Raw genomic sequence first — 71434 nt, forward strand, 5'->3', positions numbered from 1 at the left:
GCTCCCAGTCCAGGGGCGAGACAGACACATAGAGCAAGGAACCTCACAGGGAAGTCGGAGCAGAGCTGATGGGAGAGGCACCTGGCCTGCCTGGGGGGCTCTCAGGAAGGCTTCCAGGAGGAGGCAGAGTCAGAGCTGAAACCTCTAGGATGATGGCTTTAGCTAGGTGAAGAGGGCTGCAGGCAGAGGGCACAGCTGTGTGAAGAAGGTGAGGGGTAAGATCGGGGTGGGGCCTTTCAGGGCCTGGTTCGAAAGTTCTGCAGCCACCGGCTGCTTGCTCTCCCTTGCGGTCAGGTTCCTCATTTGGAGAATGGGGTCGTTACCCAGCCTCCGAAAGTGGGCAAGATGATTCAAGAGGATATGTGTAAAGTGACTGATGTACAGTTAGGTCTGCAACAGTGATGGGGGGAAGAGGAGGAAGAGGGGCATTTGGGGGCCTGGAGGAGGGGGAGAAGGGGGAAGCCCTGGTGGCAGCCTTTTGAAACTGGGTCAGAATCCAGGTGAGGGGGGAAGATGTAAAGAGGTCAAGAATTAGATAAACAAGATCCTTTAAATCACGATAAAGGCCATGAAGAAAAATGTCAAAGGTACTAAGTAGAGAATGACTTGTGGGGAGGGGCATGGTATTTAGATCAGATTATCAGGGAAGGCCTCTTTGAAGAGGTGCCATTTGAACTGAGAGACTTAGAGGAAGAGAAGGAGCCAGCCATGTGGAGATCTAGAGGGAGAGCATTCCAGGCAGAGAGGTTAGCAAGTGCAAAGTCCCTGAGGCCAGAATGAGATTGTTGTGTTTAAGGAACAAAGGAAGCCAGTGTGGTTTAAGTGGGCAAGGACAAGAGGGCAGGAGACAAGGTCAGAGGGGGCATGGGGGCCGATTAGGTTGGAACTTGGGGCCACCGTGAGCTTGTTTGTAGCAGCCCTGACATAGTGCAAAGGGCCCTCCGGATCCTTATTCCTGGTTGGCTCTTGGTCTCTTGCTTCCTCCTCTGTTCTTGTCAACGTCAATGGACACGTTGGCCATCCCCAGATCCCTCTGGTGCCCCTCCACCTGCCCCGGTCATCCAGCAGTGAGGCCCACCCTCCCCGAGCCCCCTTTTCATAGGCTCCTCGATCCTCTTGCCTGTTGTTGAGTTAACACAGCCATCGCCCCTGACCACAGTCCCCCAAGATCATCAAGGAACCAGCAAACATTCATTGACTGAGTGGGCGATGAATGCATTGTTGCCATTGTTAGAGAGGTGGCCCAAGGGAGGGCTCCACCTTCTACTTCCTGGGCGCCTGAGCCTCAATTGTATGACCTGTAAAATGGGGGAGAATGTAGCAAGCAAGTGTGTGAATAAATGCTCATAAACCTCAGTAGTAATCACAGAAATGCAGGTTAAATGGTAAGAGGCACATCCCCTCTGCCTATACCTACCCGACTGGCAAAAATTAGGAAGTCAGGAACTCCCAAGTTATTGAGGGTGTGGGAGATGGGAGTTTCATGTTCTGTTGGCATTTGGACTGGCACAGTACCTAGGGACAGTAAGCAGGAGAGACCCAGCCACCCGTCTCCTGCGTATAAAGCCCAGAGAGATTCTCCCGCAGGCCTAGGAGGGGACACTAAGAGGCGATGGGTCTCTCTCCTGTGCTGAGACGTGAGGAAGGGGGCAGTCAACGATAACCTATGTCTAATGCCAGGGTAAGTGAGGTGTAGGGGTGCAGCTAAGAAACACCAGGTGGATGAGGAGGAAAAAAGAAGATAGAAGTCTGTAGCACGAGGCCATTTCTGTAAACGAAAAACCACACAAACCACAAAACATCCCATGTGGTTCACAAGGATTCATGAGTATTCAAGGACACAGACAGGACTCATGAGAGTGGGTGCCAGTGTGGGAGGGGAAGAGGAAGTGCAGGAGCATCAAGAGGGAAATTAAAAAGAAAGAGAGGGGTTTGCAGGAATGGAGAACGATTAATGCAACTTCCTTGGCACCCACACTGTAAAAAAAAATGAAAAAGAAGATAAAGTGGGCATGATGGAAGGATGGCCATAGCAATGAGATAAAGCGGGCAGGGTACTCACGCGCAGTGCTGGCACATAGTCAAGCTCCATAGGTGTGAGCTTTCCAGCCACTGGCCCTAGAAGTCGGGGCCTTGCTCCTCTGTCTTCCTGGGCAGTGCTGCCCTCTCGTGGCCAAAGCAGTTATAGGACTCAGGCCACTCCCAGGGTATCAGACAGACAAAGGGTGTGGAAAGAGCGAAGGAGGGCGTCACAAGAGGCAGGGGACTTCCAGTTGGGGAAGGATGGATCAAGTGAGGCTTCCTGGAGGAGGAGCATGTATGCTGAAGGAGAGATACTATTTGGAGTCTGGGATATTCATGAGCAAATGAAAGATTGTATGGAGTTATATTATCAAAAGCTACCATCACTAAGCACTTCTGTGGGTCAGGACTTTACATACCTGATATCATTTTATCCCCTACCACCCTGGCAGTGGGTGTTACTGCTTTTGGCTTCATTTGCAGCTGTGGAAAGGGAGACTCAGGGGGCAAGGTGACACACCCAGAGTCCTGCAGCCTGCTGGGCACAGAGCTGGGATCCGCACCCAGGTCTGTGTAACTTGCTGGTATGTTCAGTCATCCCCACTTCGGGGTGAATCAGAGAACTCAGTGAGCCCAGGCATAATTCACTCCTGAATCTTGGTATCTGAAAAACTCCTTAGCAGAATTTCACACCAGGTTTGCACAAGTAATGGAAATGGGACCCTCAGAGACAGGGGGAAGCTCGTTGTGGGCTTGTGTGCAGGGGTTCGCCATGGAAGCAGGCTCTTGCTCTTTGGCAGGCAGCTGGGGCACCCACACTTGTGGGTGAAAGGTGGGGCCTCACTATCTGAACTCAAGGATGTGTCTCCAAGACACTGTCTAAAAAATGCTTCATTTCAGAATTTATGTCAAAGCCATTTGAATTTTTATTAGGAGTACTTAATGACCAGTTTGCAAAATGTCTCCAGAGTATTTCATTTTTATTTTTTGGACTTGGTAATATATTCCCATATCTTAAAAGTCAAAAGGAACAAAAGAGAAAAGCAAGTCTCCTTTCCATGCCCTTCAACCCCAGCCCTGGTGCACACTGCACACTGTTGTGCAACTGGCCTTTCCTGGGGAACAATGTATCTTGGGATTGCTCCAGGCCAGCACACCACCCGCTTCCTCAGGCTTCTGGGCTGCATGGCATTCCATCACAAACTCTGCGATTATATGGTAAACAGATCTCCTAGAGATGTTCAGGATGTTTTCAGATTTTTGTGATCACACACAGGCTGCAGGGAACAGCCATGTACCATGTACACTTGTCACTTTGCATGTGAACGAGGCTAATTAGAGGATAAATCACTAGAAGCGGCTTGCTGGGTCAGGGACACGTGCATTGTAATTTTGATAGAGGTCGTCAAGTCAACTCTCTTCTGTAGAGGCTGGGCCATGTCCTCCCCTGAGGAAGGTAGGAGAGATCTCCAGAGGCTTGCCCACAGCCTGGCTGAGGCCCTGTGGTTTGAAATTCTGGCTCTTGACCAATGAGATAGGTGAAAAATAGTAGCTCTGTGTAATTTTATTGTCATTTAATTTGAGTGAGGTGGACCATCTTTTCCAGTGTGTAGGTAAAAGCGATTTGGAATTCCTATTCTGGATGAATGTTTTTGCCGTAAGGGAGAAATGATGAGTGGGACATGCCTCCATGGGTATCCGTGCAGGAATAAAGTGGCTGCCTGGTGGAGGGCAAAAGTTTGAGTTCCCATTCCACTACTTGCTTTCTGAGCCTCAGATTCCTTGTCTGTAAAAAATAGGAATAATAATAAAATCTACTTCAGAGGGCTCTAGGAACCTAGGATGAATTTAAGTTTTTAATGTCAAGTGCCTGGCACAGTTCCTGGCTCAGACTTAGTGCATAAGAAATGTTAGTTGAGTGAATAAACAAAAAATTTATTGAGTACTTACTGTGTATATAAACCCTTGCTCATATATTAACTTATTTAAACCTCACAGTGACAATAGGAGGGATACTCTTATTTTCCCCTTTTACAGATGAGGAAACCGAGGCACAGAGAGTACCAGGTCTTGCCTGAAGGCTCATAACTTGCCTGAAGGTCAGAGATGGAGATGGGATTTGTGGCCTTGCCATCTGCCCCTCCACCCTAGGAGAAAGGTCCCACTGTCAACCCCTGCTCTTGTTGTCTATTGCTACAAAACCTTCCAACTTTAGAGGCGGAAAGCAACAACCATTTTATTGTGCTCATGAGTTCTGAGGATCAGAGTCCAGACAGGGCAGAGCGGGCCCGGCTTATCTCTGCTGGGGCCTTGGCTAGGAGGATTCTGCAGCTGGGGCTGGAAAGGCCAGGGCTGGCAGACCCGCTCCAGAGATGGCTTCTTTACCGGCAGGTCTGGCTGGATGATCTATTCTGCCTTGTGGGTGGGTGGCAGGTTGAATGGAAAAGCACTTCTACAGGTGAGGCTGGGAGTCATGGACGGCAGGGTAGGGAGCCAGCAGACCCCAAGGCTGTGTCCCCGTGTTCCAGGGTCTGACAGCCTAAAAGGCTTAGAAAGTCTAGGCCCCTCTGCACCTGCTGTTTCCTCAAGCTGGGACCCTCCTCACTCATCTCATTCACACTCTCTCATTCTTCAGTTCCCAGCTTGGCTCTCTGGTGATGGGGGTGGAGCTCCCTGATCCCCATAGGCTGTAGGCAGATTTGCTGTCCCTCCTCCTAGATCCCGTCCCCTGTTCGGGGGCCTTATCACACCATTGTATGGACTTGTCCACAGGGTGACAGCTCCAGGGACAAGGTCTGAGTCCTTATCACCAGCACCCACCACAGGCACTTTATACATATTTATTGAGTGGATGAAGAGATGAGATCAATGACTTTTGAATGACTTTAACTTGAGCCTCAATTTCCTCTTCTATAAGTTGGCTTTCAGGGATGCTGTGAAGGTGGCAGGAAATAAAGGATGTGAAAATGTATGTGCATAGGAAGCAGTCAGAAAAATGGGAGTTAAGTATACTGCGGAGAGAAAAGCAAGGAAAATGAGATACTGCCCCTAAAGCACTTAGCAGTGTCTGGCATTGTTAGTCATCATTATCATTATTACTATTATTTTTGTTATTATAAGAATGCACATTTCCTGAGCCAGAAGGACCACATAGGATGGTTTTCATATACGTGGAAAGGGAGATACATGAAGCTCCACGAGTGGGGGGCGGGGGCGCCGTGGGTCTTGGCAGGAGGACCATAATTGCCGCCATCATGGAGACTGGCTATGGGATGCTGGGCGGGGCTTCTCCGCTGAGTCGGTTACCCCTCTGTGCAAGAAATGGCCTCGGCCCTGGACCTCTGAGGTCTGACTCTTTCCGCGCTGCTGCGAACGCCTGTCATCCGAAGCCACCATCGCAAGCGGTGTTGCTCGGTTATGAGCCTGTTCCTGGTTGGGTGACGCCCTCTAGTGACAGAACGTGGGTAGGACGGGCACCGTGGTGCCCCGTCAGGCAGGTGCGGAGTGAGCCCAGGCGGATGCAGAGCCGGGACGAGAGGGCTTTAGCGGGCCTAGCTGGAGTGGGCCGCTGGAGTGGTCAGGCGGGAGCTCCTAAACCTGGGCTAAGCTGTTGATTCTCTGCCACTGGGGTAGCATCCAGAGCGGCCAGAAGCCGGAACCTCCCCCGTACTCTGCCTGACAGTCCTCTCTTGCTGGGTGGCCCCATCAGTTTCTTTTTTTTTTTTTTTTTAACATCTTTATTGCAGTATAACTGCTTTACAATGGTGTGTTAGTTTCTGCTTTATAACAAAGTGAATCAGATATACATATACATATGTCCCCATATCTCTTGCCTCTTGTGTCTCCCTCCCACCCTCCCTATCCCCTCTAGGTGGTTACAAACCACTTAGCTGATCTGCCTGTGCGATGCGGCTGCTTCCCACTAGCTATCTATTTTATGTTTGGTAGTGTATATATGTCCATGCCGCTCTCTCACTTTGTCACAGCTTACCCTTCCCCCTCTCCACATGCTCAAGTCTATGCTCTAGTAGGTCTGTGTCTTTATTCCCGTCTTACCCCTAGGTCCTTCATGACCTTTTTTTTTTTTTCTTAGATTCCATATATATGTGTTAGCATATGGTATTTGTTTTTCTCTTTCTGACTTACCTCACTCTGTATGACAGACTCTTGGTCCATCCACCTCACTACAAATAACTCAGTTTTGTTTCTTTTTATGGCTGAGTAATATTCCATTGTATATATGTGCCACATCTTCTTTATCCATTCATCTGTTGATGGACACTTAGGTTGCTTCCATGTCCTGGCTATTGTAAATAGAGCTGCAATGAACATTTTGGTATATGACTCTTTCTGAATTATGGGTTTCTCAGGGTAGTGGGATTGCTGGGTTGTATGGTCGTTCTATTTGTAGTTTTTTAAGGAACCTCCATACTGTTCTCCATAGTGACTGTATCAATTTACATTCCCACCAACAGTGCAAGAGTGTTCCCTTTTCTCCACACCCTCTCCAGCATTTATTGTTTGTAGATTTTTTTTTTTTTTTTCGGTACGCGGGCCTCTCACTGTTGTGGCCTCTCCCGTTGCGGAGCACAGGCTCCGGACGCACAGGCCAAGCGGCCATGGCTCACAGGCCTAGCCACTCCGCGGCATGTGGGATCCTCCCGGACCGGGGCACGAACCCGCGCCCCCTGCACCGGCAGGCGGACTCCCAACCACTGTGCCACCAGGGAAGCCCTAGATATTTTTATGATGGCCATTCTGACCGGTGTGAGATGATATCTCATTGTTGTTTTGATTTGCATTTCGCTAATGATTAATGATGTTGAGCATTCTTTCATGTGTTTGTTGGCAGTCTGTATATCTTCTTTGGAGAAATGTCTATTTAGGTCTTCTGCCCATTTTTGGATTGGGTTTTTTTTTTGTTATTGAGCTGCATGAGCTGCTTGTACCCATCAGTTTCTGGCTTTTCTCTGAGTTTGGCCTCTAAGAGGTGGTTACCTGGGAGGGTCTCCTTCCCAGTAAGGGGCCTAAATCCCCGGGAGAATGTGGGAGAGGCTGGGATTGGTGAGGATTAGGAGCTGGGGGTCAGGGAAACATCTGAGATCCAAAGGTTAGAGGAGGGGCTTAGGCCCTGAAGAAACTTTATCTCCTGATTTGAAAACGTTTAGGAAAAATCTTGTCCACAGCCCCCAGTTGGGGCAGAAGACCAGGCCCCCTGAGGGAAAGAACATGGCCAGGGGATTGCAGGACTGGAACTTTCTATTCCTATCTTTGTGTCTTAGAATTGTGGAATGTAGAACATTCAGCATCCTAGCATTTGAATCTTATCAGAAAACTCCATGTAGAATATAAACTTTGTAGAATCAGATTATTGAGCCTCGAGGTCAGAATCAAAAGTGCAGCCCCCTCAAATTTAGACCCAGTGATCTGGGACTGGAAGTCATCTGAGAGCTGCCCTCTCCCCCGATCTTGTCTTGGAATGAACGTTTGCTCTGTCTGTTCCGAAATTTGTTCACAATTAGTAAGTCTGGGTGGGGCCCCGAAATCTGAATTTTTAGGAAGCACCCAGAGGATGTTGTTGGGCCACCCAGGCTGGGCAATGGATTTAATCCAGTTATGCCTCATCTTCATCCATCAAACGGGGGAACCGAGGCCCAGAAAGAGGAAATGATTTGGCCTTGGCCCCGCAGATTGCCGATGACAGGCTGGGACTTGGACCTGTGCCTCCCAGTGCTGAGGCCCCTCTCACCAGCAGCCCAGGAAGTTTAGACAGCTCCATGCAATTGTCACACCTCCTAAGTGTCCCTGACCCCTCAGATATGTCATATAGCACACAGATAGGTTCCTGGGGTCTCTCCTGTAATCTTGGGACTGAAAGGCACAGGGTTGCTCTCTTCTGCCTCTGGCCGAGCCCCCTTCTTACAGGAGGCCTGGAAGGGTTGAGGGCCCAATTCTCCTCTCCCCCCACGGCCCCCACCCAGTCCCCGGCACAGCACACCCTGGCCCTCTTGGCCCCGGGCATTCCAGAGAAAACCACCCCACATCATTTAGATTCGGCTACTCCAAACTCATCAGCATCATGATTTCGTAACACCTGCTTGATGTCCAAGAAGCATTTGCGAGCTTCTTTCTTTTCCCTTTATTAAAAAAAAAAATAGTGGGGTATTGAAACAACAACAACAGAGCATTTCAGAGGCTCAAACTTTTGCAGAAGAGAAGCTGGTGGCCTGGCCAGGAAAGGGGCTCTTGCTGACCTCAGGGAGGTGAGAGGGGGATTGAGGCCTGGGAAGGGGCAGGTTCCTCAGAATCTGTTGGAGGCAGTGCTAGGGGATCCCCATGCACCAGGCGGAGGGAGGCCTGGGGGTGGGCGCTGTCTCGGGTGGGGATGTGCTACTTCATCACCTTTAGCCTCTCCTCCAGCCAGCTGACAGCCCCAATTCCCAGGCCACCCTGGGCTCCTGGGGTCTCACGCTCTCCCTGCCCTCGGCTGCTGGAAATGCCAATGTGAATTGGGAGCACCGCTTCCTGGGGAGTCAGGGGAGCAAAGGAAGAACGAGGCACTTGGCAGGACGACAGGCAGTGAAGAGATGCCTCCTGCTCTTCCGGCTGGCGTGCGGGGGTTGCAGGCTGGGGTGTCCGGGTGCTGTGGGTGAGTGGGGGAATCTTCCCCTGCTCCTGATCCGACAACTTCCTTCCTCACCTCCCCAAGGGCTCCCGAAGTTCCCTCTCAGCCGTGGGTGTGCTGAGCAGGGCGACCAACAGGTGGAAGGCACAGCCCCTGGGTTCCCTTTGTGACCTTGGGCAAGTCCCTTCTCAGGCCTCAGTTTCCCCAGCGGTACAACAGGCAGGAGGACCCGGGGGGACAGAGTGGCCTGGATGATCTCAACGTTCCTTTCAGCCTCCAGGGTCTCTTCTAGGATGGGCTGGTGGTTCCTCCAGGGGTGACAGCCCCACCTGATGCAGGACATGGGTGTACCGTGGGCTCAGGACGCAGGGGCCAGGGAACCGCGAGAGGGAGGGTGCTGAGGGAGCACTGGTGAGTGCAGCAGGCAGCTCCCAGGAGGGTGACTCTGCGCCACAGGAGGGCAGGGGGCTGGTTGACCAGCCAGAGGCCCCGTCGTGGCTCCTCCGTGGCCAGCTGCAGCAGCAGGAAGCCCTGAGACTCTTCCGGGGGCTTCCCAGGGGAGCTGGTGGCTGAGGGCTGTGGAAATGCCTCCAGGGATTGGCCAGAGCTGGAGGCACCTACAGCTCTGGGTTCTGGGGTCTCCTCTGGAGCAGAAGCGGGTTTCTCAGGACTCAGTAAACCTGCCTAGGCTGTGGCCTGGGCCCTGCTCTTAGAAACACCTTCTCTGCAAAGGGGTCTGGGAGGGTCCGGGAAAGGCCTAGAAAAAGATGTTTGTTTTCTTTAAGGAGAAGACAGAGAGCGAGGGGGTGAGGGGTGGAGAGCACAGGAGCTGGTCTCTGTCTTAGTGTGTGTGTGTCGGGGGGCGGGGGGTGGAGGACGCAGTGAAGAACAGAAGAAAAACAGGAGGAAAGAAAAAGATAAAAGGAAAGAGAGAAAGAAGAGAAAGGAGGGGAGGGAGAAGGGGAAAACAGAAGTGGAAGGAATGCAGGAAATAAAAGAGAAAAAAGAGAGGAGAGGTGGGTGAGAAAGAGAAGAGAGAAGGAAGAGAAAGAGCTGCAGCAAGAAAGCGAGGAGCGCGCGAGAGAAAGCTTGGAGCTGCCGGCGGTCTGGCTGCGAGGGGCGTGCCTAGGCGGGCGCTGGGCGGGGCCTCCCTTTCCCCCTGCCGTCCAGCTTCCGGTCCTTGCGCGGGCGCCGATCTTTCCCGATCTTCTTCTGGTTGGGGTTACTCTCTGCAAAGAGAGCGCGGGGCGTTGTTGCTGAGGCCATCCTGACAGACGAGGGTGCCCCCCACTCCCCGCAGCAGGCTCGCAATGACATGGGGGTGCTGACCTGACAATCACTCCTTTTTGGAGTTGGGACGGCGGCATCACTTACCCCAAACCGGACACTCCTCTCAGTTCCTCGGCGGGGGGCGGGGAGGGCGCTGACCTGCTTGAGCGCCACCCATGCTGGGCATCTGCCCCACCAGGCCTGGAGGTCCACTTTTGGGACCCCAGTTGGGACTTAGGGTGGCCTCGAGGGGGGCCCATGACACTCCCACGTGCACTCACTGCGAGGTTTACAGGGCTCTTCGCGGGAGACTCAACACCTTTCACCTGGGTCCCGGCACCAACCTTCCCACTCAGCTTGGGCCCAGCTCTGCCCTCAAAACGACAACAGTGACGTCAGTACTCAGCTGATGTTCCCGCTGAGTATGTCACCCTCACAACAGCTGGGAAGCAGGCGCAGGCCCACTGCCCCATCTGACGCCGTCACCGGGGTCTGTGCCTCACCCAGTTCCCACCATGGGGAGTGGATGCAAACCCCAGACCTGCCTCGGGATCCTGACCCCACTGCGCCCCACTCCCCATCCCCCGTGGAGCTGGGGTGAGTTTCTAACACAAACATCTTATCAACTCCCACTTCTCAGGTGAGGTGACTGAGGCCCAGGTGGGGCCTCGCTTAACTCAGTGGCACAGCCTGGCCTGGAGTTCTGGGCATCACTTTCAAGTGACTCCTCACTCACTTGGAGGAAAAGACCATGTTGTCTCTGTGGCCTCCCCCCACCAGCCCCAGCCCCCTTGCTCACACCGTACTGGCCACTGGTAGGTTCATGCCACCTCCACACCTTTGCACTGGCTTTGCCCTCCGCCTGGAATGCTCTTCCCATTGTTTTTTGTCATTATTATTATCAACAGGTGAGAAGACTGAGGCATGGTTGGGAGCAGGGCCAGCCCCAAATTTCTGTTTTAAAAGTGTCTCCACATCCAGGCCATTTTCACCCATCGTTGGCCCCATATTCTTCTCCCACAGGAGCTGTGTGCCCCCTTGAACATGAAGGAACCGAGGCTCAGGGAACCACTTCCCAAGGTCACAGGGTGAGGCAGTTAGAGAGCTGGGAGTGGCAAGGGGAGGGCAATTTATTACCTGAGTATCAGCTGTGTGCCCGCCTCCTCTGGAGTCAGGGCTCCTCCCTTCTCAGGGTCATCCCCTGAGACCTGGCTGCCCGCTTCTGGGGCCCCCTACACCCACTCCTGGGCCCTTCGGGGGCGCTGAAGCCAGGCACCCCTCTAAGCTCCTGCTGACTGTGTCAGCCCTCAGGGGAGGACAGCATCTTGGGGATGGGGTGGGGGGCTGCCTGAGGGGCCCTTGCCAGCTGTAAAGGTGGGAAATGGGGTGAGAGGCTTTGGGTCCCCACCCCTTCCCTAGGCCTGCCTACCCACCCACACCTGCCATCCACAAGTGTTGACTGAGCACCTACTATGTGCCAGGCCCTGTTCTAGGTGCTAGAGAGGGAGCTGGAAATAAAGCAAAGAGCTTGCTTTCACTGGAGGTCCCACTCCATCGAGGAAGACAGACATTCAACAAGCAAAGAATGTGCATGATCATTTCAGGAAGATTTAAGAGCTGTGACGTGATATGATAGGAAGTGACTCTTGGTTGGGGGAAGCTCACGGAAGGCTCTTTGAGGAGGGACATCTGAACAGATGCCGCAGGGAGCCCACAGGAGGGCTGCTGTGAGGATCAAAGGCATCATATTTACAAAGCACTTAGCACAGTGCCCAGCATGTGGTCAGCGCTTTATGGATGTTTGCTGCTGTTGCTATTATTATTATTCTTATCGTTATTATCTGGGGGAAAAGCTTTCCTCTCTCAATGCCTCCACAGCCAATCAGCCACTAGCTCTCAGATGCCATGAGAGATGTGGCCATAGTGCTACGGAGACCTGTCCGTCAGTGTGGGTGCTCCCTCAGGTCTGGGGTCTCTTAGTTTCTCTGGTCCCATCTCAAACTCATCCTCTGTCCCCAACTGCCCACTGTGGCCCTGAGGTGCCTCCATCTCTGTTACCTGCACTCCCAACCCAGACACCACAAGCCCTTCTGAAACCAGGGGTGCCCCTGGGTTTAAGTCCTGACTCCACCCCGACCCAGTGAGCCCCATGTGACCTGGCTCCAGGGCCCTCACCCTTACCGTGACTGTAGATTCTTCTTTGCACACAGACCTATGTTTGAATTCCAGGTCCACCCTTCCCTAGCTGTGTGACCCTTGAGCAAGCGGCTCAACCTCTCTGGGCCTTAATCTCCTCATTGGTAAAACTAGAATAATAACAATACCCACCTCATAGTGTCATTGTGCAGATTAAATGACTTAATGAATGTAGAGAATTATCACAGTGCCCTGTGCATAGTAGGTGCACAGTTAACATTAGCTAATGCCACATTATTATTACTCACTGTTTACATCTTACTCACACACTCTGCGGCCTCTCTTCTATTTAAATCAGTGGTTCTTCATAGCCCCTGGGGTATTCTGGAACTCTGCGGTGATCTCGGTTGTTACAACGAAGGGGTTCCCTGGGGCATTCAGTGGAAGGGGATGGGGGTGCTCCGTGGGACAGTCCCCCAGGAAGAAGGCCCCATCCCAGCCAGTTCTCTAACGGCTGCTCCAGCCTCACGTAGGGAGCTCAGAGTTGAACTCTGTCTTGTGTGTGAATGCCAAGTGTTTGCAAACACTTGTCCCATTACTGAATATTCTAGGGCTGCCAGCGTGGTGTCAATCGAGAAGTCAGACAGTTTTGTCGGACTTTACTAAGAGCTGGTCGCCATCTGGGAATCTGCGTCTCTGATGGCAACACAGCCGTGCGTGAGGCCCTGACTGCGGATGGCTACCACTTTCACTGTGATTTGACTTCGGTCAGTACTCTCTGGTGTGTTGGGCCCAAGCGCTGCCATGATGAAATTTCTTTTATTTCTCTTTTATAGTTCAGCACTATTACTGAATTTAAAAAAAAAGACCAGTGCAAGTGGGTAACATTATCCATGACTTTGTCTCAGAGTGTAAAGAGGGCGTCCCAAGTCCTTTGACAGGAGGTGTCGGTCTGAAAGGGTCGCAAACTCCCGCTGGAAAGGGCAAACTTGATCTTCCCCAGGGGTCTGGGACTGACCCCAGTAGGAGGACACCAGAGGGGGCAATGCTCAAGGCACAGAAAGGTGTGGCTCGTGGGGGGCTTTCAGGCAGCCTTACAGGGACTCTTTGTGGGGGCTGTGTCCCAAGGCCACCCTCAGAGCCACCCTGGGCCCTGCCTGCTGCTGCCCCCCGTGCCCGGCCTGGTGCTCACCTCCTGGGCAGGGCCTCCGAATGGGACATTGCCTTGACTCAGACAGCACCTGGCAGGTGGCTGCCTCCTCCCGCACGGCCCGGCTGGCCTCCCGCACGCGGGTCTCCAGGCCCCAGGCTGAGCCGCAGGTCTTCCCGTTGTGTGTGCAGGGGCTCCAGCTGCCCCAGGGGCCCAGCTCACACTCCTCTGTGAGGTGGAGAGACAGACAGACAGATGGGGTCAGCCGGCAGTGAGGGTTCCTCAGCTCAAGGGCAGGGTCTGAGCAGTTCAGTTCCCTGAAGACACCACCTCCTCATGCAAAGGAGTCACAGGCTATTACAAGCAGCAGAGGGGGACGTTTAAACAGCTATTTGTAAGAGCCTGGGATGAGAGCTGTACTAGAGCAAGCACAGGCTGCTGCGGGCCAGAAGCCTGAGGGACCGGTTGTGTGGCTTTAAAGGGGAAGGCTTCCCTGAGGAGGTGACAAAGGAGCTAAAGGGAGAGAGGACTTCTTCATCAGGTTGTGATGGAAGGAAGTGCAAGCGGGGCAGCTGTGCACAGCCCGGGGGCCTGGCCGCCCTGTGTCAGGGATGAGGAAGCTACAGTGGGGGTGGAGTGAAGGTTCAAGGTCAGCTGGGAGGCCCTCGGGGCCAGGACCTGGATTTTGAACTTGATCGTGTGCCTTTGATCAGCTGTACGAGGTGGGACCTACACTGGGCTGTTGTGAGGAAAAATGAAGTCATGGACATAAAAGGTCTTAGTAGGGAGAAATTTTCAAAATATATGAACATATATAGTATTCTTTCACATTTGATTCTTTTAAGAGTCCCTGAAAGGTAAGCAGAGAATAGGGCAGCTATTAATACCCCATTTTGCAGATTAGGACACTGAGGTCTAGAGCAGGTGAGGGGCTTGCTAAGGGAACAGAGAAGGAGCTCACAAGACAGAACTGCAAGTGTTTAAGATCCAGTTGGGCCCAGAAACCAGCTCTCCAGACCTTAGAATGATGGTCCTTCACAGATGCATTCATTTGGGAAGCAAAGACTGAGCACCTACTGTGTGTCACATGCCGTGCTGGGTGCCGAGGTGCATCAGGGACAAGACAGACCCTGCCGGTCTGTCTGCTGGTCTTGGGTCTGCCTCCCAGAGTTCACTGTCTAGAGCGGTCAGGCTGGAAGGCAGGGTGCTCTGACAGTGATGGGGAAAAACAGGCAGCTGTGGGAGACCAGAGGGTCCCAGCCTGGGTGACCTGGAAGGCTTCCTGGAGGAGGAGACTCCTGATCTGAGTCTTGAAGTAGGGGTGGGGAGGTCAGCCAGGCTCAGGGAGGGGCAGAAAGGAGAAGTGCTCCAGGTGAAAGGAATAACCCTAGCAAAATCCTCAGGATGACTCTGCCCTCCATGGGGAAGTTGGAGCACGGACTCAAATGGGGAAGGAAAAAAATGATAGGGGTGGAGAGGTGGCAGATGGGGTCCAGACTGCCCATAGCCTGGGGGGTCTACCTGAGGACTCTACCTGAGGACAATGGGAGCCACTGAAGGGCCTTGAGCAGAAGAGAAGCCTGATCAGATTGTCATTTTGAAATAATCACTCTTGCTTCTGAAATGAGCCAGCTGGGCTAGACGCAGTGAGACCAGAGAAAGGCAGGTAGGCAAGAGGCTGTGGCCAAGATCCCACCAATGGGCAGAGGGTGGGGAGAAAGGGATGTGTGGGGATGGGGTGGGGAAAAGGGGGAAGGAGGGGTGGGGCAGGTTTGGGAGCTTTATTCTGCTTCATTTTCCCCAGAGTTCTTTTTACCACCTCACATCTGTATTTATTTTTGTGTGTCTTCCGTCTCCCCACTAAAATGTCACGTCTATAAGGGCAGAAGCTTTGTCTGTTTTGTTCACTGATATGTCCCCAGCAACTTTGAAAGTGCCTGGAGCGTAGAAGATGCTCTAGTAAATATTTCCTGAGTGAAAGAACGAGATTGGATTGGATGTAGGATGAGAGAGAAGAGCCCACAGTGATGCCCGGAGCTGGTTATTGATGGAGGAAACCCAAAGGAAGCACCAGGCTGGGGATGGGGAGGGAGGGAAGGAGGCATCCATAGAGCAGGTGAGGATGTGAGTCTGCTGCCCATGGAGAAATGCAGCTGGGGACAGTGAGTTAGGAGCCATCAGCTTTTGGAATGACTGTGAACATGTGCCCAGAGAGAATGTATAGGCAGAGTTATGTCATTTAGGTGAGAACACTGGAGAATAGCCTTGTGTAAGGACAGATCACAGAGGAGGGGCTCACACAGGAGTCTGAAAAGGAGTGGTGGGAAAACAGAACAGTAATGACAGCTAATATGATGTGTAATAATAATGACATGTATTGAGCATTTGCTGTGTTAGTTACTGTATTAAGTACCTTAAATTGTATTAATTTACCCCTTACAACAACCCTCCCCCATGAAGTAGGTTCTATGTTCTATTGTAATTTTTTTAACATTTGGAGAAACTGAGGGACAGAGAGCTTAACTGACTTGCTCAAGGTCACTAATGGTGAATTTTAGAGCTGGCATTTGAACCCAGGCCTTATTCCAAAATCCACGCTCTTCTTCTGTGCTCTGTGGCCTCTCTTGGCAATAATATTGATGTAGATGTTGGTAGTAATAGTAATCATAATAGTGGTGCTTATGATGGGTCTAGTGTATTGAAGGGTTCGTATGTGTACCTGACATGGTGTTGGGCTTCCCATCACCACGTGACATTCTCCTATGATTTCTTCCAGGTCTCCTGACACCCCTCACCAGCCCCTGCTCCAGGGAGGGAGGGGACAGGGCAGGGTGGGGATGCCCCCACTCACCCTGGCACTCCTGTGTGCTCTGCTGGGCTGTGGTGCCCGGTGGGCAGGTGGGCAGACACTTTCCCTTGTACAGGTAAAACGGCCTCTTGCACTGGATGCAGAAGTCCTGGCTGAAGCAGCTCTCACATGTGGCCCCACATTCTGTAATACAGCCAGGGCCACCCTTGGTGAGGGTGGCTGCCCAGGGAGGGGATCCTCTGGGACTGCCTGGGACTGGGGAGGGCCTCTGGGTAGCCCAAGCTCTGTAGCACAGGGATCTGGATTCAGTGTGTCCTTTGAAGCCCACACTTGTCCAGGGTCAAACTGGGCTGCATTCAAGAACTCTTGTTCTCAATTGAACTGAGGCTCAGTGGGGGCAGGTGACATGTCCAAGGTAACATGGTTATTTTGATTTCCTTTCTCATTTTAGCTGAGGCTCAGAGAGGGCAAGTAACTTGCCTAAAGTCACACAGTAAATCTGGACTGGGAGTGAGGACTCCCTACTCCATTTCCATCAAAGCTCAGAGATGGTCATGATTTGTCCAGGTCACAGTGAAAATTAGAGTTAAGAGTTAGGGCTCCTTTTCCCATTGAGCTAGGCCCAGAGAGAGTGAGTAGCATGCCAAAGGCCACAAAGCCAAACTGGGGTAGAAGTGAAGGTCCCCTGTCCCATTAGTGTTGAGCCCAGAGAGGGCATTGACTTGCTTAGGGCTTCACAGCCAGCCTGAAAGCAAGCAAGTATCTCAGAGTCTGGGCTCAGGCATATACTACTTCCCCTGGGGCTGCGTTGGGCTAGAGGTAGGATGTGGGCCAGAGATGCTCAGGAGCACAGTGCTAGCACAGGACAAGGGAGGGGCCACATACTTTTGCACCTGTTGACCTCCTGGCCGCGGACGCCGAAGTAGCCGGGGGGACAGTCATGCACACACTTGCCGTACTGGCGGATACCTTCCCGGCGGATGAACAGGAAGAGCCTCTGCTGACAGGTGGAGCAGCCATTCTCCTCTGAGCAGATGACACAGCCTGTGCAGTTGCCCCCCAGACCAGTGCCCACTGCCAGCCAGACCAGGGTGGAGGGTGGAGAAAGGAAGAGAGAGATAGTCAAACCATATGCGTGAGCAGCTCAGACTGTCTCATTGGTATAGCAATTGAGCACATGGCCACCCAGATGACTACATTTCCCATGCAACTAGATGTGGTCATGTGACCAAAATCTAGTGTGTTTTAAGGTAAAGCAGCGTGTGCAACTTCTAGAGAGCTTAAAGGGCAGGGGCATACCCTTTGTCATCCCCTCATCCTTCCTGTTGGGTGGAATGTGAACATGATGGCTGGAGCACGAGCATCTATTTTGGATCATGAGATAGAGACCACGTGTTAAGGATACTGGAGAAATAAGATAAAAAGATCCTGGGTCCTCGAGGAAGGTAGAAGTGCTGCATCAGCCCTCTTCTGCCTGTGCAGACTGTTACGTGAGAGAAAAATCAGTATCTATTTTGTTCATACCACCGTTATTTGGAGTCCTCTGTCACTCACAGACAATCTTGATCTTCACTAACATAGTGTGTATGTTTGACTGTGTGTGGGGTGCACATGCCTGTGGAGGAGCCCCTCACCCTCCCGCTGCCTTTCTGAACAATACCCCATTCCTCACTGCCACCATTATCAAAGGCTCCCCAAGTCATCAAGTATAGCAAGTGGAGGAAAGGAACTTTTTGTTGTTCCAGAATTGGCAACCAGGGCCCAAAACTGGGAAGAAAGAGGTGGAAAATACCCTGGAAAGAGAGCTCCTCCAAGGCTTATAGGGCGTCTCTGCTGTCTGACCACCACCTGATTAAGCTGACCACCTAGAGAGGGGGACTCAGAGGACTTAGGAGCTGTCAGCCTGGGGAAGGGGGAGCGCTGTGGCTTCCCCTCTGTTCCCAACCCCCAAACCAAGAGGGAGGAGATGCAAGGGTACCCCTCACAGAGACGGATGCCTGCAAAAAGGGGTGACCAGCACCTCATGCCTTGGTTGGACATGAACCTGTGTGGCAGCCCTGCAGGTCTGCCCTGTCCAACGCCTCTTTGAGCAGAGAAAAGAGACCAGGAGAGAGAAGGGCCAAGCTGGGAGGGGGAGGCAGCAGAAGAACCTGCACATCCTTCATGGCAAGCAAGGGGGTTCTCCGCAGCGAGGGCCCCTGGGGGTAGCCAGGCTCCAGTGCTGCCGCTGCTGCTTCCCCAGGAAGGCTGGTGGCTGGCAGGTGCCCCAGCAAGACGCAGCAGGGCAGACCACCGGGGGCAGATGGTAGTTGGGGAGAGTCAGAAAGTGACCAGGTGTCGTTAAGGGACAGAAGAGGACCAGGCAGCTTCTTAGACACAGCGATTTGGGAAACATGAAGCTGTTTCACGTACGTTATCACTCCATCAAGGTCCGCCTGTTTAACAAACTACTTATACACTTTGGCTCACCCGAGCCCATGGCCACCTAGCAGGGGACGTTCTTGACTCTCCAGCCTCACCCCCACCCCCTTCCTATTGGTGCCCCATCTTCCTTTCAGAGGAATTCCCTGTTGTGGGAGGCCCTGGAGAAGGGCAAATCCTGGGGCCTGTCCCCAGGGACAGGATCCATGGAGGCCTGGCCCTTCTTCAAGTCGACAGTGAGTGGGCAGTGACCAAAACCTGGCCAATCAGATACGCCTGGTAGTAGGGCTGAAGCCCACGGAAGCGACTGTAATAGCAACGCAGATGGTGACAAAGCAAAACTCTTACTAACCACTGTCTCTTGGAAGAGCTTAGGGGTCACTCAGCCCAACCCCTGCCACTTCACTGGGGACGCTGAAGCCAGAGGAGGTGCAGCCTTCCCCAAGGTCAGGTAGCCAAACAGCAAAGAAATTCCGATTAGAGCTACAGCACTATTTGTAGGGTGATATTTCAACATGCTGCGGAAAAAAATAATCCAACAAGGACTCCCCTGACCTCGGAGGGTGCGGTGTGTGTGTGTGTGTGTGTGTGTGTGTGTGCGCACGTGCACGGGTGATGTGTCTCAACTAGCATCATTCATCACCGGGTTTTTGTAGAGTTGTCTCTGCCTCCTGCTGCATCCTTGGTCCCGGCAGTTGGTAGGGTGCCCTCTAGTGCCTCTATGTTGTAATGGCACCTCTGACTTTTTGATTCTGATGGCCTCACTCAGGCTTGTCATCATATCTCTAACTCACTAGAAAGAGCAGTACTGTTCCTCCCACTTCCCCAAGGTCACGGGTATAGAGACCTGAATGCTAATTTTATAAATAATAAGTGACGACAACTAGAGTTTGTACAATGCTGCTTTAGAAGGATCCAAACTTGATGGTTCTTAAACTTGACTGTGCATAAGAATCCCCAGGGAGGCTTGTAAAGTATATAGGCCCAGGGATGTGCATTTAAACAAGACCAAAATAGATGTAATTGGCATTGTGGAAGTGTCTTCCCTGCTCACAATCTCCTTTCCCTGAGAACAATCTCTTTTCCCTGAGAACCAGACGTGGCAAATATTCTTTTTTTTTTTTTTTTTTTTCTGTACGCGGGCCTCTCACTGTTGTGGCCTCTCCCGTTGCGGAGCACAGGCTCCGGATGCGCAGGCTCAGTGGCCATGGCTCACAGGCCCAGCTGCTCCACGGCATGTGGGATCCTCCCGGGCCGGGGCACGAACCAGTGTTCTCCGCATCGGCAGGCGGACTCTCAACCACTGTGCCACCGGGGAGGCCCGAAATGTGTGTTTTTGACAAGTCCCCTAGAGGCTCTTATGTGTATTGTGAAGCACACAGAAGGCCGCCACCCTTGTGCGTGGCAAATATTCTTGTACTGCATGACCCTGTCCCCTGGCCAGTGGTGGACAGGCTGTACCAGGGCCTGACAGTTCATCCAGGCTGGGACAATTAGACCATCTCTCTAGAGAATTTTGACTGTGGGCCAACAGACAATGGTCTAGGATGGCCTCTTGACCTAAGGACATTTGTAGGAGGGCAGGGTGGCCTGTGCGAGAAGCTTTGGTGAGCACTAGCATCTGTGGCACATTTCTTTGCTAACAGAGGCCCCATCTTTGACTTTGAGGTTCATGTGGAACCACCTCTGTCCAGAGGCATTTAACCTGGGATTCGGCAACCAGAGAACCAGGTCCCCTTGACTGCAGTGATTGGTTCAGACACAGGCACATGTTTCAACTAGAGCTAGTCTTAGGATTGTGTGTGTGTGTGTGTGTGTGTGTGTTTACACTGTTTGGATTTGAGAAGGTGTAGACCAGAGCTGGTGGGCAACGCATGAGGGGTGAGTGTCCCGAGAATGGAGGCCACACAAGAGATTGTCTGTGCACCTGGATCCACCCCTAGGAGGGTCCATAAAGTCTCTTCTTTTCTAAAGCCATTTTGAGTAGGGTTTTCTGTCACGTGCAGCGAAAGACTCCTGACTACACAGAAGCAGAGAGAGAGAGAAAAAAAAAAAAATCAGATGCAGGGAGAGAAGAAAAAGCAACCAGAAACTTCATGGGCCCTAGATGGTCAGACAGAGTTCCTGACCATCTTCCAAGCCCAGGTTCCAGTCCCCCAAGGCTTGGCTCACCCCATAGCTCCAAAGAAAGTCACTAGTTCACTTGAGCTAGCTCTCCTCCTGTCAAATTGCAATCAAAATGATGTATCTCAGGCTTCCCTGGTGGCACAGTGGTTGAGAGTCTGCCTGCTGATGCAGGGGACACGGGTTCGTGCCCCAGTCCAGGAAGATCCCACGTGCCGCGGAGCAGCTGGACCCATGAGCCATGGCCGCTGAGCCTGCGCGTCCGGAGCCTGTGCTCCGCAACGGGAGGGGCCACAGCAGTGAGAGGCCTGCGTACTGCAAAAAAAAAAAAAAAAGATGTATCTCACCAGATAGGTGGAGCCCAACAGATCATGGTGGAGCAGCTCTGCTTCAGCAAGGCCAAGGGACCTGAAGCACTGCCCACCCAGCCTGACCATGGCACGCCAAGGGACCCTGGGATTGTAGGGAGCACAGTTTGAAAACCCCTGGCTCCTTCTACACCTCAACTGCATGCTGGCCTTCTTTGCTGCCCTCGAGCCGCTCTGATGCACATTTCTAAATGGAGTATTTGAGCTCTGATTGCAAGTTCCCTGAGCTTTCTTGGGGCATCAGAGGGGATGGCACCCCCTGTGATTTCCCTTAAGTATCTCCCATAATCAAGACCATCCTCCCCTGGTCAAAGTGCCAGTTGTACCAAAAAGGATGGCCCTGTGTTGCTCCAGCAGCTGGAGGGGCTTGGAATGACATCTGAGTCACATTGTCCTTCCCCAAGCACCCAGGGGATAAGCTGAGACTTGGATGTCCATGTTATGGAGAATGACAATGGGGTTGTCAGTTTACAAAGGGATGCAGGCTTACAACAACTCTGAGTGTGTGCGTTAGCCCAAGGTTGAGTGATCCATCCATCCATTCATTCAACAGTTACTGAGCCCCTACTTTCTGTGAGGTCCAGTGCTGGGGGCTCGATGGTTATGAAATGTGGCAGCAGCTGTGTGATCACGAGCAAAGTCCTTTAACTCTCTGGGCCTCAGTTATTCTAGCTGTAAAAGGGGGGATAATGCTTAACTTGCAGTGTCGTTGTGATGACAGGAGATGGTACATGGAAAACTCTTAGCTTAAAGCCTGGCAGCAGACTTCTGATAAACTGGATATCTTGTTATTATATTGTTTTCTGCCCTCAAATACCTGAGGACATGTATTATGGTCCAGGTGCCCAGGTTCAAATCCTGGCTCCACCACCCACTGACTGACCTTGGATAAGTACCTTCATCAATGTGGGCCTCAGTTTCTCCATCTGAAAAACTGTGGCAACAACCCCTACTCCCACATATTTTGTTATGAGGTGTGTGCAAGCAGCAAGTGCCTGGCATGTAGTAGGTCCTTCTCCATAAATATAAGTTCCTTTCCTGTTCCCTCACTGTCACGATACACGGTGGGATTGTCAGCCCACATTTGGACCCTCCTCCCCTTTTTTTTTTTTTTTTTTTGCGGTATGCGGGCCTCTCACTGTTGTGGCCTCTCCCGTGGCAGAGCACAGGCTCCGGATGCGCAGGCCCAGCGGCCATGGCTCACGGGCCCAGCCGCTCCGCGGCATATGGGATCCTCCCAGACCGGGGCACGAACCCGTATCCCCTGCATCGGCAGGCGGACTCTCAACCACTGCGCCACCAGGGAGGCCCCCTCCTCCCCTTTGACTGGTGAGAAAACGGAGGCCAGAGGCATTGGTGGAGGACAACCACCAACCACCATCGCCAGGGAGATGGTCTTTCATCCTCAGGATGGTGAAGGCTCAGGGAAGAGACAGAGGAGGCAGATTTGGTCTTGGGTGAAGGGCAGGTTTTTCTTTCCATTGGGATCAGGGAATGACCTGTGCTCTTTGAAACGAGGGTTCCCAACCTCAGAGTCATCCACATCCTGAGAAAGACCCCAAGCCCCTTGTTTATTTTTTGTTTTTGCGGTACGCGGGCCTCTCACTGTTGTGGCCCCTCCCGTTGCGGAGCACAGGCTCCGGACGCGCAGGCTCAGCGGCCATGGCTCACGGGCCCAGCCACTCCGCGGCATGTGGGATCTTCCCGGACCGGGGCACAAACCCGTGTCCCCTGCATCGGCAGGCGGACTCTCAACCACTGCACCACCAGGGAAGCCCTCCAAGTCCCTTGTTTTGATAGGAGTCAATGGTTCAGTGTTTGCAAGTGATCTCTATATTTTTTCATTTAGGGATTTGAGTGGATTCAGGGTCATCTCTGCATTATCATGCCTCCCACCCACCTTCACTCTGCAGAGCTTTCCTTGAGGGGGTCAAAAGGCACAGGGAGACATCTTGGACCCTGAAAATTACCTGTTTTCCCCAGACAGGCTCATCTCCTCAGCAGCCCACAGTGAGTCTGTCAATGAAAAATCCTCAATACCCAAGCCAAGAACTCCAGCTACACAGTTAAAAAAAACCAAAAAAAAAAAAAGATTTGCCAACATTTAAAAAAATCAGATTTCACATAAGAAGCTGGAATTTGGACTTCTCTGGAAAAGGTATGAACACCTGCTAACACGGGGCCTGCATTCCTGCAGGGCAACATTTGGTTGGAGTTCCATAGATGGGGCATGTGCTCTCCAGTTTGCCAGTCACCCCCGCCACTCCCTATTGCTACCCCTGACACTGAGGGCAAAGGTCAGCTGCCATGTATTATCCCCCTCGAGCTGCTCTTTATCTTTTCTTTTTGTTTTGTTTTTTGTTTGTTTGTTTGTTTGTTTGTTTGTTTTCAGTACGCGGGCCTCCCACCGCCGCGGCCTCTCCCGTTGCGGAGCACAGGCTGCGGAGCACAGGCTCCGGACGCGCAGGCTCAGCGGCCATGGCTCATGGGCCCAGCTGCTCCGCGGCATGCGGGATCCTCCCGGACCGGGGCACGAACCCGTGTCCCCTGCATTGGCAGGCGGACTCTCAACCACTGTGCCACCAGGCAAGCCCTGCTGTTTATCTTGTACCTGCTTCATTCATTCACATTAGAAGGAAATGTAGAGCAGGGGTTCCCAAACTTGGGCATGCATCAAATTCACCTAGAGGGCTTGTTAAAAACACAGATTGCTGGGCCTTCCCCCAGAGTTGCTGATCCAGTAAGTCTGGGGTTGGTGGAGGGGGTGGCGCTGAGAATTTGCACTGCTAACAGGTTTCCACTATAAAGTGGAGTAGGGTTAAGAGCCAGACTGCTTGTGTTCAAATCCCAGCTCTACCCTTTATCCTTGCCCATGTGACCTTGAACTAGTGCCTTAATCTCTCTGTGCTTCCGTTTTCCCATCTGTAAAATAGAAATCATACTGGCCAACCTTACAGAACCTTGAGGACCTGAGCAGGCTTGACACTTAACGAGGGTCTCGGTAATGTTACTATAGCCAACTGCCACACCTCCATTGGTGTTTGTGATCTTGGACTTGCTTTGGCAATCAGTGCAGAACTTTTAATTTGATGTCAACATTTTTGGGGTAGAGTTTCTTCATAACTGGGATGTGCCCAGGGAAGTGTGTTTTGCATGAGAACATTGTGTGTCATGGTGGACTAAAGGATTTAACACAGCTGTCCCAAAGGACTCCCTGTGGGTGAGGAGGATGGGGAAGAAGAAAAAGAGACTGCTGCCCCCTGCCCTGGGCCCTGCTATGTCCTTGAGAAGGATCCAGAACCATCTAGGGGGGCCCCATGCAGAGAGTAATGGGCAGTGCCTTCTCTGATCCCTGCCTGGCAGTGTGGAATGCATGTCACCGATAACCAGAGGAAATAAACAACATCTGGGCTCCCGTCTGCCTGCTCAGACCGCCACATATGGGAGGCAGTCACTGCCACTGGAGGCTGGCTCAGAGGACCCCAGGCACATTCCTGCCTCGGGGGCAGATTGCACCATCCTCAGCAAGGCACGGGCCCTAGAGATGACTCCAGGTTTGGAGACTCCTGCAGGTGTGGGGACACTGAGATGATCTCAGCTTTGCAGCATGATAAAACACCATTTTCTGGCTGCGTGATCTTAGGGAAGTGGCTTCACTATTCTAAACCTCAGTCTCCTCTTCTGCAAAATGGGGACAATGGTAGTAGCAATCACCTCCCAGGCACTTGTGAGCTCATCCATGCAAAGTACTTAGCACAGCTCATGGCTGATGAATGAGTATTATTTTATTACTTGATTCATGGGAGATACATGAGAGGCACCCCGAGGTGCTCACTTGAGGGCTGGGGCCCAGCTTGGCTCATTCTCCTTCAAATTTCCACAGTCTTGCACATTGTAGGTGCCCACTATTTCTTAAAAGAAAGAATAATGCGTGAATGAATGAATGAATGAATGGTGGCTTAATAAAAGTTCTCAAATACTGTTCTCAGGGAGGCTGCAGTCTAGTTGGGAGAACTAGGCTCATACATTGCAAAGAAAGCTGATGATGTCTGCCCAGCAGAGCTCAGAGCCAGGGGCTGGGCACAGACTGCAGTCATCAGGGATGGTTTTCTGGAGAGGCAGATGTGGGGACGAGAGCAGGACTAGTCTGTGTGGGAGAGGTGAGTACATGACAGTATATAAGTTGGTGGCAGGGAGGGAGCTTGGGCAAGGAGCAGACAGTGAATCCCTGCTAAGGTGTCTGTACGTGACACCAAGGGGTTAATGGGTAGGACCCTCAGAATATAGTAACAATAGGCACACATCCGAAATGGAAACTTGTAATCCTTTCCCCTCCGTCCCCGCAAACCTGCCTCTCCTGTCCATCTGGGTGAATGGCTACTCCACTCATGGTCAGAAATCTTGGAGTCACCCTGCCTCTTCTCTTTCCTTCCTGTCCCACATGGAATCTATCAGAAACTGGTCTGCACCAACACGTTTTCCCCCCTCCCTCCCAATCATCGCTTGCCCTGCTCCAGTCATGCTGGCCTCATCCTTGCTGTTCCTCAAACACGCCAAGACCACTCCCTCCTCAGGGCCTTTGCACTTGCCCCTCCCTCTGCCTGGAATGCCCTCCCCACATTCATCCTCAGGGCTTGCTCCACTTCAGGTCTCTGCTGGAACGTCCCCTTCTCTGTGAGACCTCCCTGACCACCTCGCCTGAAGTAGCACCCATCCCTGCATCCTTGTCTCACTCTGCTTTGTTTTTCTTTGGCATTTATCCCCACCTGATATGTGATGTGTTTGTTTGAATTTTTGGTGTCTCTTTCCCACCACTGAAAGGTGAGCTCCAGGAGGGCAGGGGTAAACCACAGCACACTCCACAGACTCTTCAGCGCCATGCTTTGTTCACTTAAATGATCCTGGCGAATGTTGCACATCACTGCCTCATCCTTTTTTTTTTTTTTTTTTTTTTTTTTTTTGCGGTACGCAGGCCTCTCACTGTTGTGGCCTCTCCCGTTGCGGAGCACAGGCTCCGGATGCGCAGGCTCAGCGGCCATGGCTCACGGGCCCAGCTGCTCCGCGGCATGTGGGATCCTCCCGGACCGGGGCACGAACCCGTGTCCCCTGCATCAGTAGGCAGACTCTCAACCACTGCGCCACCAGGGAAGCCCCCTCATCCATTTTTATAGCTGCTTACCATTCCATATAGAGATTCTGCAAAATTAATTTATTATATCTATTTCAGAGAGGAGGAAACTGAGGTCCAGGGCGGTGCTGCTCCTTGCCTGAGGTCACTTAGTAAGAGGACCCAGGCAGTGTGACTGCAAAACCTGAAGGCTTCATCTCGAGGCCACACGGCCTCCCAGCTGCCAGTGTATCCCAGCACCTCCTTTAATCCTCCACACAGAATAACGGGTCCCCTTGCTAAGGCCTTGTTAGGTTCCCAGTGCTGTGCTAAGGCTACTGCCTCCTTCAGTGTCCATTTGACCTTGACTGAGACAGGAAATTACCCAAACAGTGGCAGTACATGTGTTCCCAGGACAGACCCCGCCTCTTCTGCATCTCTCATTCATTTTCCCCTCATCCCGTGCTCATCTCCCCTCATTTCCATGATGTGGGGCAGATCAGTACCTGCGTGTTCAATCAGGGGTGACATGACTATTTCCCCGTCCTTCAGGTCCCCTCTAAGCTCTCTACAAGTGATTCTCTTGCCACCCACCTGGGCCTGGGGAGGTGGGGAAGTGCCCTGCCCCAGCCCCTGCTTGAAATCCACACAGAATCCTTTTCAGACATCGGCTTCCATGGGCTGGGGAGGTGGGGAGATGGAGGCTGGTAGTGGAGCCAGGGTTCATACCCACATCTGCTGTTTCCCAGCCAGTGGTGATCCTGAGATTTAAATGCACATCAGAATCACTTGGGGCTGCTTATTAAAAGCAGAGGCACCTCCATCCCTCGACATGTGCTGTTGGCTTAACGTGTACAGTGGTGTGCCTGGTGTCATATGTGTACGAACTTGCGTGATTTTCAGAAACCACTCTGTGAGGTCAGCCAGGGCTTCCCAAACTCTAAGGAGCACACAAAGTGCCCAGGGACCTCGGGTTCAAGTGTAGATTTTGAGGCTAAAGGTCTGGGCTGGGGCCTGAGATTCTGCTTTTGTACAACGCTTCTGGGGGATGCTGATGGTGCAGGTCCCCAGACCTCATTTTAAGAAGCAAGACGGCAGGTGCTGTTATAACTTCTTACTTTACTGAGGAGCAAACTAAGGCTCAAAGGGCAACAACTAGAAGTCACAGAGTTAGACAGAGCCCCCAAACTCTACTGTGTCACAGTGCCTGGCCCTGCTGCCCTGACGATGGATGAGAGGTTGCGCTGATATTTGGAAGGGGCACCTTGGCCCCTCTTACCGCTCATAGGAGGGGTATTTTCCCAAAAGGCCCAAGTTGAGGACAGTTCCTGCCAAGCCCAGCATGGCAAGAAGAAGAGGGGCTGGGTTCGCGTGTCCTGAGCATGTGCGTGCCTCTGAGACAGTGGCAGGTGTGTGCAGACAGATGAGACCCATACCAAAAGGATTCTAGTGCCTGGAGGTTGAAGCATGGAGAAGGCCTTGGCTGTGCTGCCCCTGCCCAGCCCTCCTGCTAGGCGGGGGAGGGTGGACAGTCCAGAGCGGGCTGCTTGTGCCTGGAATACCTCCCTGCATCAACCCAAACCTCTGCTTCCTTATCCCTTAACGACCCACCCTGGATCCACAAGATATGGTCTGCCTTCATTAGCTATTCATTAAGGGAGGTCAACTTTGTGTTCCTGATGGGAGCACTGGGAGCCCTGAGCAGCCCAGAGCAGCTGCCAGAGACCTTCAGAAAATCATCACTGCTTTAAAAAAAGAATTGTTGGCAGACAGCAGAAGCAAGAAGAACTACAATCCTGCAGCCTGTGGAACAAAAACCACATTCACAGAAAGATAGACAAGATGAAAAGGCAGAGGGAGGAACAGATGAAGGAACAAGATGCCAGATGAAGGAACAAGATAAACCCCCAGAAAAACAACTAAATGAAGTGGAGCTAGGCAACCTTCCAGAAAAAGATTTCAGAATAATGATAGTGAAGATGATCCAGGACCTCGGAAAAAGAATGGAGGCAAAGATCGAGAAGATGCAAGAAATGTTTAACAAAGACCTAGAAGAATTAAAGAACAAACAAACAGAGATGAACAATACAATAACTGAAATGAAAACTACACTGGAAGGAATCAATAGCAGAATAACTGAGGTGGAAGAACGGATAAGTGACCTGGAAGACAGAATGGTGGAATTCACTGCTACAGAAAGGAATAAAGAAAAAAGAATGAAAAGAAATGAAGACAGCCTAAGAGACCTCTGAGACAACATTAAACGCAACAACATTCACATTATAGGGGTCCCAGAAGGAAAAGAGAGAGAGAAAGGACGAGAGAAAATATTTGAAGAGATTATAGGTGAAAACTTCCCTAACATGGGAAAGGAAATAGCCACCCAAATCCAGGAAGTGCAGCGAGTCCCATACAGGATAAACCCAAGGAGAAACACACTGAGACACATAGTAATCAAATTGGCAAAAATTAAAGAAAAAGAAAAATTATTGGAAGCAGCAAGGGAAAAACGACAAATAACATACAAGGGAACTCCCATAAGGTTAACAGCTGATTTCTCATCAGAAACTCTACAAGCCAGAAGGGGGTGGCATGATATACTTAAAGTGATGAAAGGGAAGAACCTACAACCAAGATTACTCTACCCAGGAAGTATCTCATTCAGATTTGATGGAGAAATCAAAAGCTTTACAGACAAGCAAAAGCTAAGAGAATTCAGCACCACCAAAGCAGCTCTACAACAAATGCCAAAGGAACTTCTCTAAGTGGGAAACACAAGAGAAGAAAAGGACCTACAAAAACAAACCCCAAACAATTAAGAAAACGGTCATAGGAACATACATATCGATAATTACCTTAAACGTGAATGGACTAAATGCTCCAAGCAAAAGACACAGGCTTGCTGAATGGATACAAAAACAAGACCCATATATATGCTGTCTACAAGAGACCCACTTCAGACCTAGGGACACATACAGACTGAAAGTGAGGGGATGGAAAAAGATATTCCATGTAAATGGAAATCAAAAGAAAGCTAGAGCGCCTCCCTGGTGGCGCAGTGGTTGAGAGTCCGCCTGCCGATGCAGGGGATACGGGTTCGTGCCCCGGTCTGGGAGGATCCCATATGCCGCGGAGCGGCTGGGCCCGTGAGCCATGGCCGCTGAGCCTGTGCGTCCGGAGCCTGTGCTCCGCAACAGGAGAGGCCACAACAGTGAGAGGCCCGCGTACAGCAAAAAAAAAAAAAAAAAAAAAAAAAAAGAAAGCTAGAGTAGCAATACTCATATCAGATAAAATAGACTTTAAATTAAAGAATGTTACAAGAAACAAGGAAAGACATTATATAATGATCAAGGGATCAATCCAAGAAGAAGATATAACAATTATAAATATATACGCACCCAACATAGGAGCACCTCAATACATAAGGCAACTGCTAACAGCTGTAAAAGAGGAAATCAACAGTAACACAATGATAGTGGGAGACTTTAACACCTCACTTACACCAATGGACATATCATCCAAAATGAAAATAAATAAGGAAACAGAAGCTTTAAATGACACAATAGGCCAGATAGATTTAATTGATAGTTATAGGACATTCCATCCAAAAACAGCAGATTACACTTTCTTCTCAAGTGTGCAGGGAACATTCTCCAGGATAGATCACATCTTGGGTCACAAATCAAGCCTCAGTAAATTTAAGAAAATTGAAATCATATCAAGAATCTTTTCTGACCACAACACTATGAGATTAGAAATGAATTACAGGGGAAAAAACTTAAAAAACAGAAACACATGGAAGCTAAACATTACGTTACTAAATAACCAAGAGATCACTGAAGAAATCAAAGAGGAAATCAAAAAAACACCTAGAGACAAAAGACAATGAAAACATGACAATCCAAAACCTATGGGATGCTGCAAAACCAGTTCTAAGAGGGAACTTTATAGCTATACAAGCCTACCTCAAGAAACAAGAAAAGTCTCAAATAAACAATCTCACCTTACACCTAAAGGAACTAGAGAAAGAAGAACAAACAAAACCCAAAGTGAGCAGAAGGAAAGAAACCATAAAGATCAGAGCAGAAATAAATGAAATAGAAACAAAGAAAAAACAGCAAAGATCAATAAAACTAAAAGCTGGTTCTACGAGAAGATAAACAAAATTGATAAACCATTAGCAAGACTCATCAAGAAAAAGAGGGAGAGGACTCAAATCAATAAAATTAGAAATGAAAAAGGAGAAGGTACAACAGACACCGCAGAAACACAAAGCATCCTAAGAGACTACTACAAGCAACTCTATGCCAATAAAATGGACAACCTGGAAGAAATGGACAAATTCTTAGAAAGGTATAACCTTCCAAGACTGAACCAGGAAGAAATAGAAAATATGAACATACCAATCACAAGTAATGAAATTGAAACTGTGAATAAAAATCTTCCAACAAACAAAAGGTGAATTCTATCAAACATTTAGAGAAAAGCTAACACCCATCCTTCTCAAACTCTTCCAAAAAATTGTGAAGGAACACTCCCAAACTCATTCTATGATACCAAAACCAGACAAAGATACTACAAAAAAAGAAAATTACAGACCAATATCACTGATGAATATAGATGCAAAAATCCTCAACAAAATCCTAGCACACAGAATCCAACAACACATTAAAAGGATCACACACCATGATCAAGTGGGATTTATTCCAGGGATGCAGGATTCTTCAGTATATGCAAATCAATCAATGTGATGCACCATATTAACAAATTGAAGAATAAAAACCATATGATCATCTCAATAGATGCAGAAAAAGCTTTTGACAAAATTCAACACGCATTTATGATAAAAACTCTCCAGAGAGTGGGCACAGAGGGAACCTACCTCAACATAATAAAGGCCATATATGACAAACCCACAGCAAACATCATTCTCAATTGTGAAAAAATGAAAGCATTTCCTCTAAGATCAGGAATAAGACAAGGATGTCCGCTCTCACTGCTATTATTCAACATAGTCTTGGAAGTCCTAGCCGTGGCAATCAGAGAAGAAAAAGAAATAAAAGGAATACAAATTGGAAAAGAACAAGTAAAACTGTCACTGTTTGCAGATGACATGATACTATACATAGAGAATCCTAAAGATGCCACCAGAAAACTACTAGAGCTAATCAGTGAATTTGGTAAAGTTGCAGGATACAAAATTAATGCACGGGAGGAGGCTGCGTCTGGCTCCCGCTCTCACAGCCATTGCAGTACATTGAGCTCCATAGAGACAGCGCCGGGGCAAGTGAGAGCCGGACGGGCACTGGGCGACTCTGTGCCTCGCGGAGGAAAAATAATTAAGCATGGGCAAAGGAGATCCTAAGAAGCCGAGAGGCAAAATGTCATCATATGCATTCTTTGTGCAAACTTGCCGGGAGGAGCACAAGAAGAAGCACCCAGATGCTTCCGTCAACTTCTCAGAGTTTTCTAAGAAGTGCTCAGAGAGGTGGAAGACCATGTCTGCTAAAGAGAAAGGAAAGTTTGAAGACATGGCAAAGGCGGACAAGGCCCGTTATGAAAGAGAAATGAAAACTTATATCCCTCCTAAAGGGGAAACAAAAAAGAAGTTCAAGGATCCCAATGCACCCAAGAGGCCTCCTTCGGCCTTTTTCTTGTTTTGTTCTGAGTATCGTCCAAAAATCAAAGGAGAACATCCTGGCCTATCCATTGGTGATGTTGCAAAGAAACTGGGAGAGATGTGGAATAACACTGCTGCAGATGACAAGCAGCCTTATGAGAAGAAGGCTGCTAAACTGAAGGAAAAGTACGAAAAGGATATTGCTGCATACCGAGCTAAAGGGAAGCCTGATGCAGCAAAAAAGGGAGTCGTCAAGGCTGAAAAAAGCAAGAAAAAGAAGGAAGAGGAGGAAGATGAGGAAGATGAAGAGGATGAGGAGGAGGAGGAAGATGAAGAGGATGAAGAGGAGGAGGAAGATGATGATGATGAATAAGTTGGTTCTAGCGCAGTTTTTTTTCTTGTCTATAAAGCATTTAACCCCCCTGTACACAACTCACTCCTTTTAAAGAAAAAAATTGAAATGTAAGGCTGTGTAAGATTTGTTTTTAAACTGTACAGTGTCTTTTTTTGTATAGTTAACACACTACCGAATGTGTCTTTAGATAGCCCTGTCCTGGTGGTATTTTCAATAGCCACTAACCTTGCCTGGTACAGTATGGGGGTTGTAAATTGGCATGGAAATTTAAAGCAGGTTCTTGTTGGTGCACAGCACAAATTAGTTATATATGGGGATGGTAGTTTTTTCATCTTCAGTTGTCTCTGATGCAGCTTATATGAAATAATTGTTGTTCTGTTAACTGAATACCACTCTGTAATTGCAAAAAAAAAGAAAAAGTTGCAGCTGTTTTGTTGACATTCTGAATGCTTCTAAGTAAATACAATTTTTTTTATTAGTATTGTTGTCCTTTTCATAGGTCTGAAAATTTTCTTCTTAAGGGGAAGCTAGTCTTTTGCTTTTGCCCATTTTGGATCACACGAATTATTACAGTGTTTATCTTTCGTATAGTTAGCTGATAAAAAGCTTTTGTGTACACACCCTGCATACTCATGATGAGGGTAATAAAAGTTTAATTGAGACAGTTTTCATCCATAACTGAAACTCAAATCTTGATCGGTTGATACCAGATTTCACATAGCCCAGGTTCATTTACAAAGTGAAGAGTAACCAATCTACTCACAGCACGGGATTATTAGAATCAAACATTTTGAAAGTCTGTCCTTGAAGGACTAATAGAAAAGTATGTTCTAATCTTTACATGAGGACTCTACATCTTTTAACTCCCATTACCATGTAATGGCAGTTATATTTGCAGTTCCCACGTTTAAGACTGAGAATGTATCCCCAAAAGCGTGAGCTTAAAATACAGGACTGCCATATTATGTTTTTTTTTGTTGTTATTAGTCCCAACAAAGGCTCTGGAGAAAAAGTGCTGGCTGTAAATGTCTTCTCCTATTTATCTAAATATGGATTGTTTAGGAAACTTGAGATCCTCCATTAAAGGTATTTTTAATTAATTGGGCCAACTTTTTAAATTGTATACCACATTTTAAATCAGGTATATTTTCCTATGTTATGGTTTGCCCCTTTATAAATAGACATGAGGGAAGAAGACAAACTTTGTATTTCAGTATGAATTACCTGATTTATTTGAATTTTTCTTTACAAAACTCAAGCTCATTCATCAGGGTCATATGTTTATCTGCTTAACAGTTTAGGGAACAATTTGGCAATTTTGTGGTTTTTGAGATTATCGTTCTCTTAAAGTGCCAGTGTTTTAAAATAGCGTTCTTGTAATTTTACACGCTTTTGTGATGGAGTGATGTTTTGTTATATAATTTTGACTTGGATTCTTTCCATTTGCATTTGTTTTATGTAATTTCAGGAGGAATACTGAACATCTGAGTCCTGGATGATACTAATAAACTAATAATTGCAGAGGTTTTAAAAAAAAAAAAAAAATTAATGCACGGAAATCTCTTGCACTCCTATACACTAATGATGAAAAATCTGAAAGAGAAGTTAAGGAAACACTCCCATTTACCACTGCAACAAAAAGAATAAACTACCAAGGAATAAACCTACCTAGGGAGATGAAAGACCTGTATGCAGAAAACTATAAGACACTGATGGAAGAAATTAAAGATGATACCAACAGATGGGGAGATATACCATGTTCTTGGATTGGAAGAATCAATATTGTGAGAAAGACTATAGTACCCAAAGCAATCTACAGATTCAATGCAATCCCTATCAAATTACCAATGGCAGTTTTTATGGAACTAGAACAAATCATCTTAAAATTTGTATGGAGACACAAAAGACCCTGAATAGTCAAAGTAGTCTTGAGCGAAAAAAACGCAGCTAGAGGAATCAGACTCCCTGACTTCAGACTATACTACAAAGCTACAGTAATCAAGACAATATGGTACTGGCACAAAAACAGAAACATAGATCAATGGAACAAGATAGAAAGCCCAGAGTTAAACCCACGCACCTATGGTCAACTAATCTATGACAAAGGAGGCAAAGATATACAATGGAGAAAAGACAGTTTCTTCAACAAGTGGTGCTGGGAAAACTGGACAGCTACATGTAAATGAATGAAATTAGAACACTCCCTAACACCGTACACAAAAATAAACTCAAAATGGATTCGAGACCTAAATGTAAGACCGGACACTATAAAACTCTTAGAGGAAAACATAGGAAGAAGACTCTTTGACATAAATCACAGCAAGATCTTTTTTGATCCACCTCCTAGAGTAACGGAAATAAAAACAAAAATAAACAAATGGGACCTAATGAAACTTCAAAGCTTTTGCAGAGCAAAGGAAACCATAAACAAGACGAAAAGACAACCTTCAGAATGGGAGAAAATTTTTGAAAACAAAACGAATCAATGTACAAAGGATTCATCTCCAAAATATATAAACAGCTCATGCAGCTCAATATTAAAAAAACAAACAACCCAATCCAAAAATGGGCAGAAGACCTAAATAGACATTTCTCCAAGGAAGACATACAGATGGCCAAGAAGCACATGAAAAGCTGCTCAACATCACTAATTATTAGAGAAATGCAAATCAAAACTACAATGAGGGGCTTCCCTCGTGGCGTGGTGGTTGAGCGTCCGACTGTTGATGCAGGGGACGCGGGTTCGTTCCCCGGTCCGGGAAGATCCCACGTGCCGCGGAGCGGCTGGGCCCGTAAGCCATGGCCGCTGAGCTTGCGCGTCCGGAGCCTGTGCTCCGCGACGGGAGAGGCCACAACAGTGAGAGGCCCGCATGCCGCGGAGAAAGGAAAAAAAAAAAAAAACTACAATGAGGTATCACATCACACCAGTTAGAATGGGCTTCATCAGAAAATCTACAAACAACAAATGCTGGAGAGGGTGTGGAGAAAAGGGAGCCCTCTTGCACTGTTGGTGGGAATGTAAACTGATATGGCCACTATGGAGAACCGTATGGAGATTCCTTAAAAAACTAAAAATAGAATTACCCTATGATCCAGCATTCCCACTACTGGGCATATACCCAGAGAAAACCACGATTCGAAAAGACACATGCACCCCAATGTTCATTGGAGCACCATTTACAATAGCCAGGTCATGGAAGCAACCTAAATGCCCATCGACAGCCGAATGGATAAAGAAGATGTGGTACATATATAGAGTGGAATATTACTCACCCATAAAAAGGAACGAAATTGGGTCATTTGTTGAGACATGGATGATCTAGAGACTGTCACAGAGTGAAGTAAGTCAGAAAGAGAAAAACAAATATCGTATATTAATGCATATATGTGGAACCTAGAAAAATGGTACAGATGAACTGGTTTGCAGAGCAGAAATTGAGACACGGATGTAGAGGACAAACGTATGGACACCAAGGGGGGAAAGCCGTGGGGGGGTGGTGGTGGTGGTGTGATGAATTGGTTGATTGGGATTGACATGTATACACTGATGTGTATAAAATTGATGACTAATAAAAACTTGCTGTATAAAAAAATAAATAAAATAAAATTCAAAAAAAAAAAAAAAAGAATTGTCACGAATCTGCCCGGAGTGCAAACCTGTCGCAAAATCCATCTGTCTGTGGAACTGTCACAAAACTCTCTTGCATGTGAAAGTGTCAAGTATGTGAAATTGTGTAAGGAATTGTCTTGCAATTGTCCTACATGTAAAACTGTCATGAAGTGTTGGGTACGTGAAGTTGCTATTCTTCTGAAAATATACGGAGAGGACAGTTCCTTTTCTTTTTGTGTTAGAAGAATAGGTTTGCTGTGTGTGTGACCTTGAACAAGTTGCTGAAATCCTCTGTGCCTCAGTTTCTTCTTCTAGTGACTTTTACAGGGCTATTTTGCAGATAAAATGCATTATGCTCAAAACAGTGCCTGGCACATAGTAGGTGCTCAAGAGACCCTGCTACACCACACACACACACACACACACACACACACACACAAATGTAATCTCTCTGAGGCAGGTGTTTCTGACTTGTTCATGTCTGTAGCACCGGTACCTGGTACACAGTGGGTGCTCAGTGAGAACTTGTGGGCTGGGGAGTGGACTCAGACAGGTTTTGGCTTTGCCTGTGGTGGGGCTGTCTGGCCATGTGGCGTCGGACAGGTCTCTTGCTTCTCTGATTCTCTCTGAGCTTGCCTTGGGTGCTATAAAGTGCGCCAAGAGCTGTGTATAAAGCACCTGGCAATACTGGGGACAGGAAACACTAGCTGCTAATTCCCTTTCCCTCTGTGGGGGAGTTCATGGTTCCTGGGCTCTTTATGGCTGTGGAGGCCTCCTGTGGCTCTTTGGGAGGCTGTGAAAGCTTCAGCTTCGGCTGAGTGGGAGGATGCTGCAGCAGTCAGGACCTGGTGGGACATGTCCAGCCAATCTGGAGACCTGATGCCACAGGCCGGGGGTAGGGGGGATGGTGCCCACTAATCCAGTCCAGGAGCCCCCCACGAGCCGTGGGGAGGATGAGTGCCAGGATTCCAGGGAAGGTGGGGGAACTTCCTAAGAGGAACTGAGAGCACATGATTCCTAACATGCACGCGACTGAGAGGTACCAGGTCTTGCAGTTTGCTCCACAAATGACCCCTTCACCCCACCATGCTGAAGACCCACAATGAACAGAGCTCGGGACTAGGAGCCAGGACCGTGCTTCCCCTCTTGGCTGGGACTCAGGCTCACTGTGTGACCTTGGCAGCCTCAGTTTCCCCAGCAGAAAAACAAGGGATTGGTCTTGACAGAGGACTTTCCAACTTTTTTCAGCCAAGCAAGCTTTCTTTTTCCCAAGATAGGATGTGATCTGGGAGCTCGATTAATAGGGCAGCTAAGAGTTGAGCTGCTTTGGCTGAGGCTTGCATAGGGGGAGGATCTCGAGCCAGTCCTCTTGGTTTCGTCTGCTCACTTCCGGGGGCATCCCCTAAGGGCATGGATAATCTCTAAAGACTTTCAGACCCCGAAGTCCCTCAGCACCAATGGCAGGAGAGGCACTACAGCATGGTGTAGCAGTTAAGTCGGCCTCTGCAAGCAGACAGCCTGGGTCTAAATCGCAAACTAAGCCTCAGTTTTCCCATCTGTAAAATGGGCATAATCATTGTCCTCATGCATTGCTGAGAAGGTTCAGTATGCTGGTGTGTCTGACATGCTCAGAACAGGGTTTGGCAGATGGTAGGTGCACAGCAATGGGGTAGCTGTGAGCAGTGTGGAGCTCTTACAAGGCCAGACTCTGTTGCAACAACCCTACGAGGTATTATTACCTCCTCTTACAGACAAGGAAGTTAAGGCACAGAGAAGGTAAGTAATTTGCTAAGGATCACATAGCAGCAAGCTGGGATTTAAAGCCAGGGAGTCTTAGTAACTGGTAGCTATTATTAAGTACTGCGGAGAACCCAGCCCCTAGAATATGTCCCATGTAAACACCCTAATTGTCTCTTACAATTAAGCCCTAAGGAAGCTTTGGATATACCATCAGCTCCCAGTGCAGAGAAAACCGGGGGCTCTGCTGCCAGTGAGCATCAGGGAATGGGGCTGGGCCTCAGCACTGGACCCTCTCGGTGTTCCAGGGACAGCCCCAGCCCCTCTCATCCAGCACCTGGGGTAACTGGAGGTTCCGAGCGGTGACAAAGAGTTGGGAATCCAGTTTGGACCTCCAGACATGGGGTGAACATCTTTAGGGACCCTATTCTGGGTCTGGTCTCTCCCCACAGGCTCCCTCCCCCTCTGAAAACCCTGTAGAAGGGAGAGTGCACCAGATATGGACTCTTATCCCAGTTCTGTGGGTCCTCAGGCAAGTCCCTCCCTGTCTTTGGGCCTCAGTTTCTCCATCTGTCAAATGGATGGTTAAACTCAGTGTTTCTAAGGGCCCAATAGCCATCCATCCACCCATCCGACCATCCATTCAGTAGGTGTTTCTTGAATGCCTACAATATACCAGGCCCTTGTCTAGACTCCAGTGAAAACAAGAAACAAAAACGTTTTTCTTTTATTTGATTTATTGGACAAAGTTAAAAGACAAATCACAGACCTGTGGAAACATTTTAGAAAGATGCGCAAAATGATACTAGATCAGGAAGGGAAATTTCCCAGGCACCTTGCCTTGTTCACCCACGCCTCCCAGTGCCATGCACAGTGCCGGGGTACACTGGTGCTCTGTAAGTGTCCATTGGGTGAATGAAGGAACAAGATGTATCTTGCTGCTCCAAAACTTGCGACTAAGGGTGGAAACAAAGTCTGAGTCCTCCCCTCCCCTTACCACTGTGTTCTAAAGAAAGCTGCCTCGTGAGTGTGGAATTGGAGCCAGACACCCCCTTCAGAACTTAGCAAGGGGGAGGCCAGATATCTTTGCACCCTCCATCCTCTCCCCCTCCACTGCCTACCAGCTGGTGTAAACCGATGTCTGAAAAGGATCCAGGAAGGACTGTCTAGCAGGGGCTGTGGCGGGGCAGGGCACTTCCCCAATTCCCTAAACCCAGGTGGTGTGGCAAGAGAATCACTCACAGTTTGGAGGGAACCTGATGAGACATGGAAATGGGCATTTCATCCCCTGACTGAACACACACTTGCTGATCCTTCCCATGTCTATTGGGGGAGGGGGGAGAATGAATGAGAGATGCAGAGGGGCGGGGTCAGTCTCTCAGAAGCCTGCGCTGCCACGATTTGGCCAATTCTCTGTCCGGATCACATGGACACTGAAGGAGGCTGTTGAACTTGATCCAAAATTTCCAACCCAAAGGTGCTGTAGGGGTACCATGGGGTAGTGAGGGAGCTGGGAATATGCGAAGAGGTCGAGGCCATGCTCCTCCCCTAATAAGTCACAGCTGTGCCACAGGTAGGGCACCTGCCACACACAGAGGGTGTGGAGGGAGGCATAGGAACGTTTAGACCCAACCGCTTCCCTGTGCTCACTGGTGATGCGGCCCTGAGTTTTCTCACTGCTGGGACTTGTGAGGCCACAGCAGCACCAGAGAAGTAAGACACAGCTGTCCCTGTCCCCATCCCTCTTCTGCTCCCCAGCACACAGGGGAGGAAGGGAGGGAGGATGACACATCTCCCCACAGGGCAGATCAATGGAGTCAGGAGCCAAGTCAGTGATGGGGAAGGAGACAGCATTGAATTAGACCTGTGTTTTTAAAAATTTAGCACCAAACTGAGCTTTTTAATACCAGAAACTCTGAGATCTACCCAAAGTTATTAAGGATTGGGTTTTAGAGATATAACAGAATTAGAGAGAGAGAGAAAAAAAGGCAAACGTCATGTTTGTGATCCTCTGTTACATGTCCACTCTGATCATTATGTCTCACAAAAGAAGGCCAAGGATTACCATCCTTAATATACAAAGAGCTCTTAGAAATCAAGAAGAAAAACAGCAACAACCCAAGGTGTGAAATGGGCAAAAATATTACAAGTAATTCAAAAAAGAAAGACAAATGGGCCAGTAACCTCAGGAAGAGCTATTACATTACACTAATAATTTTCAAAATGATGTTTAGAATAAGAACAAAATATTACTTGTGACCTACCAGAAAGGCAAACTAAAAGACTGACAACATCCAGTGCTCACTTTAAAAAAGAATTTGGGGGCTTCCCTGGTGGCGCAGTGGTTGAGAGTCCGCCTGCCGATGCAGGGGACACGGGTTTGTGCCCCGGTCCGGGAGGATCCCACATGCCACGGAGCGGCTGGGCCCGTGAGCCATGGCCACTGAGCCTGCGTGTCCGGAGCCTGTGCTCCACAATGGGAGAGGCCACAACAATGCGGTATGAGAGGCCCGCATACCGCAAAAAAAAAAAAAAAAAAAGAAAGAAAATAAATAAATAAAAAATAGAAAAGGATTTGGGCAGTGTCTATTAAAGTTTGAACTCTGTAGTATACGGATATTAGTAGTACTTTACAAATGGTGCTCTGAGGCTCAGAGAGGGGCAGGCACTTGTTCAGAGCCACACAGTGGGTCACTGGAAGGCAGGGCTGGAACCCTGGTCTCTGGATGGGTGCCTTTGACTTTTTATCTCCAGCCAGCTGGCTCTCCCTGTCTGGCTTTGTGAACAGCCTGGTCTCTGGCCTCTGACTAGGGATGCCAGGCCTGCTATACCCACTGCTGCACCTGCTTTGGGACTGAGGATGGCTGGGCTCTTGCTGTTCCAGGTGACACATCTATCGTCACCCCTTCCCCACAATATATGAGGCTCCCAATCAGTCTTGCTCAGCAGTGAGGCATAAAGAGTGGAGATGGGAACCCAAGGCTTGGGATCAGACAACCCCGCCTTCAAATCCCAGCTCCACACTTCACTCCCTGGGCCCGTTATTGAACCTCGGTTTGCTCATATGTAAGATACAGGCAATCACCCACTCACTGGAAAGCTTGTTCCTTTCACAAATGTGCTTGAGAGCCTACTATGTGCCAAGAACTGTTGTAGGCACTGGGGATGCATCAGTGGACAAGACAGCCCTTCCCCTCAAGGAGTTTGCATCCTAAAGGAGAGAGAGGTCATTTGAGATAGTGACAGTGAGTGAATGACAGTAAACAGAGTGAGGAAAGGAGAGGAGGGTCCCGGCCACAAGACAGGACTCGCTGAGACATATAAGGAAAGCATTCTTGGCAGAGGGACCAGCAGGTACAAAGGTCCAGGGGTTTAGCATGCAGGAGCGCAGTGAGGCCAGAGCTGGTCGGAAAGGCGGATCAGCCCAGACCTGGGTGGTAGGCTCAGGAGTGTGGATGGCGCTGGGTTTTCCTGGAAGCAAGATGGGAAGGCCCTGCGTGGTGCAGGCCAAGGAGTGTCTGCCATCTTGAAAGCTCCCTCTGGGGCTGAGCAGAATGAACAGTAGGGGGCAGGAGTGGGAGCTGGGAGCCCAGGGCGGAGGCCTGTGGTCACCTAGGGGGTCTGGACCAGGCTGCTGGCTGTGAGCAGCAGATGGACAAGTCTTGCTTGTGGGATATTATGAGGATTAAAAGGTAAGTGGCCTAGCCCGTGGTGCAGCAGGTAGCTGGCGTGAGCAGACCTCAGCTACCCGTCCTCAGCTCTCAGGGGACCTAACCCAAGAATCCCATGACTGTGTCTGCCCCGCAGCCTTCTCCAGAGATGCCTGAATCACTTCTGCTCCTCCCTGCCACTGGCTCGGGTTGTGACTCTTTGACCTGCTGTGGCCTCTCGAGTTTCGCAGGCCACCAGGACAAGGTCTCATTCAAGGTTCCCTCTGGTTGTTTTAAGCCGGCTTGCTGTTCAGTGGCTCCCTAAACCAGCTGTATACCGCTGCCCCCAAGCTGGACTGAAACCCGAGGCCCTGTCTGAAGTCATTCTTGAAGGTGAGAATAAGTGGTGAGTCACAGTGACATCTGCCCGGGCCAGGCCCCCAGACCAACTGCCCAGGAAATGGGAGATGGGAGGGAGGCAGTGCTGGGCAGGCGGGAGTCCAGGTCACACACATTTGGGTATGAATCCCAGCGCTGCCACCTTGACTCTGGGAAGTCCCTTTCACCTCTTTGAGCCTCACACTTCAGCTGCAAAATGAGAATGATGCTATCGAAGGGGTGCCCGGAGGATAAAGGGAGGTAATAACCTGCAGAGCCCCTGGCTCTGTGCCCAGCTCATATGCCAAGGACATCAAATGGGAGCCAACTTTGTCCTTATGCTCTGCCCTGGGCTCTGCTCACCAATTCCTGGCACAGTGAAAAACAGCTCTGGTTTCAGAGCCCCAGCTTGGCTTCCAACCCAGACTGTATGGGGGCTGTGGAAACCTGGGCAAGTGGCTTCACCTATCTGGATTCTACTTTCCTCTTCTGTAAAATGGGTCCTATCTTCGAAGGTTGTGGGTAACTAATGCACACAAAAATCACCTGGCACATAGTAGGTGCTCAAGAAATGGTGTGATGCCAGCAGGGAGGAGCTGAATGGAAGAAGGGGACACAGGCACATATGTGGTGGGGCTCTACCTTGGAAACCTCTCATGGTCCTGGGGCACTGTCTCCACCACACCGAAACCCAGCCAGTTAGAGGGACCTAGGCTTGCAGGGCCTGGAAATTCTACTGTCAGTGGGTCCCAGTTTCCTCATGTGCAAAATGGGAACCATAATCCTTCTTGCCCAGTTAAAACCAGGATTAAGGGCTGGAACCAAGATGAGCAGCCACAGCCAGAGGTGCTGGGCTCTGTGAGCTCCTGTAGATCCTCTGAGGGACCAGGTCTGCAGATGGGCAGAGCCAGGCTGATGCCGTCTGCAGCATGCAGGATCCTGAGCTACCAGGTCCTGTGTTAAATCACTGCAAACCCATCACAGCCCTGAAAAGCTGGGCTACATTTACGCGTTTTCATGGATGAGAAAACTAAGGCTCAGAGATGTTAGGGTTAGGGTTAGGGTTAGTGGTTGACCCAAGAACCCACAGTGAAGAGTCAGGTGGGATGCAAACTAGAGTCCTAGCTCCTGACTGCTGGGAGCCATGCCTCCCTGATGGCCTCTCAGCCGCTCCCTGCTGCCTAATGCCCAGTGGCTCTCCAAAGGCAGAGAAGTGCCACTGAAAGTCATGCGTCTCTCAGGGCCAAAGAGGGGCCCTGAGCTGTGTGCAGGGTCAGACAGGAGGAGAAGAGGGGAGGCTTCAGGGACAACCCAGTGGTCTTAAGTCTGAAACCATGGAGCCCTTAGCAGCATCCCCAGACCTTCAATAAAGTCTGTTACCCAGAAATGTCCTGAGTGCTCGGTTTTTTTTCTTTTTCTTTTAATGGGGGAGGTGGTTGGAGGGAGGGTTATTGATACAGGGGAATAAGATGGTATACGAACTGAAGCTATTCAGCCAAAGCAACCCTGGGAGAACGGCAGCCATTGTGGGGATGCTCCGCTCTCAGGGAGGACGTCAAGCCAACGTCCCCTGTCCCAGGGGCGGGGGTCTCCAGCTGACACCTCTGCTATTCACTCTACTGGGCCTGCCACCTTCATCAGTATGGGGCCCCCAAGGACAGGGGCCAGCTGACAGCAAGTGTTCAACAGACATGTGCTGGCTGAAATGCGATGACTCAGGGGACATCCAGGAATGAGGGTGGACAGAGAAGCATCACCTGAATTTGAGTTCCAGGAATGTACTCAGGAAGGGCTGAGGGCTGCTGCATCAGGACTGTCAACACTTGTCAGGGAAGAATCACTTGCGGGAAGGGTGATCCGCTCAAGGGATAGAGAATCAGGGGCTCACACCCTTCTCATGAGACCATCTTATGAGGACTTTTTGTAAAATCAAAAAGCCCAGAACATACCGCAGAAGCAATGCCCTCCTACCTAAAAAACCTTCAAGGGATTGATCACATGAACAGTATTATAAGCAACAATTTCTGTTCTCTAAAGGACATACAAAGTTAGCAGCTGGGTATCAGATTGAAGAAACGTATCTTCCATGTCAAAACCAACAGGGGATTAATATGTAGGTAATACAAAGAAGTCCTATAAACTGACAAGAAAAATTCAGGAAACCCAATAAAAAAGTGGGCACATAAAAATACAATAAAAATTTTAAAATGAAAAAACCCGAAAAGTAAAATTAAAAGATTTAAAATAAAGAATGACTAAAATTAATAAAAAATTTAAAATAAAATGGCATTTTAAAACTAAATGATAAAATTAAAAACTTAGAAAAATAAAATGTAATAAAATAAAAATACATTTTAAAGTAAATTTAAATAAATTACATTAAAATTAATAAAAATTAAAACTTTAAAAATAAAATTAAAATGTTTAAATAAAATAAAAATGAAAAAATTTTAAATAAGTGAAATAAATTTTGAGTAAAATTAAAAATTGGCAATTTGTAACCATTTAAAAATAAGGAAAGAGAAATAAAATAATACAAAACAAGAGTACTATCAGCTTGGCTGATGCTGATAATGTGTTATGAATTAAGTCTGATTGACTCAAATGCCTGTCAGAAGCGGGGGCAAGAGGGGAGGAGGAAGGAAAATCAGGTCTGAAAGACAGCATTTGACTGGGTTTTTCCAGCCTGCCATGGGCAGAGGGCAGGATGTCAGGCCCCATCATGGCCTCATCCACAAATAGCCATCATATCATTTATACATTTGTAATGTGCCAGCAACACACACACACACACAAACACACACACATCCTTCCATCCTCACTGCTGTTCTCTGAGGTTCCCTTTCACAGAGGAGTGAACAGAGGCTCAGAGAAGGTGAGTCACTGTGCCATAGACACAGAGCACCTAGGACCTCCCTATCCTCTGAATCTGGACTCCCCAAAGTAACCTTCTTTTGGAGAGTTAGGTCTACAGAGGACTTTCAAACACAGGCAGGGGTATGTCTGACATCAGGCTGGAATGTCCTGGATGCTAGAAGGAGCCAACCTTCCCATGATGCATTACTGTGATCACCATTCATTAGCACCTACTGTCTCTCAGGTGGGTTATATGCACAATTTTGACCTTCAAGGCAATCCTATGATGTAGATGCTATTATCATCCCCATTGTATTGATAGACAACAATGAGAGTCAGGAGTGAAATATTTTCACCCAAGCACGGCAGTAGCAGAGCTGGGAGCTGAGCCCAGGCCTGTCACAGCCCAAATCCCACACCCACTGCCTGGCACTGGACACTTTTCATAGTCACTAACTGAGCACTCACTATGTGCTAGGGATGCGTTTCATGCCCCATTTTGCAAATTAGCCAACTGAGGCCCAGAGGGGAGAGGTGACTTGCTCAAGGCCACTCAGCTGGTGAGCAGTAGAGGCCGTGGCCTTCGTGACAGCCAGCCAGCCTCCCACTGCTCATCTGGCACTTGCTAGAGACAACTGTGCCTGCCTGCCAACACCAGAGCAGGCTGCAGAAGGGCAGTTGTGACATTCCTTTCTGGGTGTCTCCACCCCTGCGGAAAGGGAGTGGTTTCCCTATGCAGTCTGGGTCCCCCAGGCTTGAGAATGCCTTTCTTCTGAGATGCTGAAACAGAACCCCCCACCCACAGCAGCACAGAGGAGTCCCCACCACGGGCCACAGAGCAGGGGCCCTATGAGTCACGCGGCATTACAAGAAATCATCCCAGAGGCAGGCAGTAGGGGCCTAGCCTGAGGTAGCAGTGCTCAAAATGAGTGAGCTTCGCCCAGGCACTGGGGACAAACCATCCCTTCGGGACCCTGGAGGAATCCCCAGGGGTGGGGCCAAGGGCTCATGTGTCCCGAGTGGCGCTGACTGCTGCACAGGGCTGAGAAAAGGAGGTTCTGGCTATGGAGACCTGGGGGGCACATTCCAACCTCTCCCCATCCTGGCTGTGTGACCCTGGCAAGTCGATTGCCCTCTCTGTGCTTGGAGGGCCTCTGGAGAATAAAAGGATCAAATCACCTCGTGGGCTATTATCTGGATGAATTGGGAGGAGGCCAGACAGGAGGGCTATGCACCCAACCTTTGGAAGCAATTGTCTGGGTTTAAATCCTGGCTTTGCCAAACTTACTTGCCAAGCTATTGGACTGGAACATATGAAATCGCTAATATTTGGCTGTTTTCAACCTACAAAAATGGCAGTTTCACATACTTCAACTAATGCTCCTCTCTTCTTAATTCAGTTTCCTCTTCCGTAAAATGTGGATAATAACAGTCCCTTTGTAAGTTGATGTGAGGACTAAATAAGGGTGGGAGGCAACTGAGCTCAGTAGTTGGAGCTTGGCTCGGGGACTAGGAAGGATTTGAACTTGGCTGTGTGTCCTGTGGAAAGTCACTTAACCCCTCTGTGCCTTGGTTTTCTCATATGTAAAACAGGGATAATAATAGTACCCACATCACAGGTTTATTAGGAGAATTTAGTCAGTTTATATGCATAGTACCTGACATTGACAAATAAAATAAAACAACATAGGTAACATCTGGCATAGAGTAAATGCTCAACCATAAAACCAAATCAAAAAGAGACTTTTCTAAACCTTTGGTGCCAGTGAAAATTAAGTACTTAAAACAAAACAAATAAATGTTTTTAGGAACATATATGTGTATGGATATATACGTGAGGAGTGTGCTCCTGGGTGTCCACAGGGTCTGGGGCTGATCTACGTCCTGACAGTGTCCACAGCCTGGGGCTCTGATGCAAGGACTGCCCTCCAGGCCATAGTGGTTCTGTGTGGCCCAGGCCTCCACCAGGTCCCTCTTATGGAACCACACAGCCAGGCCACAGACCCCATGTGGCACTCAGGTAACTCTGGAGGCCCTTACGAGGCTCCTGGACCCCAGGCTGGCCTCTGGTTATTAAGAAACCTCTGCAGACAGCCTTCAAGCTGTGAAAGCCCTCTTGGTTCCATCCTCTCATCTAGCATTTCTTCTAGGCCTGGGAGAAAGGCAAAGCGGACTGAGCATGGCCAAGTCACACAGGGGAAACTGAGGCTCTGAGAAGCTCTAAACCAGATTCCAGGCCCTGGAGCAAGCTGCCTTACTCTGCCTATCCAAGGCCACCCTCACCACCCCCGTTCGCTTTCCTGCATCCTCACCTCCACTCCTGGCTGGCTGGTCCTGGGTGAGGTACTTCCTCACTTGAGGCTCCATTTTCACAAGCGTGGGTCTCAAAGGTCTCAACTGGCCTTTTCAGTCCTAACATTCCATTATTCTACCTTCTCCAGAACTCCAGAGAAAAAATGAAAGTTGAACTGCTCTGCAAACGATAAAGTGCTATATAAATGACAGGGTGGTTAATGGCAGCATTAGATGGACTTTCTGGAGCAGTCTATAGTAGGCGGGATTTGCTCCTGTGGTTCTGGAATCAGGAACACTGGCTATGTGACCTTGGACAAGCCTGTTTCTCTCTCTGAACCAGGCTTCTTCTTCTGTAAAGGAAGAGGGGCAACCATATCCACCTGGAAGGTTTGGGGGAGGGTCGATGAGAAAGGAACATGCAATGTCCAGCGCTCACTGGCTGCTTGAGGGTGTCTAATGCAGGAGGGATATTTAGGCCCCCAATGGGTCCTAGGGCTAAAATCTACCTTGGGAAAAGAAAACATCTTGGGAAGGACGTGGCTGCCAGATCCTGGGCCATTAGAAACAAGCATAAGCACCAGGGCTTCCCTGGTGGCGCAGTGGTTGAGAGTCCGCCTGCCGATGCAGGGGACACGGCTTCGTGCCCCGGTTGAGAGTCCGCCTGCCGATGCAGGGGACACAGCTTCGTGCCCCGGTCTGGGAAGATCCCACATGCCTCGGAGCGGCTGGGCCCATGAGCCATGGCCGCTGAGCCTGCGCGTCCGGAGCCTGTGCTCCGCAACGGGAGAGGCCACAACAGTGAGAGGCCCGCGTACCGCCAAAAAAAAAAAAAAAAAAGAAAGAAAGAAATAGAGGTTTGCAAAATGTGTCGAGGGCAGTTGCTACTTATAAAGGCAATTCGGTGTCCTGTTTGGGGCTCCAGAGCCAGACTCTCTGGGTTCACACGCCTATGGTTGTGTGACCCATGGGGGCTTTGTCTCCCCATCTGCAATACTGGGATCCCCTAGAACCCGCCTCTCAGAGCTGTCAGGAGCACTGCATTGGGTTCAGCCAAAAGCTCCACACTTTTGGGGGAATGGTAAAAATTACATTTTTACATCAGTGCACACACAGTACACAGAGTACACACACACTCATTCACACACTCCCACACACACCCACATCCATGTGCACACACATGCACCCACTCATACATTCACATACATATGTAAGCCGAAACCCATTTCTCAAAATGATAATTAATCTTAACACTTGCAATGCACTCTGATATCTTCTAAAAAGGGGGCTGGCAAACTATGGCCCATGGGCTAACTGGGCTATGGCCTCTTTTTGTATGGCCTGTAGGCTAAGAATGGTTTAATATTTTTAAATGCTTGTAAAAAACCAAAACAAAACAGGAAGAATATGTCCCATGAAGTCTAGAATAGTAACTACCTGGCCTTTTGCAAAAACAGTTTGCCGACCCCACTCTATTTTATTCTGCTCTATACTATTCTGTTCTGTTTTATCCATTCTACACCATTTCAGCATTCTAAATGCAAGCTGCATTTACTAAATTTATCTCCCTCATCTGCTATGGAAAAACTCTGCATCAACATGAGCTTCAGTTTTTTCACTAGATGAAAGGATGGAAAGATGGATGAAGAGACAGTGGACTGACAGATGGACTAGAGGAGGCAGGGGAACAAAGGGAAGAAGGTCCCCTTATCCTGTGACACCTCAGCCAAGTAACGTCCCACCTCTGAGTCTCAGATTCTAGGCTGCACTGAGGGATCCTGTCCATGTCAGTTTTTCTGATGGATCCATTCCTGACATCCCTGGGAGAGGCTGGGCTCTGGCCTGTCTGCCATCGGACCTCCACCCCCTCTGCCACACAGCCCCTTCGGCCCTTCCCATCCGGCCAGACCCTCCCCTCCTCCTGCCAGAGTCCCCAGCTCCTATGCTGCTGCTACCTCTGCAGCCCTCTGATGGGGCTCTTCTCAGATGCCTCCTCCTTGCAGCCCCTGGCAAGTCTCTAGCAGAATTCATTTCTTTTTCTATGCACAGGCTTTGGAGCCTCCAAAACTCTGGGTCCACGTACCAGCTCAGCTGCTGGGAGTTCCTGGGCAGGTCCCTGCCCCTTTTGGAGCCTCAGACCCCTTGTCTAGGAAATAGGTGTAACACAGGTAACGCCATAGTCAGTCAGATGTCGAAACCCACATGCAGAGCTCCGGGCACGTGGCTGGCCCCAAGTCGCCTCAAGGGTCTCCTCTGGTGGCTGGGCAGGGGTGGAGTGGTCTCCATCCATGGGAGAGGGAGGTGGGATACACCTTGTTCTGGGCCCAGCCATGGCCCTGACCTGGAGACTAGAAACCTGGGTCCTCCCCGATCGCCACCCCTGCCTCAGGTACTTGCTTGCTGTGTCTCAGCTTCTCTGTCTGTGTACAGGGGACAGTGCTGCTGGCCTGGCCATCCACATAGGGCTTTTCAGTTTACAGAGAATTATTATATTCAGTCCACCTAACAGGACTCTGGAGTGGGCGCTGCCACAGTCCCTTTACAGATAAAGAAAAAGAGGCTCAGAGAGGGGAGAAGGGCAGAGGTGAGATTCAACCTGCATGAAACTCCCCTCCCCCAGCCCAGGGAGCATCCAGCTCTGCTGTAAAATGGGAGGGGGAAGTGGCTGAGTCCTCATGAAGCACCTACTCTATGCCTTTGGACACCTTCCCTCTGGGACTGTGGTGAATCATCCCAAACACCAAAGAGGTAGGTACAACAATGTTTCCATTTCACAGATGTGGAACCAATGCAGAAGGTACATGGACTGCCCCAAATCACACATCCAGGGAAGGAGAGGGCCCTGAATTTCAGAGCTGCTCCCTCTGCCCTTTGCTGCCTCAGGTCTAGAAGGATCTAAAGGCACCATGTGAATGTGGGTGACAATCGCCTCCACCAAGCCCCCTCCCCAGAAGGCCTTGGACGCTGGGAAAGTCAGTCATGGCCTGTCCTCTCCTCATTGCCTAAATGAAGCTCTGTATTGAGGTAGGGGTACAGACCAGGGCCCCCTCACCTTGCCCGACTGTCCTACTGCCGGGACACCCCAGCATGTTTCAAGAGAAACATCCCCATCTGGTTCTCATTCATTTATACTTAATTAATCAACATGTTGTTTTGTAAGAGTCACTTGAGATCCAAGAGCCGTTCTCAAGGCTTTTCTTTTAGTCTTTCTTGTCTTGGAAACAGAAGAATTAGGTTTCATCAAAAAACTGATGCTGGAGCTTGAGGAAGCATGGGTCTGTGGGAACCAGGCCCCGAGGGTGACAGCTCAGCCTGGGCGCCTGCTGGGCCCAGTGAGTGCTCCTCTTGACCTTGCAGAGTAGGCCAAAGGCTGGGCCAAGCACTCGGGCACGGAGGGGAGGTAGGAGAGGGCCAGGGAAGGGCATCCCTCCACACGGGCAGCTCCTCAAGGGCAGGCCCCAGGTCTGTTCACCTCGGCACTCCCAAGGTTCCCAGCACAGAGCCGGGCGCACAGTCTGCCCTGTAATGCTTGTTGAATGAACAAGGGGAAGAGAGAGAGAGAAAGGAAGGGAGGAAGGGAGGAAGGGAGGGGGAAGCGAGGGAGAAAAAAGAAAAGAAAAGGAAAGGAAAGGAAAGAAAAGACACTGCCAATACCTAGGTGCCTTCAGGACACATTCTCCTGCCAAAGTTAGACCAGAATGTCAAAGCTGGTAAGACCCTCACGGAGCTCATGTGCAATTTTCCAAGAAGCTGTCTTACGAAAAATGGTCTCTAATCTGTAACTGGTTTGGGAATGGTCCTGCTCTCTATCCCCAGCCTCTTCACTATGAATCCTCTGATAAGTCCCACAGTTAAGAAATCTGCTAAAGCCAGCATCTCTCATACCTATTTGGCTGGGACTCCTATGACCACCTTGCAGAAGATGCTACAGGAAGCCTTCTGCTACCCTCCCACCTCCACCCCAGTGCCAATGGGGAAACCAAGGCTGTGGGCAGCGGGCAGGTGGTGGTGGGGAATCCACTTACCCAAAGGGGTTGGCGGTTGGACTGAAATCCAAGGCTATCTCCGTTGCACCTGACTGATAAATGGAGCCACAAGCCTCTTTCTGAAGACGCTGTGCTGGACATGCATGTGTCCCATATGCAAGAGACCACCTACCGTGGGGAGGGGTGCCAATAGCCCCCTCACCAAATGGTGGCTATGTAAGGCGCAGCCACGCCCGACCTCACTGAGTAACTGGGGATGGGGGGAGGGACTGGAAGTTTTCTTTTTCTTTATTCTTTGTGTGTGTGTGTCTTTTAGAACTGACTGAGAAGCATCTTAAAGATCTTCTAAACTAGCTCCTCTTCAGATGGGGAAAGTGAGGCTCTGAGAAGAGAAGACCAACACAGCTCAGGAGATATCTTCTCAGCGTCATGTCAGACAGATTGAGATTCAAGCCTGCTTTTCTACTAACCCTCTGTGCAATGTTGGACAAATCAGTTTTCCTCTCTGAATCTCAGTTTCCTCGTGTAAAAAATAAGCATCCCCCCAGCCCCACTAGGCTGTTATGAGAGGCAAAGGACGCAATGGACAGGAAAGGAGAATGACTATTGTACTTGGCTACTCATGTAACATACACACTAACTCATTCAGTCTTACCCACATCTGCCCTGTGAGTTGGGTACTGAAGATTATTATTCCTATTTTAAAGAGGAGTCGCTGAGGAGACAGTTTTTATTTATCTATGTTTTTGGTCTTTTTAAGAACTGAGAAAGATCTTAGAGAGCTTCTAAAAGACCATCAGATGGGTAAACTGAGGCTCAGAGAGGCAAAGTGACTTCCCCAAGGTCACTCAGCTGGTAACTGGGGAAGCAGGGATTTGAACAAGGCAGGCTGACTCCAGAGCCCATGACCGTAACTACTATACAAGGGCCATTCACAGAGCAGTGTCCCCATGAGGTCCCAGTTCATGTGAAGCCCACCTACCTCTCCTCTCCCTGGATCCCTCTGTCCAGTCACACCTGGAGCTGGAGTCCTTCAGGCCACAGTCTCTCTGTCCCACCCAATCCCACCCCCAGTTCTCCCACAGCCTCTCTCTGCTTCCCGTTTCACTCCAGGAGTGACTGTCTATTTAGGGCTTTTTCACTCAGGTGGACTAGAATCCCCCAGAGGGCAGACTCTCGCTCTCTTTCCCACGTAGCCAAGCTCAGACCTCACACCAGAGCTGCAAAGAAAGAAGACACAGGGTCTTCATTCACCCGTTGGTCAACTTAGCAAAGTTACTTAGCCTGTCTGAGCCTTGGCACCTGGATTTTAGAATGGGATAAGCCCTATGTCATGAGGATGTAGTGGGGATTCCCTCCTTGAGCAGAAAACCCTGGGCACAGTGGCTGGCTGTAGATTCTCAGACTGCCATCCGGAGGCCAAAGGGCTGCCGGCTCAGGTATGGGACTCACTCACCTTCCTCGGCCCCCCAGGCTCTGCCAACCCTGGCTCTGCAGGGACAGCCTCAAACCCACCTCCTGAGGATGTTTTGACTCCTTCAGGGAGGGGCTGTGGCACAGGACCCCGAGGTGAGAGTGCAAGGGACCCCTGGCTTTGTGCCCCAGGTACATTTATGGTCTGAACCTTGGTACATCCTCCTAGTGGCCCTAGGAGGTCAAGATGGAAAAACAGGCTCTTAGAGGGGCTGGACGTCTTCCAGGTCATCCCAGAATAAATGTCTTCAAACTCAGGTCTCTCTGAGCTCATGCAGCTCATGCCCTCACCAGAGGGGAACCCACCAAAAATTACTGGCTTCTTGAAAGTGATGCCGGGGGATCAGGGTCTATAATGGGGCTGAGACCGGGGCATCTGGACTCCAGCTCAGGGCTCTTTATGTCACCTCCTGGCTCAGTATGGATGCTTGGGATCATTTCTGAGCCACTAACTCTGTCCCCTAGGCCCTGCGACCTCTAGCCTGCCACCTGAGGCTTCCTGTCTCTGCAAAAGTCACTTCCCTCCCCGCCCCCCAGCAATGCTGTGATTATAGGCAGCGGGGGCAATGAGAGAGCCCTGGCAGCTCCTTCCCTCCCTGGAGAGCCTCTTGGTCCAGCTTGCCCCACGGGTGCCCTGGGGCCTCAGTTTCCCCATCTGTAAAGTGAGATTGACAGCAGTCTGGAAGAGTTAACAGCCCCGGGCGTCGGGCAGCAGGCAGATGCCCCAAGGGCGACCCCCCTGACTATCCCGCGGCGCCTTCCCGGCCACCCTGCCGGCTGCCCCTCGTACCTTGCTTCTTCCTTCGGTTCAGGGGGAGCATGTCCACGGCGTGGGCGACGAGCAGCAACAGGCAGAGTGACGCCCGCATCTGGGCAGTCTGGTCTGGGCGGGGGCGCGGGGCTCCCTGGGACGCCCGACGGCCCAGCGGCTACCGGCGGCGGCGACCGCACAGAGGGCGCGGGGGCTGCTCGGGGCGCGCCGGGCGCATCCGCGAGTGCGGGGTCGGTCCCGCCGCCAGGGACCCGCAGTCAGCCCAGGGTCCAACCTCCAGGTCTAGTGAGGGCGTCGGCGGGGCTGGGAGGCGCGGGCGGGGAGGAGTCAGCGAGGCGGGGGCGGTGCATTAACCCGCTTGGAGAAGGCGCGCGGTGGGGGTGGAGGGGGTCGCCCGGCCAGGTCGGTCTGTCACGCCGTGCGCGCTCTGGCGTTCCCGCGCCCGGCACTGTCCCGTGGCATACACAGGTACGGTCCTCCACGCCACACACAGAGGTACAGACGCGCGGACGCCAGGTGACCCCCTCCTCTCAGCATCTCCCTCCACCCCACTCTCCGCCTCGGATTTTCTTTTTCCGCTTTCTCTGTTTCCTCTTTCTCCTAAGCCCCGAAGTGACCAGCACCTGATAAATTAGTCAGTGAAGGGGCCCAGGACCTGGACTGTGTTTCCTCCAGCCTTGTCTACAGGATGGGAGCAGCTGGTACAATTTTAACGCTTTCAGAGCCAAATCCCTCCTTCTCCCCAACAAACGGTGCACTCCTGCCTCCGGCCACCTTGCCCACTAAAAACAGTAAGAGTAAGAATAATACTGCCTATCACTTTGAGGCCTGTGTGCTTGGCGGTGTTCTAAGCACTTTACACATAATATAATCTTCAAAACAATCCAGCGAGGTTCTATTCTGATTAGCTCCTCTTTACAGGGGAGGAAAGGGAAGCTCAGAGAGGCCAAGTGACTTGCCTAAGGCCACACAGCAGGTCAGTGGTTTGTCTGGGTCCAGTGTCCACCCTTTTAGCCACTCTTGGGGCACAGAGGAACTTACCCTTGACAGTCTCTTGCTGACCAATTATCCTTCCTTTATCCTGTGTGTGTAGTTTGATAAAAAAAAAAAAAAAGGAAGGTAAATGCCGGCATCTCCTTCTCCAGCCCCTTGTCCTCATCCTTAGTAAGGCCCCCAGTATAATGAGGACATTTGAGGCCATGTCGGGGGAGGGAAACAGAGAGTGAGGCAACTCTGCCCTGACTGTTCTTCTTCTGTAGGGCTCCACGAACACTGACAAACAACATCCTAGGGGCTTGGTAGAATGTCAGAGCCACCCCCCCAAAATGGCTCCATTCCACAGATGGGGCTACTGAGACCTTGGGATTGGAGGTGCCTAGCTCAGGCAGCCCAGCAAGTCTAAGGCAGTGGTGGGATGGGCACCCAGGTGTCCCAGCATGGTCCCCATCCACCAGACCCTACAAAGCCCTCTTGTTCTGACTCCTTTGATCTCCGTCTTCCCCTCTACCCCACCTTTCACCCCTTTAATCCCAGATCTCAACTCCTTGCAGTATTTCTCAGACACCTCCAAGCCTCTCACACCTCTGAGCCTTTCATGAGTGGCCTCTCCATGGAGTGTTGGTCTACATCCCATTCCCATCCCCACTGACTCATTCAGGACCCTGTCCTGAATATGCCCCTCATCCAGAAAGCCTTCCCTGATTCTCAGGCCAGGCCCAGTGTCTCCTCTGGGCTCCCACATTCTCTTTATTACAGCTTGTATCACAGCAGGTGGTAACTATGGATGTGTCTGTCCCTTCCTCTGAACTGTCAACTCTTTAAGGCCAGAGATGAGGTCATATTGCGATGCCTGGAGCCTAGCTCATGCTGGACACAGAGCAGGTATGCAACATGTTTGTAGAATGAATGAATGAATGAGTTCTCCAGATGCAGGAGTCTCCCAGCTTATACATGGAATTTGCGTACTTGGAGAAATGAGGTGACCCTAGAAGTTCAAACTTTAAGAAGTTTGAAATTCAGCCCCTACCCAGCCACCACCGGTCCTGAAGTCTCCAGAGTCCAGAGCAGGCCATCCCCCAGGTGAGCAGGGCTGGGGAAGGGCAGGGTGCGTGGGAGTCAGGCAGAGGCTGGGGCCACTTAGCAGCCACAGAGCTCTGCAGTCTGTAGCCTCTCGCCTCTTCTCCCCCCCAACTCCCTCTGCTCCACCTACACCCCCCCCCGCCTTCTTCTGCTTCTCAAACTCTGCCATGTGTCCCCAGCAGGGCTTTTTGCTGTTACCTCTGCTTGGAAAATTCTTCCTCAGGTATCCTCAGGGCCTGTCTCCACTCAAGGTTACCTCCTCTGAGGGGCCCTCTCTGATCACTCCAGACAAAATAGATGCCTGTGCCCTTTATCCCCTGGTCCTGCTTTATTGTCCATAGTACCGAGCACCAAGAGGCCTGTTCATGTTTGTAATTTGCCTGTTTGTGAATTCCATGAGGGCAAGAATCTTCTGTTTTATCCTTGTGCCTGACACATAAAGTGCTAAATAAATATCTGTGGAATGAATAAAAGAATGAATGAATGTTCACTCATCCCTTCATTCATTGTGGGACGTCAACTACCTCCTATTCTCTCTCAGGGCCTCAGTTTCCCCATTCATTCAGTGGTACAGATGGGATTTTGTGTTCTCCGAGAGCCCTTCCAATCCTTTCAGAATTTGGTATTTCCAGGGTTCTAAGAGCCAGAACTCAGGCCCCCACCCAACCTTGAGCTGCTCAGAGGGTCTTGGGTTCTCTGTAGCTGTAGAGGGCTGTCTGGGAATCCCAGCCTGCCATCTAGTCACCTCCCCTCAACATAGGTACACAGGGAGGACATCAAGACCAGTGGTGCTGATGGCAGAATAGGAGGTGTACACACCAGGGGTCATCAGTTAACGAACTACTGGACACCGTCACAAATAAATGAAGATGGGTATAATGGCTGCAACGCATTATGCTCACAGTGCGTGTTCCTGATCAGCAAATCCTTCTCTGTGGGATAGCCAGGACCGAGGTTCCTTCCAGTTTGTCCTCTGTTCTCTGGTACATGGCTTAAAGCTCACTGAGGAAGGGGCAGGGCATGGAGGACCACATATTGGAGGCGAAGATCATGTCCCCCCACATCTCATTGGCCAGAACTCAGTAACGTGCCACATCTATCTGCAAAGGTGGCTGGGAAATATAGTCTAGCCATGTGCTCAGGTGGAAAACAAACATTTGGTGAACATCTGGCCAGTCTGCCACTCTGGCCCCATTGATGTAGTAGCTCCTGGCTGTGTCAGTTCTGGCCCCTACAAGCTCTTCTTCCTAAGCAGCCAGAGGACCTGGCTTTTCTTCCAGGTGAACCCCAAACTCCTCCTCAGAGCTATAGGGGCTGCTGGATGGCCCCTGCTAGAGTGACCAACTTTCCTGGTTTGCCAGGGATTGAAGAGTTTCCTGGGATGCAATTTTATCTCATGTGTAGTTTCCTGTAGCCACTACCACATCAAGATGCCTACCTGGACCATCACAAGACTCGCAATCTCATGCTTTCCTTTAGGATCCCACCCACTCCCTCCCCTCCACCTAACCCCTAACAACCACTAATCTGTTCTCCATTTCTATAATTATGTTGTTACACTTATGTTATATAATAGAATCATGCAGTATGTGTCCTTTTGAGACTGTCTTTCTTTACTTAGCATAATTTCCTTGAGATTTGTCCAAGTTATTGCATGTATTAATAGTTGCTTTTTATTGCTGAGTAGTATTCCATGATATGGATGTATTATAGTTTGTTTAACCATTCATCCACCAAAAGACATTTGAATAATTTCAAGTTTTTGGTTATTAAATCTAAAACAACTGTGGACATTTGTATACAAGTTTCTGTGTATCCTCTTCAGCAAAAATGTCTGTGCATGTCTTTCTGCACATTTTTAATTAGATTTTTTTATTGTTGCATTTTAAGACTTCTTTACTCTATATGTTATTTGCTAATATTTTCTCCTAGTCCATAATTTGTCCTTTCATTCTCTTACCAATGTCTTTCATAGAGCAGAGGTTTTACTTTTGATGAGGTCCACTTTATCAATTTTTCCTTTTATGGATCATGATTTTGGTGTTAAATCTAAGAACATTTGCCTGGTCCCAAGTCTCAAAAATTTTCTCCTATTTTTTTTCTAGAAGTTATATTGTTTTACATTTAAGTCGATGGTCTATTTCAAATTAATTTTTGTATAAAGGGTGAGGTGTAAGTCAAGGTTCCTTTTTTGCCTGTTGATGTCCAGTTACTCTAGTATTATTTGTTGAAAAGGCTGTATTACCTCTATTGAATTGCTTTTGCTCTTCTGTCAAAAATTAACTGGGTATATTTGTATGGATCTATTTCTAGGTTATCCATTTTATTCCATGAACTAACTATGTGCTGTTCTGGCTGCCAGTACCACATTGTCTTGATTATGGTAGTTTCATAAGAAATCTTGAAATTGGGTAGACTGATCCTACCCATTTTATTCTTTTTCAAAACTGTTTTAGCTATTCTAGTTCCTTTGCCTTTCAATATAAATTCTATAGTAATTTTGTCTATGTCTTCAAAAAATCTTGTTGGGAATTTGATCAGAATTGCATTAAGTATGTATATCTATTTGGGGAGAATTGACATCTTGACTATGTCGCGTCTTCCAATCCATGACCATGATATGTCTCTCCGTTTATTAAGATCTTCTTTGATTTTTTATTTTTATTTTTATTTTTTTTATTTTTTATTTTATTTTATTTTTTTTTGCTGTACGCGGGCCTCTCACTGCTGTGGCCCCTCCCGTTGCGGAGCACAGGCTCCGGACGCACAGGCCCAGCGGCCACGGCTCACGGGCCCAGCCGCTCCGCGGCATATGGGATCCTCCCAGACCGGGGCACGAACCCGTATCCCCTGCATCGGCAGGCGGACTCTCAACCACTGCGCCACCAGGGAGGCCCTTCTTTGATTTTTTAAAAAAATCAATGTTTGCTCATTTTCAGCATGTGCATATGTTTTATTAGATTTACACCTAAGTATTTCTTTTCCTTTTTTAAAAAGCAGTTGTGAATGGTACTGTATTTTTAGTTTTGCTGCCTCATGTGTTCATTCCTAGTATATAGAAATGCAACTGATGTTTTAAAAACTGAAGTATAGTTGACTTACAATGTTGTGTTAGTTTCTGATGTACAGCAAAGTGATTCAGTTATATATATGTATTCTTTTTCATATTCTTTTTTATTATAGGTTATTACAAGATATTGAATTTAGTTCCCTGTGCTATACAGTAGGACCTTGTTGTTTATCAGTTTTATATATAGTAGTTTGTATCTGCTAATCCCAAACTCCTAATTTATCCTTCCCACCCCCATTTCCCCTTTGGTAACCATAAGTTTTGTTTTCTATGTCTGTGAGTCTGTTTCTGTTTTGTAAATAAGTTCATTTGTATCATATTTTAGATTTCACATATAAGTGATATCATATGATGTTTCTCTTTCTCTGACTTACTTCACTTAGTATGATAAAATCTAGGTCCATCCATGTTGCTGCAAATGGTGTTATTTCATTCTTTTTTATGGAAAATTCAGATATATATATCACATATTCTTTATCCATTCATCTGTTGATGGACCTTTAGGTTGTTTCCATGTCTTGGATATTGTAAATAGTGCTGCTATGAACATTGGGGTGCATGTATCTTTTCGAATTAGAGTTTTCTGTGGACATATGCCCAGGAGTGGAACTGCTGGGTCATATGGTAACTCTATTTTCAGTTTTTTCAGGAACCTCCATACTGTTTTCCATAGTGGCTGCACCAACTTACATTCCCACCAACAGTGTAGGAGGGTTCTCTTTTCTCCACACTCTCTCCAGCATTTATTGTTTGTAGACTTTTTAATGATGGCCATTCTGACTGGTGTGAGGTGATACCTCATTGAAGTTTTGATTTGCATGTCTCTGACAATTAGCGATGTTGAGCATCTTTTCATGTGCCTATTGGCCATCTGTATGTCTTCTTTGGAGAAATGTCTGTTTAGGTCTTCTGCCCATTTTTGATTGGGTTAATACAACTGATTTTTATGTGCTGCTCTTTTATACTGCCACATTGCTGAACTCACTTATTAATTCTAGGAGTATTTTTAAAAAGATGTTTAGGGCTTTTCAGAATAGACAATCATGTCACTTGCAAATAAAATAAAAGTTATTATTTCTTTCTTTCTGATTTATGTTCCTTTTATTTCCTTTTCCTGCCTTGTTGCATTGGCTAGAACTTCCAGCACTGGCTGAACAAGAGTGATCCTTGCTTTGTTCCCAATCTTAGTGGGAAAGCATTCAGTCTTTCACCATTAAGTATGATGTTAGCTGTAGATTTTCTGTAGATGCTCTTTATCAAGTTGAGGAAGTTCCTCTCTATTACTGCTATTGCTATTGCTATTTTTTCTGAGAGTTTTTATCATGAATTGGTGTTGGATTTTGTCAAATGCTTTCTTTGCATCTATTGATATAATCATGTGATTTTTCTTTAGCCTGTTGATATGGTACATTCATTGATTTTTGAATGTTGAATCAGCCTTTCCACCCTGGAATAAACCCCACTTGGCCATGGTTTATGATTCTTTTTATATATTACTGAATTCTACTGGACAATATTTTATTAAGGATTATTGCAGCTATATTCATGAAGGATATTGATCTCTATATATTTTTGTGTACTGTCTTTGTCTGGTTTTGGTATTAGGATAACACTACTCCAGTAACACCAGAAGAACAAAGCAGGCCAGAAGAGAATTGCAAGGGCTCTGGAAACCAAATGGTCATTGCAGCTACAGCCCACAAAGTAGGTGAGAACCTATATGCTACACCTAAACAGTGAGACTGCATGCTAAAATGAAAGATTTAAATAGGACCTGGAGTTTTCTAATATAATAGCCCAAATGTCCAGGATATATAGAAAATTACCTGTCATACCAAGAACCAGAAAACCATAGTTTGAATGAGAAAAGACAATCAGCCAATGCTAAACCATGATGATTCCGATGTTGGAATTATCTGACAAGGATTTTAAAGCAGCCATCAAAAAAAATATCCTTTGAGAAGAAATTATACAGTCTTTTGAAAAAAATGGAAGGAGAAAATCTCAACAAAGAAATAGAAGTTACAAAAAAGAACCCAAAAGAAATTATAAAACTGAAAAATACAATAATTGAAACAAAAACTTTGCTAATAGACTCAATAGCAGAGTGGAGATACCCAGTGATGGACAGATATCCCCACCCCCTCCTTCAGTAAGTGAGAGAGCCTGAGACATGTTCTATGCTGTCTCCCAGAACTCCCCAGCATGGTTGAGCTCCAATTGTGCCCAGTGGTAACTGTCTTGATGAGCCATCCTTCATGGGCTGCCTTTCGGTCCTGTTTCACTCCTTATTCTCAGCCCTGTGTTTCTCAAGATCAATTCCCAGATAAACTTCCTGAACTCCAATCTGTGTCTCAGGGTCTGCTTCTCAGCAACCCCAAACCAAGACAGTATTTTACTAATTCTGTCCTGACTGCTTCTGAGGTAGTGCAGGTAAAAGCAATGCCTAATCCAGAGTAAATCTTCACTAATAATTTCCATTGTCTATACCTCAGTTTCATCATCTGTAAAAGAGAGGCATTGAACCCCCCCACCTTCCTCCACCGGACTTCGTCTTGTTCTCCTCTTAAATCACAACCTCTGCAACCCCTGTCTTCATGCTTCACTTTGTCTGGTTTTTCCCAAGGGAAGGCAAGCAGCCTTGGCCCTGGGGTGCTCAGGCAAACAAAGGAGCTGCTTCAAGTCAGCCACCCCTCCCTCACCAACCCCAGTGGAATCACAGCCTCCATGGTAGGTTGGGTTGTTGTTTTTAATACCAGTGTGAAATAAATTGAAAAATTACCCATAAAATACAGGTTTTCAGCAGCTGGCCCGAAATTTCTTTCCATAAACAAACAATTTTAAAGAGATGCCTTAATGCCACCCGTCAACTCCTCCCCCCAGCCTTTTATGTCCCTGTGTAGGAGTGGGGTCTGCTGAGAGACTCAGCCTCCTGGGCACAGGCAGGCTGCTGGGGGCCATGGGTCATCCTTAGGCCTTTTGCTGACCTGCATCTCTTACCCCTGTCTATCTGTTCCATGAAGAATCCCCCAGACTCATCCCCCACCCTAGTTCCTATACACAGCATAGACTTGGGAGCCAAACTGCCTGGGTTTGAACCAGAGATTTCCTGTGTATTAAGTGTGACTTTAAGCAAGTTACTTATTTCTGCCTCAGTTTCCTCCTCTGAAAATAGGGATGATATTAATACCTACTTCATAGGGTTGTTTGAGGATTAGATTAAATATACATGAAGCTCTTAAAACAGTGCCTGGCACAAGGCCATGCTGTGTAAATGTTAGCTATTATTAGTTTTACAGACAGAAGGGAAAGTGGGATAGAAGATGGAGTAGGAGGCTTAGTGACATTTAGATTTTTCCACAATAAGCCTTGTTTGGGGTTTCCTCTGGGGTGTTTATATAAACATCTGCCCAGTGCCCTACAGTTTGCTAAGCTTGCTGACATCTGCTATTTCATCTGGACTGACATTTAACTATGGAAGGATTCAGGACACAGGTTATGGTTAGCCCAGGTTACGGAAGAGGAAAGTGAGGCCTCGTAGGTGGACTGACTCACCCAAGGTCTCAGGAAGTGATAGACTCCTATTTGGTTGGTCAGGGACCCAAGATGAATCCTGATCCTGGTCATAACATTGAACCCTGATTCTCTCATCATAGACTGAGCCTTGGTCCTTCATCACACACTGATACTTGACCCCGATCTTAGACTAAATCATAATCCTGGTCCCAGGTGGGGCTTTGACCCCATTCCTTTTTTTAAAAAAATAAATTTATTTATTTTATTTGTTTATTTTTGGCTGCATTGGGTCTTCGATGCTGTGCACGCGCTTTTCTCTAGTTGTGGCGAGCAGGGGCTACTCTTCGTTGCGGTGCACAGGCTTCTCATTGCAGTGGCTTCTCTTGTTGCGGAGCACGGGCTCTAGGCGCACGGGCTTCAGTAGTTGTGGCTCGCAGGCTCAGTAGTTGTGGCTCGTGGACTCTAGAGCGCAGGCTCAGTAGCTGTGGTGCATGGGCTTAGTTGCTCCGCGGCATGTGGGATCTTCCCGGACCAGGGCTTGAACCCATGTCCCCTGCATTGGCAGGCGGATTCTTAACCACTGTGCCACCAGGGAAGCCCTGACCCCATTCTTGATCATGGACTGAGTCTCAGACTAAGCTACCATCTTGGTTTTGGTCAGAACCTTCAATGTTGTTTCACAGTAGACCCTGACTCCAGCCTCTGACTGAGCCCTGATCCTGTGACATGCTGAGCCCTGATCCTTCTTCTAGACTGAGTCATACCCTGGGCCCCATACTGACTTATGATCTTGGTTTCATACTGAGCCCCTGCTTTGGCCCCAGACAGAGCCCCCAGTGGGGTCTCTAACCTGGGACTCCAGATCTAGCCTCATCCTGGATCTGCTGTATGAATCCAATTTCCCATCTTCCCCAGGCTTCAGTCCATCTCCCAGAAAAGGGTGGAAAAGAAAACTGTTCTCAGCACCCTTTGGAGAAGGTGCAGGCATCAGAGCAGGATTTACAACCTATTACTGGAGGCAAGACCCCCATATCCTCTCCTGTGTTTGCAAACCCCATAACCCCACCTGAGGGCAGCCTCAAAGACCCAAGTTCTCCTGATGCCAGAACTCTGAGGAGTTCTATTGTTTGGGTGGTTTTCAGTTCTGATTATTTAATGCAGTCATTCCTGGTTTTACACTCACAGCCTTTGTCCGCTAGGATAGGGTTTTTCTTGTTCCTGCGGTTGCAGTTGTAACACGTTTTCAAACGAAGGGAAAATGTTTCAAACAATAGTGAAAATATTTCTAAAACATGTTCACAATCAAGTTGATCTCTCAGTAGTTGTCTGGGGGAGAGAAGGGAAGGACAAAGAGAAGTTTTGCATAGTTGGGGGCAGCAGGTCTCTGGTGGGCTGGGGGCAGGGGTGCTGAGACCAGCCTTGGCTCTGAGAAGATGAGGGAGAACTGAGTGCAGAAAGGTGGAGGAAAAAGTCAAGGTTCAGGCCTCTGAACTTTCCCACTCTGGAAGGAGCTGAGAGCCAGAGCCTCTTACTTTCTGTGCACCCTTAAATCTGAGCCTCACTTTTCTCATCTATGAAATGGAAATAATACATGCCCAAGGAGGACTCTGGAGACCAGAAGATAACTGCAGAGCACCCAGACAAGTGCTGACCCTGGGAAGGTGCAAATTATAGCAGGTGGTGCCATCATTATTATTTATATCCATTGTTTGTCAGCTGAGAGGCAATAGAGCTTGGTGACACATGGAGGCTGGCATCCAACTGCCTGGGTTCAAGTCCTGATTCTATTACTTACTACTTATGTAACCTTGGGCAAGTTGCTGAACTCCTCTGTGCCTCAGTTTCCTCATCTGTAAAGTGGGGATGGTAATCAAGTTATTGTGAGGATTAAATGAGTTAATACATGCAAAGCACTTAGAACCGTGCCTGGCACATCGTAAGTGCCTAATAGGTGTTAGCTATTACTATTTGTTCAAAAAATATTTCATGCAGCCCTATTATGTGCCGCTTTTAGGGATAGAAAAATTACTTCACAGGAAGTGCAGTGAGGGACACTGGGCCCCCAAGTTTTCTTGACCCATATCCCCTGTCTCGATTCCAACCTTTAGGAGTCGGATAATTGATTGATTGATTCATTCATTCATTACCTAACACCAACTGTGTGCCAGGGAGCAGTGAGAGTTAAAGACACAAGGTCCTCATGGCCTGGTGGGGAGCAGAGAGGGAAAGCAGGCAATTACAACAAAATCGGATAAATTCTAAAGTGCAGGCATGTTGGAGGGGTGATGGAGAGCCCAGGAAGGTGCTGGAAGGAGGCCTGCAAGAGCTGATATCTGAACTGAGTCTTAAAGGGCTCCCAGAAGTTAAACATTCATTTATTCAACAAATATTTACTGAGCACTGGTCCACACGCTGAGGATTCAACCAACAACATGACAGGTCCAGATCCCGCCCTCCTGGGGCTTACAGTCCAGCAAGGGTGAGGGCGAGTGCTGTGAAGAAAACGAGTGGGGTGAGGAGGCAGAGGGTGACAAGGGGTGGTCAGGGAGAGCTTCTCTGAGAGGTGACCCTGGCCAGAAACCTGAATGAAGTGAGGGAACAAATTGTGTGGAGATCTGGGGAGAGCATTCCAGGCAGAGGGAACAGCAGATGCAAAGGCTCGGAGGTGGGAATGAATTTGGGGTCAAGGCAGTGAAGGGAGGTAGAGTGGCTAGGATGGAGGGAGCGAGGGGATGTGCAGGAAGGGGAGCGGAGCAGTGGTAAGGGTGGTGGGATTGGGGCAGGCGTGGCCTTGTCTGAGTGTATTCCCAAGGAGATGGGGAGGGGGCGGGTGGCTGGGGGTGGGTGGGAAGAGAGGAAGTAGGAGCTGCCGCCCTTGAGGGGGACTGGGAGGGACAAGGTCAGACACTGGCCTTAGAAAGGCTGGAGTTCTGGGTCCTTCCACACTCTGTCCTTAGTTCTCATAACAACCCATTTCACAGGTGGGGAAATGGAGGCCCCAGAGAGTCACACGGAGAGAACACAGGTCTGGCTGCCTCTAGCTTCCGAGCCCTGGTTCCCAGAGCTCCCCACTGTCTTCTCTGGTGTCTGACTCCCAGCCCTAAGGATCCTCAGGACCCACAGCCTCCCCCAGCCAACAGAGTCCTCAGCCACTGCCTTCTCAGCCAGCTCAGCCAAAATTGGGCTGAGGAGGAAATGATAGGCACCAACCTTCTGATCTTCCTCAGCCCCTTAATCCCAGTCCCTACCTGGGCCTCAGTGGTCCCCCACCAATCCCTCATGACTTCTGACCAGTTCAGCTCCTGAGAATTCTTGGTAAAGGCAACCAGTCCCAAGTCTCTCCGTCCTGCCATTTCTCCGGCTCTGTCAGTGGGTGCCCTGCCCATACCATTTGGTGTTCATCATTCAGGTACTTGCTGTCCAGAACCCAGGGCTCCAGCCACCCACCGGGCAGGCTGGGAGTGCTGGTAAGTTAACACACCTCCTCCTCGCCCCGCCCCAGGATGATATTGGGAGTTGTGGAGAAGCCTGCAGCTTCCTCGCCCCTTGGGTGGGATGACTCTGTCTCCAGACTTCCCAGTGGGATTGAAGCCGGGTTGCCCAACTTGATCTTCACTCCTTACATTCACTTCCTTTCCTTCCCTGTCTTCCTTCACTTCCTTGCTTTCTGGGGTCCACTCCCAAGTAACCAATGTGCACTTGAATTCTTATTTCCAGGTCTGCTAAGACAATGGCCATGACTCGTCAGTTTTGCCTGTGAAAAAGCTCTCAAACCAGCCCTTTGTGTCCATCACCTCTGTGACTGCCTGCTTAGTCCAGGCATCCAGCACCCCTGACTGCATACATGTAAAAGCCTCCCAGGTGGGCTTCTGGTTTTACCCCCACCCCCACTCCCACTCGGCCCCAGGAAGCCAAAGGGATCTGATATAAAGAGAACCAGGTCATCTTCTCCTGCTTAACACCTGCCATGGCTGCCCCTGGTTCTCCCCTTATCACGGCCCACAAGGCCCACAGGATCCAGGCCCGCTGGCGGCTTCTTTGTCTCTGCCCCAGGCCACACTGGTTGCCTTCCTGCTCTTCAAACACACCCGTTCATTACCATCTCAGGGCCTTTGCTCTTGCTGTCCCCTCTGCCTGGAACACTCCCCAAATCTCCAATGGTGAGCTCATTCTGGTCCTCCTGGGCTCATCTTGAACGCCACCTCGCCAGGGAGGCCTTCCCTGGCCACGCCATCAAATACACCCGGTCCCTCATCACCACGCTCATCCCCTTAGCCTGCTTCGTTCCCTTTATGCCTTTCCCACCATCTGAACTGATCTTGTTGATTTGGTGTCTTGCTGACTGTGCCCCCAAAGCAGGGACCTAGTCTGCACACATTGGGCTTCTTGCCCCAGGCCCTTGGCCAGCTTCCTTGTTTAGCTGTGAGTTTGGTGATGTCCCTGCCCTCCTGGAGTTGATAATCTGGTTGGACAGGGGCTGGAGGGAGGAAGGCAGATGATGCACCAGTTGTGGAAAATGCCACAGAGGAAAAGAACTTGGAGAGAGAAAGTAGACAGCTGGGGGAGCAATGGGTGCCTAGATCCTGTGTAAGAACCGAGAGCTGTGATAAGAATGATTTAAATAAGGTGCAAGTGTAGCTCCTCCCACAGCAGCCTGGGTGTGGGCAGCGCAGCCTGGTGCAGGGTCTGCATGGTGCGCGGCTCCCCAGGGGCTGCCCGAGATAGCCCCCAATACATCTATCCTCCAGCGGGTGGGACTGGTCAGCCCACCACCACATGGCAATGTCCAGCCGCAAGGGAGGCTGGCAAATGTGATATCATGCAGGGCAGCCATGCGCTTAGCTAAAAATCAGGGGAAATATTATTCTCCAAGAGAAAGGGAGATTGGGTATGGGGGCTGCCTGGTGGTCCTTGCCTCAGACACCAGCAGGAAGCCACCAGACCCGGCTTGCCTGTTTTCTGTGTGTCTGTCTCTTGGTCCTTCTTTGTGTGAGGAGGAGGGAAAGATGGCCGCTCATGGTCCTGAACAAGCCTGAATCCCACCTCTGGGATCCCACCCCCTCTGCTAGTTCCCTCCTTCCCTTGGTCCTTTCTCAGCGTTTCCAGCTGGGCCCTCCGCCTCCCCACCCTCGATCTGCCTGTCTCTGGTCTCAGTCCTCTCTGTCCCCTTTGCTCTGATCTTCACTTCACTTCTCCCTCTTGTCATGAAACATCTTAGAAGCTCTGCCCACCTGTGTGGGGGCTGCTTTCTCATCCTCTTCTCTCTCCACCCTCTCTGGAGGTCTGGCCTCTCCACTGCCTGTTTGCTCAGGGACCAAGCTCTTCCCACGCATCAGCTCAGACACGCTACCCTTCCCTGGCCCTTCTGTGCTCTTTTCTCCTCCTTTTCTAACTCCTCTTGCTCTTCCCTCACCTAGCTACATTCCCGAGTCAGTTTTCAGCTCTGTTCTCCTATCTCCGCCTCCGGGGGGCTCCCAAACCCCGTCCCCAGCTGTGACATGAGGCTCCATCCGCCTGGCTGGTCCTCTCCACTTGAAGCCCTGTGGGCATGTCAAACCTGGGGTGTCTGGAACCTGACTCAGCCTCCTTCCCTCCTGGCTTCCGACCCTGGGAAGGGCCGATCCACCTCTTCACTGGGTCTGTGGGGCCAGGCCTGGTCCTCGGTACCCCCTCCTCCATCCCCGGCCCCAGCAGGGTTGGGCTGCAGTGTCTGCTGCGGCCACTTCCCTGAGCCTCAGTCTCTGACTGCCTCCTGTCAGTGCCTGCCTGCCTTCCACAGCTGCTCAATTACTCTTTCTAACACACTACTTTGCGTGTGTCACCCCACCTATATCACATGCTGTCATTGTCCCTTTGGTGTCAGTGTCCCCTTGGTGCTCACCTTTCCATGCCCAAGGAGCCTTCCCAAAACATCTGCAACTCTCTGCCCGAGGCCAGAGGTACTGGGGAATCAAGGGTCCCCCAGCACCTTTGGCCAATGACTAATAGGATTTGATGGGTAAATACGCAGCTCCCAGCCCTCAGTTGGGATGCCTCTTTGTTGTGTCTCTCACTGTCTCCCAGAGGTCCTCGGCTGAGGTCCAGTTGGGGTTGAGCTCTCACAGCCCACATCAGCAACCTGCTTGATTATTTTGGTTGCCTTTCCTTCCAGGTCTCACTTCCCTCTCTTTACAGTGCCTCCTGGAATCACCTCCCAAATTAACCATTTGCTTGGTTCCTCATCTCCGTGTCTGCTTCACGGGGAACCCAAAACAACTCACCCTCTTCTGTTTAAAAATAAAACACAAATCTTCAGTGGCTTCAGTGGCTTACCCCAGTGGACCCATTGTCTCTGGGTCACAGAATTTTATGACAGTGACAGCATCTCTCCCCAGAGCCCATCGGTGGAGCCCCTATTTGAGGAGCCCTGGTCTCCAGGATGACATCCAAGCCTGGCCTTTAAGGCCCTCAATGCACTGACCCCACCACATGTGTCTGCCCTTCCACACTTTGCTCATGCTGTTCCTTCTGGTCTGAAATGATTGTCCTTTGCTTAATGAGTTGTACCTACCCTCAAGATTCAGCTCAAATCACCTCCTCCAGGAAGCCTTGCAGACTACATTAATCCTTGGAGTGTTCCCACAGCCCTAAGTGTCTGCTTCCTACTTGTGGCACAAATAGTGTCTTGAGTTTTACGTGGTTTGTTTCTCCGGCAAATAGTTAGGTTAGCACTTTCTCTGAGAGCTGGGAGAGCCAAGACATGGAAGTGAATCAGCACAGACCCTCCCTTGAGGTCTAAGCAATCCAGTGGAGAGGATGTACAGGAGATGGCATTCCAGGTAAGACCATCAACTCTAAGAAGAAAGGGACCATTTTTATATACCGTGAGAAATGCATGAATCATTTATTTTAGTGGCTTAAAGCAAGGGTTGGCAAACTATGGATCAGAGACTGAAACCGACCCAGTACTTGTTATTATAAATAAAGTTTTACTGGAAAACAGCCACCTTTATCTATGGCTGATTTTGCTCTCGAATGACAGAGTAGTTATGACAGTGACCACGTGGCCCACAAAGACTAAAATATTTACTATCTGGACTTTTACGGAAAAAGTTCACTGACCCCTGACTTAAAACACCAATAATTATTTATTATTTCACACAGTTCCTAAGGGCCAGGAACTTGAAAATGGCTTGGCTGGGTGGTTATGGCTCAGGGTCTCTCAGGAGGTTGTTGTGCAGATGTCAGCTGGGACAGCACTCACCTGAAGATTTGGCTGGGATCAGAGGGTCTGCCTCCAAGGTGGCTACTCACATGGCCAGCAAGCTGGTGCTGGCTGTCGGCTGGGCATCTCAGTTCCTCTCCACGTGGGCCCCTCTGCAGGACTGCTTGAGTCTCCTCACTACATGGCAGCTGATTTCCCCAGTGAAGGGTTCCATGCTAAGCACTTTACACACAGTCTCATTTGATCCCCACAACATCCTTAAGGGCCAAAAATGATTATTATCTACATTTCTCAGATGAGGAAACCAGAGTTCAGAGAGAGGAAGCAACTTGCTCAAGTCAGGGACAGAGGTAGGACTCAACTTCAGGTCCCTCTGGCTCCAAAGTGCTACTCCTAACTACTGGGCTGCCTCTCTGAATCATCACAAAGTTCCAACAACTAATCCGTGGCTGGGGATCCAGGATCATTTTGGTTTGATTTAGATCTCCCCTTGCTGGGAGCATGGTCCCACTCTCCCTCCAGTTTCCAGCTCTGCTATGGGCTCCACCCTCTATCAGACCCTCTGTTAAGTGAATCGCTGGTCCTACCCATCCTCCCTTCCCAATATTTTTGCCATATACTTCTCCTCTCTTCCAGCCCCACAACTTCATTCTTATCGTGGGTCATCTGGTCTCCCACATGGAGACAAAGTCCGAAGAGGCAATACTTTCTGCTGATGTTCCTTGCTTTTACCCACCCGATCCACCCTCAGCTCTTCTCTGCCCATTCTCTTAGAAGACAGAGGTCCAAAGGATGACCCCATAAGGCAGGATTCATTCTGTGTATTTTGCAGATACGGAAATAGAGGGTCAGCGAGCATGAGTAACTCAGCTAAGGTAACATAAGGAGTGGGGAGAGGATTGGAACAAAAACCCAGGTCTGTCTGATTCCAAACCCAGTGCTCTTTCCAATTTACTTATTGACCCATCAGCTCATCAACCCACCCTCCCATCCTCTCATCCATCCATTTCCCCATCCACCTATCAATTAATCAACCCATCCTCCCATCCACCAATCCACCCGATAATCCCTATTTATTCGATAGTTACTGAAAGCCTACCATCCTGCAATCACTGTTCTAGGGTCTGAGGTTGACTTGGAGCTAGACAAAGTCCTGCCCCCTTGGAGCTCATATTCTGGTTGTGGGAGGCAGACAACAAACAAATCAATACACACTGTACAGGAGGCATAAGTGCTGCAAAGAAAAGAAAAGCCGGGGAGCAATGTTGGGAGTAACTAAGGCAAGATGGAGGTCAGGGAAGTCCTCTCTGACAAGGTGACACTTGAGCAGAAGAAGCCTGAAGGAAGTGAGGAAGCGAGCCCTTGTGACAACTTTGGAGAAGAGCATTCCAGGCGGAGGCAACAATTGGGCAAAGCCCCTGAGGTGGGAACAAGCTTGATGGGCCTGAAGATCAGTGAGGCTGGTGTGGATGAAGCAGAACAAGGGACGGAGAGAGAGGAGGTGAAGAGGCAAGTTGGGCTAGATGACATCAGCCCGTGTTGGTCACTATGAACACAGGTTTCCTCTGCTATCTGAAAGTAGAGGGTTCCTATGAAAACTTTTGTAAGTCAAAATGGTGTAGGGTGAAAAAACGATTGCCTTAGGACACATCTTGCTAGTGGATATGCATGAAACATATTGAGATGAAGCACAGATGCTCACAGCCACAGTTCAAAGCTAGGGCAGCTTGATGCTGAGATGCTGAGTGTAGTTCTGGGTGGGGGGAGGGGGGAGGACGAGCTGAGCGGGGCCATTCTCACTGCTCAGGGGGTGCGCTGCCTCTCTAAGGGCTTGCTGCCAAACAAACGCTGAATGCTATTTTCTGTCTTTGCTTTCCACCTTTTTTTATAAAAGCGTAAATCCTCTTCAAATTTCTTTTGGTTAGTGAAAACAGGTACTAATGTAGATGTTTCATAAAAGCAGAGTAGCGTAAAGCAAACTTTCGAAAAGAGGGGGATGCTGGTAAATACATTTTATTTGAGGTGACTTAGCCAACAAAGTCTCCCCAATAGCAGAGTGATTCCTCATCTGCCAGGGAAGGGGCCACAGAGCTGTGGGCGTCATTACTTCCTGATCTCTCCCTCAACCAACCAGCCAGTGCTTTTCACAACTGCCTTTGGAGCTGGTGCCAGAGATGGGGGCCTACGAGGCTGAGACCTGTGCATCAGCTTCCACAGGAAACTGTCCTTCGCTGGGTAATGAAGGGGAGGAGCCAACCGTTCCTAAGCACTGTTCACATCCCTTAACCTTTTCCATCTTCACCACTTTCCGAAGCTGGCATCATTGAATCCATTTTACAGAAGAGGAAGTTGAGGCTCAGAGAGGTCATGAGCTTGCTTGAGGTCACATGGCCAGGAGGTGGCACCAAACTCACCCATATTCTACCTTTTCAACTCTACTCAGCTAAATCTTTCAAAAAATTAGTTTGAGTTCTTACTGGGTGCTGGACTCAGCGTGAGAGACACTTGTAGGCTTATGGCCAATTCTGGAGGCGAACTCCACAACCACCCGGCACAACCCACCATTCTCTTTTTTGTTGTTGTTGTTGTTTTTGCGGTACGCCGGCCTCACTGCAGTGGCCTCTCCCGTTGCGGAGCACAGGCTCTGGACACACAGGCTCAGCGGCCATGGCTCCCGGGCCCAGCCACTCCGCGGCATGTGGGATCTTCCCGGACCGGGGCATGAACCCGCGTCCCCTGCATCAGCAGGCAGACTCTCAACCACTGCGCCACCAGGGAAGCCCTCACCATTCTCTTGATGGGGAA

At 49.3% G+C, this 71434-nt stretch overlaps 2 protein-coding genes across 2 annotated transcripts; one reads left to right on the forward strand and one right to left on the reverse strand.

Moving 5' to 3' along the window:
• Positions 1-8412: 8412 nt before the first annotated feature.
• RSPO4 (R-spondin 4) lies at positions 8413-52857 on the reverse strand (the record flags this gene model as incomplete). Its single annotated transcript, XM_082644505.1, has 7 exons — positions 8413-8547; positions 8999-9291; positions 9811-9876; positions 13245-13430; positions 16054-16194; positions 16897-17085; positions 52779-52857. 7 exons carry the CDS (start codon positions 52855-52857, stop codon positions 8413-8415), a joined length of 1089 nt encoding a protein of 362 aa, XP_082500631.1.
• On the forward strand, positions 31230-33391 carry LOC309816363 (high mobility group protein B1-like). Its single transcript, XM_082643754.1, has one exon. The coding sequence runs from the start codon at positions 31377-31379 to the stop codon at positions 32022-32024; it is 648 nt and encodes a 215-aa protein (XP_082499880.1). The 5' UTR covers positions 31230-31376; the 3' UTR covers positions 32025-33391.
• Positions 52858-71434: the final 18577 nt, after the last annotated feature.

The sequence above is a fragment of the Mesoplodon mirus genome (assembly GCF_964341445.2).
Source record: "Mesoplodon mirus genome assembly, chromosome: 15".
Taxonomy (NCBI): Eukaryota; Metazoa; Chordata; class Mammalia; order Artiodactyla; family Ziphiidae; genus Mesoplodon; species Mesoplodon mirus.

Coding starts and splice junctions, on each gene's coding strand:
- LOC309816363 (XM_082643754.1), top strand. CDS start 31,377: ATGGGCAAAGGAGATCCTAAGAAGCCGAGAGGCAAAATGTCATCATAT.